General features: G+C 40.7%; 3 protein-coding genes across 3 annotated transcripts; 2 read left to right on the forward strand and 1 right to left on the reverse strand.

Annotated features, from left to right (window-relative positions):
- The first annotated feature begins 13,796 nt into the window (after positions 1-13,796).
- On the forward strand, positions 13,797-14,847 carry LOC112867513 (olfactory receptor 5BS1-like). The gene has a single exon (XM_025930504.2). The coding sequence runs from the start codon at positions 13,885-13,887 to the stop codon at positions 14,845-14,847; it is 963 nt and encodes a 320-aa protein (XP_025786289.2). The 5' UTR covers positions 13,797-13,884.
- A 23,361-nt stretch (positions 14,848-38,208) lies between these two features.
- On the forward strand, positions 38,209-53,969 carry ZNF641 (zinc finger protein 641). The gene is made up of 6 exons (XM_086713552.1): positions 38,209-38,362; positions 41,132-41,340; positions 41,982-42,073; positions 43,231-43,360; positions 44,246-44,359; positions 45,188-53,969. Exons 2-6 carry the CDS (start codon positions 41,157-41,159, stop codon positions 45,940-45,942), a joined length of 1,275 nt encoding a protein of 424 aa, XP_086569678.1. The 5' UTR covers positions 38,209-38,362; positions 41,132-41,156; the 3' UTR covers positions 45,943-53,969.
- Positions 53,970-56,536: 2,567 nt separating this feature from the next.
- On the reverse strand, positions 56,537-57,503 carry H1-7 (H1.7 linker histone). The gene is given in 2 exon segments (XM_025930506.2): positions 56,537-56,725; positions 56,727-57,503. Coding segments are annotated over 2 exon segments (783 nt in total). The 5' UTR covers positions 57,465-57,503; the 3' UTR covers positions 56,537-56,680.
- Positions 57,504-72,089: the final 14,586 nt, after the last annotated feature.

Raw genomic sequence — 72,089 nt, forward strand, 5'->3', positions numbered from 1 at the left:
GAGACAGAGTGTGAGCAGGGGAGGGGCAAACAGAGACGGGGACACAGGATCTGAAGCAGAGTCCAGGCTCTAGGCTGGCAGCACAGAACCCAGTGCAGGGCTCGAACCCATGGACTGTGAGATCATAACCCGAGCTAAAGTCAGACGCTCAACCTGCTGAATCACCCAGGTGCCCACAAGTGCCCTTTTTAATACCCATCACCCATCTAGCCCATCTCCCACCCACTGCTCTCCATCAACCCTTAGTTTGTTCTCTATAGTTCAAAGTCTTTGTGGTTTGTTTCCTTCTATTCTCTTTATTTCCCCCCTTCTCATATGTTCATCTGTTTTGTTTCTTAAATTCCACATGAGTGAAATCATATGGTATTAGTCTTCCTCTGATTGACTTATTTCAGTTAGCATAATACATTCTAGCTCTATCCACGCCATTGTAATGGCAAGATTTCATTCTTTTTTGATGGCTTAGTACTATCCCTTTGTGTGTGTGTGTGTGTGTGTGTGTGTGTGTGTGTACACACACCATATCTTCTTTATCCAGTCATCAGATGATGGACATTTGGGCTCTCTCAGTAGTTTGGCTATTGTTAATAATGCTGCTATAAACATTTGGGTGCATATAACCCTTCAAATCTGTGTTTTTGTAACTTTTGGGTAAATACCGACTAGTGCAATTCCTGGATCATCAGGTACTTCTATTTCTAGTTTTTTTGGTTTTTTTTAAATGTTTTTATTTTATTTTTGAGAGAGACAGAATGCAAATGGGAGAGGGGCAAGGAGACAGGCAGGCACAGAATCTAAAGCAGGCTCCAGGCTCTGAGTTGTCGGCGTAGAGCCTGACGTGGGGCTTGAACTCATGGACTGTGAGATCATGACCTGAGTTGAAGTCAGACATTTAACCAACTGAGCCACCCAGGTGCCCTGTATTTCTAGTTTTTTGAAGAACCTCCATACTCTTCTCCAGAGTGGCTGCTCCAGTTTGCATTCCCACCAACAGTGCAAGAGGGTTCCTCTTTCCTCACCTCCTCCCGACACTGTTGTTTCTTGTGTTGTTAATCTTAGCCATTCTGACAGGTATGAGGTGGTATCTCATCATGGTTTTGATTTGTATTTCTCTGATGTTGAGTGATACTGAGCATCTTTTCATGTGTCTGTTAGCTATCTGGATGTCTTGTTTGGAAAAGTGTCTATTCATGTCTTCTGCCCATTTCTTCATTGGAGTATTTGTTTTATGGGTGTTGAGTTTGATAAGTTCTTTATAGATTTTGGATACTAATCCTTTATCAGATATGTCATTTGCAAATATCTTCTCCTATTCCATAGGCTGCATTTTAGTTTTGTTGATTGTTTCTTTCACTGTGCAGAACCTTTTTATCTTCATGAAGTTCCAACAGTTCCTGTTTGCTTTTGTTTCCCTTGTGTTTGGCGACATGCCTAGTAAGAAGTTGCTCCAGCCGAGGTCAAAGAGGTTGCTGCCTATGTCCTCCTCTAGGATTTTGATGGTTTCATGTCTTACATTTAGGTCTTTCATCCATTTTGAATTTATTTTTGTGTATGGTGTAAGAAAGTGGTTCAGTTTCATGCTTCTGTATGTCGCTGTCCAGTTTTCCCAGCACCATTTATTGAAGAGACTGTCTTTTTTCCGTTGGATAGTCTTTCCTGCTTGATCAAAGATTATTTGACCATACAGTTGTGGGCCCATTTCTGGGTTTTCTATTCTGTTCCATCAATCTATGTGTCTGTTTTTGTGCCAGTACCATATTGTCTTGATGACTACAACTTTGTAATATAGCTCTTTGGGTGAAAATATACAACTAAAAATTGTCATAAAGAAATACAGACATGTCCACTACACCAGAGAAGAATGCCAGATCTAGGAACTACTGAGGAATACTCCATTTGAAATGGTGATTAAACAAGGTAATCAAACTCTCTTAGCTTGAGAAGACTAAAGATAAGAGAACAGTCAGAGGCTCAAAATTAGAGGGATAATGTCCATGTGAAAAGTGGATGAAGATTGCCTCCAATCTGGAAGTACTCCAATTCCAATCCAACAAGCCCTCTTTTTCTTTCTTAAGCTGATCTGAGCTTCTCCTTGCTCCTAAATAATCCTAATATGATATAAATCATATTTTTATCAAAATGGAAGCTGAGTATCCTTCTTTCTCATTCTTGAAACTTTCATTTATTACTCATATCTTTTAACATAAACCAATAATTTCATCATACAAAAGAGTATAGTTTGAGGGGCGCCTGGGTGGCTCAGTTGGTTAAGCATCTGACTTTGGCTCAGGTCATAATCTCATGGTTTGTGAGTTCCAGCCACACATCAGCCTTGCTGCGGTCAGTGTGGAGCCTACTTCGGATCTTCTGTCCCCACTCGCTCTCTGCCCCTCCCCCACCCATGCTCACTCTCTCTCTGTCTCAAAAAATAAATATTTTTTAAAAAGTAATAGTTTTAGCAATCATTCTTGTTTTGTTCCTAATTTTAATAAAAATGAATCTGGCAATTCACTGTTATGACATTACATATCAGTTTATATATACTCCATATTTTTTTCACATTATAGCTATCTGTTTTAGTTTTAAAGAGATACTATCAAAATAGGTATCAAATTTTATAAAGTAGATTTTCAGAATTTATGGAGATTATCATATACATCTTCTTATTGGAACAATTATAAATTTTCCTAATATTAAACGATCATTACATTCATGAGAAAACCCACTCAAGGATACATCTTTTCAAATAACATTAAATTAAATTAACTTGTATTTGGGAAGTGTTCATATGTATTTTATAATTAATAGTGATTGATATTTAGCTTTCAGTATTTAGATTGTGTTATATTATTGATTATATATTCAAATCTTGTACAATATTGTTGATTGATTCCCCCCATTTCATCTGTCAAAGACTAAAAATAGCTAGCTAGATAGCTAGATAGTTAGATATCAGTTTGCCACCATAATTGTGCTTCTGGCTATATTTCCTTATATTTCCATGTTTTTGCTTTTTGAAATTTTTTCAAAATGTTTTCAAAATTCATTGTGAAATTGTACTATGTAGCATAAAAGATCCAGATAGCTTTGTCTTTATTGTGGATTATACATATTATAAAATGGAATTCTTTTTTGGCTTAATGTTTCTATTTGAATTCACTTTCTGTGATGTTAGTATTTCCACTTGTTCTTTCTGTTTAATTTTTTTTTTATTTGGCTATAGTTGACACACAATGTTACATTTGCTTCAGGTGTAGAGCATAATGATTCAACAAGTTTATACATTATGCTATGTTCATTCCAAGTATAGCCATCTGTCCCAATACGTAGTTACTGCAATATCATTGACTATATTACTTATGCTGTGCTTTTTATCCCTGTGACTTATGCATTCCATAACTGGAAGCCTGTATCTCCCACTCCCTTTCACCCATTTTGCCTTTCCCCTCACACCCCTCCCCTCTGGCAACCATCTGTTTGTTCTCTGATTCTGCTTTTTCTTTTATTCATTTGTGTTTTTTTTTAAGATTCCGCATATGGTATTTATCTTTCTCAGTCTGACTTATTTCACTTAGCAAATAACAGAAAGCTTGCTAGGGCACCCCCCACCCCACCCCATGCAGAGCACTCAGGAACCTCTCCGCTGACTGCTTCAGATCCAGCCAGCCTGCCAGGGTGCCCCCTGCATGGGGCACCCTGGGAACCCCAGGTCCATGCTTGCATCAGTTTCAGCCACCTTGCAAGGGCACCCCCTGTGCAGAGTACCCTGGAACACTCCCGCTTGTACCACCCTCAGCTCCAGTCAACCTAGCCAAGGCATCCCCTGTGCTGAACACCTTGGGGCACCCTGGCTTGCACCCAATTCAGCTTCAGCTGTCCCTCAAGGTCACCCTTAGTGTGGAGAGCTTCAAGACAAGCTGGCTTGCAAACAGTTGTTTTAAAAACACTAATAGTGTCTTTGTCCATCATTTTAGTTTAAACAGTTCTGTATTATATTGTTATATGTACTTTATCTTTAGGCAGCATATCATTAGATTTTGTTTCTTAAATCTCTGCCTTTTTATGAGGATACTTAAAACTTTGTATTAAATATTACTGTGGTTTTTACACTTATGGTCATAAATTATGGCTTACTTTATTTCTAATGTCTTATGAAATAATTTTTGTTGTAAGCTTCCTGTCTCTACTTTAATTTTTGCCATAAAAACAGACATAAGAGCTACCATTTATCAAGCTATTGGCCGGCACTGTTCTTGTATACTTTAAAGCAATCTTATGTATTCATTATAGCAATCTTGTAAGGTAAAAGTTCCCTTTTTATAAATGAAAAAACTGGGGGTTGCCGAGGCCATGGACTCACTTGAGTTTACTTAGCCAGTGAGTGGTGGAGTCAGGATTGACACCCAGGAATTCTGCACTACAGAGTCCAAATTCATGACCATTCTGTTTCTCTCCTTCCCTCTTCCCCCTCCCTCTCTCCCTCTCTCCCTCTCTCCCTCTCTCCCCCTCTCCCCCTCTCCTTCCCTCCCTCCCTCCCTCCCACTATTATCTGCACTGAATTGAAAAATAAAAGCTTTGAATTTCTGATGTATGTATGTATCTATGTATGTATGTGTGTTTTAAGTAGGCTGCATGCCCAGTGTGGGGCTTGAACTCATGACACTGGGATCAAAAGTCAGATACTCTACCAACTCAGGCAGCCAGGAACCCCTTGAGGTTTTGATTTTAAAAGGGTATACTGGGCACATGATGCAGCATTTCTTCCAAGAAACAAACTCTGGGAAAAAAAATAAAAGGGATTATTTGTAGTCTCTTTCTACCCCACTTAGAAGGAGTACTCAGAAGTTTCATTACAGAAATACTAATGTACTTGACTATGGGATACAACAGAGGTGTTATATACTATGGAGTATATTCCATATGTATCTTTTCTGAAGGGTTGAGGCAATCTTAGAAATGGATTAAAATGTAGATGGGTGAGTAAAATTTTCACTAACTTGTACTTTCCTTGTGTCTCCATTGGAAAGGTATCTAAATCTTAGTGTTTTTACATGTAGAAGCCTTTAAAAGCGATTGACTTGATTACTCATGGAAGGGCTCTAAACTCCATTATATTTTAAGGATATAAAATATATATATTATATATATATATATAAGGATATAAAATATATATATACACACACACACACATATATAGTTTATTTATAAATAAACAATATATACTCATATATATACACATATATATACATATATATTTATATATATGTGAGTATATATATGTGTATATATATATGAAATTTATTTATTTATTTGTTTATTTATTTTGAGAGAGAGAGAGCACAAGCAGGTAAGGGTCAGAGAGAAGGAGAGACAGAATTCCCAAGCAGAATCCCAAGCAGTGTGCACCATCCACACAGAGCCCTATGTGGATCTCAAATTCACAAGCTGTGAGATCACAACCTGAGCTGAGATCAAGAGTGAGTTGCTTAACCGACTAAGCCACCCAGGCGCCCCTTTAAGGCTTCTTATAGAAGAGAGGGTTACTAATTGTTCCTGTTCTATTTTAATTTTTTTTTTTCAACGTTTATTTATTTTTGGGACAGAGAGAGACAGAGCATGAACGGGGGAGGGGCAGAGAGAGAGGGAGACACAGAATCGGAAACAGGCTCCAGGCTCTGAGCCATCAGCCCAGAGCCCAACGCGGGGCTCGAACTCACGAACCGCGAGATCGTGACCTGGCTGAAGTCGGACGCTTAACCGACTGCGCCACCCAGGCGCCCCTCCTGTTCTATTTTAAATAAATAAACCTAAGCAGTTTCTTTGTATATACTGAGTGGAAAGACTCCATGGAAGGGAGAGACAATACAAGAGAAAGAGCATGGTTGATTCATGGAGATGTTCAAAGAGAAGGGTCAGGCTAGGATCCACGGCAGAGAGAGGCACTGACCATAGATGAAAGAGGGCCTTCCCCTAAGGCTGAAGGGGAGAAAAGAAGAACTCCATGTGTGGAGATTAGGAAGTTAGAGGTCACCTGTAGCAAGAACAGAACATTTCCTCTGGAAATTATCAGCTGAGAGTTAGGAGTATAGGGTTAAAGGCATACATAGTTTCAGGAGAGTAATGAAACTATTGAACTAGTCACACTGGGAAAGGAAAGTATGTGTGCTTGGGTAGAGAGAGAGAGAGAGAAAGATGGGGTGTTCTCAGAATCCAGGACGAAACAAGTCCTCAGTAGAGTCTCATACACTAGAGTTCATCAGGTCCCCTGTTCCCCTCTTAGCAAAGCAGTTTGTAACCAGGAGCCTTCTGTACTCCTGTGTCTTCGTGAAGCCACAATAGTGGTAGCTTGTCCATCTCCTGTCTCTCCTATGAGCAGTGAACAATTCCTGGCTCCCAGCAGTGCCTACTCAACATCCCTCTTCAGGGCCCACCTGGCACAAGATTAACAACAAAGTGTTGAAGAGAAACATATATAAGTCACATGAACTGGGCATGAACTCAACACCAAGGGAGACAAAAGAAGAGTAAAATAATAGATGGGTACCAGATTCTCTTAGGTGAGACCAAAAGACTCAAAAAAGCATCAACTGGATGTCTGAACACTTTAGCCTTTCCCTAGAAGTGATCTTGAAGTGAGCTGTTTTGAGTTTGAACTTGACTCCAGACCTAGCATTGATCAGGAACTAAGCCTGCTTTGTGATGAATCCATTTGGAACCCTCTGCAGAAGACCCCTACTGCTAAGGTTTCTTTGACATGTTAGAGCCCTACTTTGGAGGCAGTAGACAGCCTGGCTCAAAGTGCAGGGTACATTTTGGACCCAGGACAGGCCTGCTCAATGAGTAGGTTAGTGAATGAGAAATACATCTAGCTAGAAGGATCTGAATGGACACTAGTTCTAAATTTTTATTAGAACTAGAAATTGAACCCAAGACGAGGAAGATTATTCCTCAAGTCACAAAATGAAGTAGTAACTATTCTGCAAGTTTCAGCTCTTTACCTACTTGGCTATTTGGAGTTTTCTGTTCTGTTTCTTCATGTCTGGAAGATAGATAGATAGATAGATAGATAGATAAAAGCATTTTTAAGAAGGAGGATGGCTAGAGTCATGAATATGGAAACCAAAGAGGAAGTCTTTCTCCTACTTCTGTTCAAAGATTCCCTAATATATATCTCAGATAAATGAAGAGCCCTAGTGATTATAGAACATGTAGGTGGGGATGGGGGAAGGCCCACACACTGAGTAGCCTCTCAGTACCTGTAGTGGCTCCTGTGGCCCTGAGGAAGCTCCATGGAGCCCAAAAAAGACTCCAGAAAACTTGCACTATAGTCTAGAATCTTAGGAATTTCTAAGTTTCAATGAGGCCAGTATCTGGCTCCAGATGGGATCAAAACATAGCAAAAGTAACTTTTGCAAGAGTATAATGAAGAGCATGGAAGTTTTTTGTTTTTTGGGTTTTTTTGGGGGTTCTTTTGGCTGCTATTTTTAGGAAAGAGGATCAGAGAATTCCTCTTTGCATGAATAAATCCTAATCTTTCATGTCTACCGTCACTTTTTAATTCATCGCCACCAGGACTTCTTCAGATGCTTCAGGTAGGGAAACAGGAGAGGGAAAACTAGAAGGGTCATCTCTCATATGCTAATTCCTCCACCTCTGTAGAGTTCTGCTTTCAGCCATTAATTGCTCATAGTGCTCAATTCAGCTTTTCCTTTAGTTTTCTCTTCTTGGAATTTTCCCTGGCCCAAAAGTCCCCATTTCTGTTCCAAGAAATCATATCCCTGATACCTATATCTCTGTGAGCATTCAGACATCCTGGGTAAGGAGAAGTTCCAGACAGAGCCAGTGGCCCCAAATCCCAGGACCACCTAATTCCTGTCTGGGTTCCCAAGTTCCCCCAGGAGAAAGCATAGTTTCCAAACCAGGAAAGACTTACTCATAAGCAAACTTCTGTAGTGCTGCAAAGTAGGGAAAACATGGTAATGGGACTCAGAGAGCCTTGGGAGTGAGTCCCAATTCTACTACTTTGTAAGGTCTATGACTGAGTATGTCACTTAATCTTTCTGACCCACAGAAATGGGGTCAGTAATACCTATGTTACAAGATTTTATAAGGATTAAATGAGATCAAAAGCATATACAGACCTTGTTATGGTGCCTGGCGTAAATTATGCATTAAATAAATAATATTATCTTATAAGTAAAGTTTAAGTAAGGGAGGTTGGGATGGAGAATGTGTAAAATGAGATTTTGGGTAAGGAGGGAAAAAAGGAAGGGAATTAAGATTTTTCCCCATGGGGTACAATATAAAATACAAGTTGTAAGTTAGTGTATCCCAGCAGGAGAGGGAGAACATCTGGGGAGAACAAAAGATGAAAAAGTCTTAGAAATAGGTTGGGAGGGACTGGGAGCCAGGGTGCATGTATCCCTTTGAATTAGTGTTGTATTTTTGGGCAAACAGCTAGTAGTGCAGTTACTGGATCACCTTGTACTTCTATTTTTAACTTTTTGAGAAACCTCCATACCATTTTCCACAGTGGCTGCACCAGTTTGTATTCCCACTAACAGTGCAAGAGTGTTCCCCTTTCTCCACCTCCTTGCCATCACCTCTTGTTTCCTATGTTGTTAATGTTAGCCATTCTGACAGGTGTGAGGTGGTATCTCATTGTGGTTTTGATTTGTATTTCCCTGAGGGGGATCTGTGATGTTACACATCTTTTCATGTGTCTGTTGGCCATCTGTATGTCTTCTTTGGAGAAACATCTATTCATGTCTTCTGCCCAATTTTTAATTGGATTACTTGGATTTTGGGTGTTGAGTTGTATAAGTTCTTTATAGATTTATCAGATATGTCATTTGCAATTATCCTCTCCCATTCCATAGATTGCCTTTTTATTTTGTTGTTTCCTTCGCTGAGTAGATGCTTTTTATTTTGAAGAAGTCCCAATAGTTTATTTTTGCTTTTTGTTTCCCTCACCTCAGGAGACATATCTAGAAAGAAGTTGCTACAGTCAGTGTTAAAGAGGTTACTGCCTGTGTTCTCCTCTAGCATGTTGATGGTTTCAGGTCTCACTTTTAGGTATTTCATCCATTTTGAATTTATTTTTGTGTGTGGTGTAAGAGAGTGGTCCAGTTTCATTCTTTTGCATGTAGCTGTCCAGTTTTCCCAACACCATTTATTGAAAAGACGGTCTTTTTCCCATTGGATAGTCTTTCCTGCTTTGTCAAAGACCAATTGATCAGATAATTGTGGGTTCATTTCTGGGTTTTTTATTCTGTTCTATTGGTCTATGTGTCTATTTTTGTGTCAGTACCAAACTATTTTGATCACCACAGCTTTGTAATATAACTTGAAGTCTGGAATTGTGATGCCTTCGGCTTTGCTTTTCTTTTTCAAGGTTGCTTTGGCTATTCGGGGTCTTTTTTGGTTGCACACAAATTTTAGGATTGTTTGTTCTAGCTCTGTGAAAAATGCTGGGGGTGTTTTGATAGGGATTACATTAAATGTGTAAATTGCTTTGTGCAGCGTAGTTATAATGAGCACCAGGTGTTGTATGGAAGTGTTGAATCTCTATATTGTACACCTGAAACTATTATTATGTTGACTAACTGGAATTTAAATAAAAACTTTTAAAAAAAGAAAGTGTGACTTAGGTAGTCTTATAAAGATACTGAAACTTAATTCCTCAAGATTTTATCATTGTTTCTCAGTTGCATAGATTTCATTTACTTCTTAAACATTCCATAAATCATATTAAATACAACCACAAAATCCAAAAAATAAAAAATAAAAATAAAGGCTGCTCTATAAGTCTAGGTCTTGAAGTAAAGACTATGTAGTAAAAGAGCCACAGCTATCTTAACAGACATGTAACATGATAAGTGAATTGTTATTGTTGGTAACCACTGAAATTTTGGGTCACTTATTATCACAGCATAATTGACCTAAGCTGACTGATACGTTAAACTTCCCCTTCTGTAGGTCCATTAGCCTCTCTTCATCTCTGAGCTGCCTTCACTCCTCCTTCATCCAGTATAGATCTTACTGTCAACAGTTAATATTTGTGAGATCATTTCCATTTCTGGGCTTATAAACTATCTCTAAGCCTCTTTTCCTAGTCCAGAAACATCCTAGGTATCCAGTCTTCTGGGGGCCAAGGCAAAGCCTTCACCTGAGTCCACAAATGCCTTAACGCCTCTCATGCACATCTGAATATAGTAGGTAAATTGTCCCTGGGGGCAATAGAGGAAACAGAAAGAGAGAGATTACAGTGGACCAAGAAGTGAATGAGGAAGAGACTACAGTATAGAGTATACTCCTTCCCCCTCAAAAAAAATGTGGCTATAAAGAGAAGGAAAGACAAGGAAGTGGTTGGGAAATCCAGCAGCCTGGAGTCTGATATGCTTTCTTATATCCTCCAGTTAGTTAGCTTCTCTCTAGTCCCCTGTTACAGAGGAGTAACTTCTAGTTTGTAGAGGTAGACCAAAGTTTTGGTTTCACCTTTTCTTGTGTCTATACTCACCACATGTTTCCTTTTCAGAATAGGTCCTTTCCTGCCACAGTACTGACCCTAGGAAAACCAGCTCCCTTGGAGGAGGAAGGGCTATTGATTCTGCCCCTACACTTTTAAATGGGAAAAACTTGAGCAACAATCAGTGCTGAGGACCAATAGAGAGCCATACAACAAAATTAGAAAAAGGAACATTTTCTCTGTGAAATAGGAGGCAAGAGCCTGAGCTGAAAGCTAGAGAAGCAAGGGTTGAGAAAGGAGTGTCTTCATAGGAGTAATGACCTTTTAAATTGTGTGGACCTGGCTGTGTGCGTGTGTGTGTGCATGTGCATATTCACATTAAAAATCGAAGCGCTACCAGAGACAAGACAGAAACTTTACAGAACCTCCTGAACCCCTTCTTCCTAATTAGTAAAGCAATTTGTGGCCAGGAGCTTTCTGCACTTGTATGCCCTCAGCCAGACCTCTTTTGGCAATAGCCATGTCAGTAGCCACTTTGTCCTAGGACCAGTGGCCCCTTTGGTTCAGGTTAATGCTGCCTCTCCCATGGGCAGTGAACAATTCTTGACTCTCTGGAGCCTCTCCTCCCCATTCCTCCCCAGGGCCCACCTGGCATAAGATCCGAGCGATTTAATGAAAGAAGAAATACAAGTCATACTAACTGGCCAGGAGCTCTCTTCAAGGATTAGGGAGTAAAAGGGGGAAAAAAAGGAGAGAAAAATCCAAGTCATAAGAGAGCCACCTCCAGAAAGACCTTCACCAGAACACTTTGGCTCTTAACTACTGCCTGTCTGTATCTGTCTCTACTCATATAATTGGCTGGAAAACAAAGTCCGCTTTTCATGGGACCTGGCTCTCATTTCCAGCTGTTGGAGCCGCGTCTCCTTCCTGCAGCAGTGTCCTGTGGCAGGCAGCCTGGCTAGAAAACCAGAAGACACATCGGACCAAAAGCAGTCCTGCTCAGTATGGTTGGTGAGAGCCTTAGAGGCACATTGATATATGTAACTGGGAAAGATTTGTAGAGACCTCTGACCCAAGCCCCTCTAGTTTACACTGGACCCAGATTAGAGAAGTAACTTTCTCAAAGTCAGACATTGCTACTTCCAGTCAGATAATAGTCGAGCTGGAAGATTAAGTCTTCTGCCGTTTGTCCATGTGGGGTCTTCCTATTGTTTCTTTTCTTTTTTTAAAAAAATATTTTCTTTAACGTTTATTTATTTTTTGAGAGACAGAGAGAGACAGAGCATGAACAAGGGAGGGACAGAGAGAGAGGGCAAGTCACAGAATCCGAAGCAGGCTCCAGGCTCCAAGCTGTCAGCACAGAACCCGATGCAGGGCTTGAACCCATGATCTGTGAGATCAGACCCGAGCTGGAGTCAGACACTTAACCGACTGAGCCACCCGGGTACCCCCTTCCTATTGTTTCTTTATGTATCTGGTTCTGGACACACACAAAAAAGTGAGGCTTTTATTTTAAATGGGAATGTGTTATTGGCCACAAAGCCAGATGAAGCGTAGGAAGGAGATTTCCTGGGGCATTGAAAACGAAAAAGACGAAGTACAGAGAGAGATTCGTAGTCCTTTTGGCAATGGAATCCCTACTTCACTGGGTTTTAGAAAGTTTTTATTAATGAAACCCTTTGCTTCAATGAAATTCTACCACCAAATCAAGTATGACAAATAGATGTAAGAAGAGCTGAGGCAATTGAGATGGATGTGAGGGCCCAAAGACTCCTCTGACTCCTCACTCCCTCACCATTTAGAGTGGTCCCTAAAGCACTACAGCAGAATATATAAGGTTGCATTCAACACACTTTGAAAACACAGCCCTGGTAGTGTTCTGGAATCCTAGGTATGAGGGATTTCAAAAGGGCACCAGTCTTATGCACCCACATAGAACCAAACTACTGAGATGCCCAATGGTGTTGGGGAAGAGACCACAAAAGAATATTCTTTTTAGGAGTTCAGCTTCCTTTGCCCTGGGGCTTTTCTCTCACTTCAATCCAATTTTCCCTTTGCCTTTTTCTCTGGAGAAAACAAAGCTAGACTGAGAGTTTCCTGAAAGTCTCCAAGTCATTTCTTTATAAAAAAAAAGGGGGGGGGGGAAGTAATCAATGGAAAAATAATTTTACAACATTAGAGAAACTGTTTACAAGAAAAAAATGCCCATAAACCTACTGCCCAATAGAGAAATTATTTCTATTTTCAATATTCTGTGTCAATCTTCATACATACAAAAATTTGATTTTTGCACAGCATGTTATGAGCCCTCTGGTTTATAGAAGTATTTGTTTAATTTACCCAATTTTACAGATTAATAAGGTAAGGCTTAAGGAAACTGAGTAACTTTTACCAAATGATACCATTAGAATGTTTGAGCTAAGACTCAAGGTTACTACTGTACTCTAAGACTAGTTCTCTTTCCACTTCAATAGCAGCTGACACAGAACTGTAGATACCACTGGCTAAGTATCAGAGCCAAGGAATATTAAAATACAATTTAAGTGAACTCCCTACTAGCAAAGTTCCTTGTGATGCCAAAACCACACAAAATTCAGCTTCTAATAATCAATTCAAAACCACAAGTGTGGTGCACTAGCATATCAGATGAGTTGGAACATCTGGTTTAGTCCCAACCTCAACATCACTTTGCTATGAGAACTTAGGCAATGCATTATCCTCATTTGTTTTTTTTTTTAATTTTTTTAATGTTTATTTATTATTGAGAGACAGAGAGAGACAGAGCATGAGCATGGTAGGGGTAGAGAGGAGGAGACACAGAATCCGAAGCAGGCTCCAGGCTCCAAGCTGTCAGCAGGGAGCCCAACACGGGGCTGGAACTCACAAACCACGAGATCATGACCTGAGCCGAAGTCAGATGCCCAACCCACTGAACCACCCAGGCGCCCCTATCCTTATTTGTAAAATGAAGGGTTTAAAGTCACTATGACACCACCTTAGTTACTGTGAGTCTATGACCTGACTATTCTGAGAAGGAATCACTTGTGCATGGGCTTCCTAGCCCTTAACCATAAAAGGTTTTCTAGGCTTAGCCACTGGGGCTCTTTTCCCTTCTTTTGATTCCAGGATGTACCTGACTTGCACGTGCATGGTATTTTTATTTTAAAAAAGTCATGTAGGGTGAAGGTATAGAGATCATGACAAAATAGTGCTAGTAGTTAGAAAAGAAGGGCAAGTGAAGAGATTGTATCTGAGAAGACACTTCCTTATCCTGAGTTTCCTGTTTTGGTCTATAGGTAAGGAGATATATTGTCTGCGAGTAGAAAACTCCTGTTCACTGAGAAAGACTCAGATCAATGTCTTATCAAGTGGAAAAATCATTCATTCCTTTTGAGGGACAGAATCTCTAAGCAACCATGAAAAATGTCAGTATGATTACTGAGTTTGTCCTCCTGGGATTATCCAGTGACCCCCAGATCCAGACCATGCTCTTCGTGCTGTTCCTGGGGATTTACCTCCTGACCCTGGTGGGGAATCTGGTGATGATCCTGGTGATCAGGGTTGATCCCCGCCTCCACACACCCATGTACTTCTTCCTTGGACACCTATCCTTCCTGGATCTCAGTTTCTCCTCAGTCACTGTGCCCAAGATGCTCCAGAACTTCTTATCTCAGAATAAAAGCATCTCAATGTGGGGGTGCATCACTCAGAGCTTCTTTTTCACTCTCTCTGGGGGAACAGAAGCTTGTCTGCTCTCTGCCATGGCCTATGACCGCTATGCTGCTATCTGCCACCCTCTGGTCTACACCATGGTCATAAACAGACCTCTCTGTATTGTGATTGTGAGCATAGCGTGGGCAGTGGGATTTCTGATTTCCTTGCTGAATAGTCTCTTCATCCACAAGTTGTATTTCTGCGGGTCCAACATCATCCTCCACTTCAGCTGTGAGCTACCTCCTCTCTTTCCTCTGTCCTGTACCGATCCCATTGTCAATGAGATTCTTCTTGCGGTGTCCTGTGCATTTCTAGGGCTGCTGACGCTTCCCCTGATCCTCTTCTCTTACTCCAGAATAATTTCTGCCATTCTGAACATCCGCTCCTCTGAGGGCCAAGCCAAAGCCTTCTCCACCTGCTCCTCCCACCTCACCGTGGTGCTCTTGTTCTATGGGACGGCTCTATTCAGGTACATCAGCCCTGCCTCAGGCTCAGTGTTGGAGCGCGTGGTCTCCATTCAGTACAGTGTGATCACATCCTTGCTGAACCCCCTCATCTACAGCCTCAAGAACCAGGAGGTGAAGGCTGCTCTGCAGAGGATGCTGAAGCAACAAAAGTGTGCCTCATGGTACAATAAAAGCTGCGTGATTCTGCTCAGGAAATAGAAAAAAATTATCTCTAAAGAAGAAAGATTTTTATGGGCATAGAGCACTTGGGGAAATTTCATTTCAATTAAATTCAAGTATTTGGGGGTGCCAAGGTGGCTCGGTTGGTTGAGGGTCTGACTCTTGATTTCAGCTCAGGTCGTGATCTCATGGTTCATGAGATGTATCCCCACATCAGGCTCCATACTGACAACGCAGAGCCTGCTTGGGAGTCTCTCTGCCCATCCCCCATTTGTACTCCCTCTCAAAATAAATAAATAAAAACTTTAAAAAAAAATTAGAAAATGATAAATGTGAGCTCACCCTATGTCCTTAAAAAAATTCAAGTATTTGTCTGGACTTCAAAGCAAATAGGCTATCACAAAAATGGAGGGTGGGGAAAAGAGTTTGATATATAGGCTCCTATCTAGCAGCCCTTTGCAAAAATAATCTGAGAGGGATCTTGGCTATATTGAGAAGATAGCAGGCTGACACAGATAAAGCGTATTTGGAGCAGAGCAGGGTGTCTGGCCAAATTGATTATTTCTGGATGTGTCTTTGAGGATGTTTCCAGATGAATTTGAATCAATGAACTGAGTAAAGATTACCCTCACCAATGTGGGGCATTGTTGAAGGCCCAACCTTCAACAATCGGTTGAGGGCCCAAATAGAACAAAACTGCAGTGGTAGGGAAAATTTGCATTCTCTGAGCTGGAACATCCATCTTCTCCTGACCTCAGACACTAGGGCTCCTTGTTCTTGGGCCTTCAGACTCAGATGGGAATTTACACTACTGACTCCCCTGGTTCTTAGGCTTTTGAGTTTGGATGGAATTACACCACTGGCTTTTCTGGGACTCCAGCTTGCAGACAGCAATCATGGGATTTCTCAGCCTCCATAATCATGCCAGTCAATCCCTCATAACAGATCTCTTTTCCTACACTTGTCTTAGCCAAAAGGCCAAGAAGCAATGTATATCTCTTTTTCTATTCCATTCTCTTCTGTTCTTTCTATTTTTCTGGAAAAGTGTGACCAATACAGCAGGGAAAAGTAAAAATAATAATCAATTGTCAGATTGAAAATCAGTATATTGTACCTATTTTATTTTTCTTAAACTCTCTCACTTGAGGTCTCACATTTAAAAATACAGAATGTGCATTTGATCTAAATATATATTGTATACCAGTATATGGAGTGGAGAATAGACATGATCATTATAGAAACAAAATTAAAAGATTAACAAAGTACCCTTTGGATATACTTAATTAATAAACATAAATATATAACAGCAGCCTACTGAGAAGAATTAAAGAAGACCTAAATAAATGGAGAGTAATATACCATGCTTATGAATTGGTAGCCTGGTTATTGTAAAGATGCCAGTTGTTCCCAAGTTGATTTATATATTCAGAGTAATGTCAGTCAAAAATCCAGAATACTTTTTTTTTAATTTAAAAAGTTGATTCTAAAATTTATATTGGGATGAGCACTGGGTGTTGTATGGACACCAATTTGACAATAAATTTTATATTAAAAATAGATAGATGCTGGTTCAACATTCGCAAATCAATCAATGTGATACATCACATTAATAAAAGAAAAGATAAGAACCATATGATCCTGTCAATCGATGCAGAAAAGGCCTTTGACAAAATTCAGCAACCTTTCTTAATAAAAACCCTCGAGAAAGTCGGGATAGAAGGAACATACTTAAACATCATAAAAGCCATTTATGAAAAGCCCACAGCTAACATCATCCTCAATGGGGAAAAACTGAGAGCTTTTTCCCTGAGATCAGGAACACGACAGGGATGTCCACTCACACCGCTGTTGTTTAACATAGTGTTGGAAGTTCTAGCATCAGCAATCAGACAACAAAAGGAAATCAAAGGCATCAAAATTGGCAAAGATGAAGTTAAGCTTTCACTTTTTGCAGATGACATGATATTATACATGGAAAATCCGATAGACTCCACCAGAAGTCTGCTAGAACTGGTACATGAATTTAGCAAAGTTGCAGGATACAAAATCAATGTACAGAAATCAGTTGCATTCTTATACACTAATAATGAAGCAACAGAAAGACAAATAAAGAAACTGATCCCATTCACAATTGCACCAAGAAGCATAAGATACCTAGGAATAAATCTAACCAAAGATGTACAAGATCTGTATGCTGAAATCTATAGAAAGCTTATGAAGGAAATTGAAGAAGATATAAAGAAATGGAAAAACATTCCGTGCTCATGGGTTGGAAGAATAAATATTGTCAAAATGTCAATACTGCCCAAAGCTATCTACACATTCAATGCAATCCCAATCAAAATTGCACCAGCATTCTTCTCGAAACTAGAACAAGCAATCCTAAAATTCATATGGAACCACAAAAGGCCCCGAATAGCCAAAGTAATTTTGAAGAAGAAGACCAAAGCAGGAGGCATCACAATCCCAGACTTTAGCCTCTACTACAAAGCTGTCATCATCAAGACAGCATGGCATTGGCACAAAAACAGACACATAGACCAATGGAATAGAATAGAAACCCCAGAACTAGACTCACAAACGTATGGCCAACTAATCTTTGACAAAGCAGGAAAGAACATCCAATGGAAAAAAGACAGTCTCTTTAACAAATGGTGCTGGGAGAACTGGACAGCAACATGCAGAAGATTGAAACTAGACCACTTTCTCACACCATTCACAAAAATAAACTCAAAATGGATAAAGGACCTGAATTGAATGTGAGACAGGAAACCATCAAAACCCTAGAGGAGAAAGCAGGAAAAGACCTCTGACCTCAGCCGTAGCAATTTCTTACTTGGCACATCCCCAAAGGCAAGGGAATTAAAAGCAAAAATGAACTACTAGGACCTTATGAAAATAAAAAGCTTCTGCACAGCAAAGGAAACAATCAACAAAACTAAAAGGCAACCAATGGAATGGGAAAAGATATTTGCAAATGACATCGGACAAAGGGCTAGTATCCAAAATCTATAAAGAGCTCACCAAACTCCACACCCGAAAAACAAATAACCCAGTGAAGAAATGGGCAGAAAACATGAATACACACTTCTCTAAAGAAGACATCCGGATGGCCAACAGGCACATGAAAAGATGTTCAACGTCACTCCTCATCAGGGAAATACAAATCAAAACCACACTCAGATATCACCTCACGCCAGTCAGAGTGGCCAAAATGAACAAATCAGGAGACTATAGATGCTGGAGAGGGTGTGGAGAAATGGGAACCCTCTTGCACTGTTGGTGGGAATGCAAATTGGTGCAGCCGCTCTGGAAAACAGTGTGGAGGTTCCTCAGAAAATTAAAAATAGACCTACCCTATGACCCAGCAGTAGCACTGCTAGGAATTTATCCAAGGGATACAGGAGTACTGATGCATAGGGGCACCAATGTTTATAGCAGCACTCTCAACAATAGCCAAATTATGGAAAGAGTCTAAATGTCCATCAACTGATGAGTGGATAAAAAAATTGTGGTTTATATACACAATGGAGTACTACGTGGCAATGAGAAAGAATGAAATATGGCCCTTTGTAGCAACATGGATGGAACTGGAGAGTGTGATGCTAAGTGAAATAAGCCATACAGAGAAAGACAGATACCATATGTTTTCACTCTTATGTGGATCCTGAGAAACTTAACAGAAACCCATGGGGGAGGGGAAGAAAAAAAAAAAAGAGGTTAGAGTGGAAGAGAGCCAAAGCATAAGAGACTCTTAAAAACTGAGAACAAACTGAGGGTTGATGGGGGGGTGGGAGGGAGGGGAGGGTGGGTGATGGGTATTGAGGAGGGCACCTTTTGGGATGAGCACTGGGTGTTGTATGGAAACCAATTTGACAATAAATTTCATATATTGAAAATAAAATAAAATAAAATGTATGAGAAAAAAATAAAAAAGAAAAAAAAGGAAAAAATAAATAAAAACTAAAAAAAGATAAAAAATAAAGTAAAATTTATGTAGAAGCAAAATGGTCCAAAAAATGCCAAGCTACCCTTGAAGCTAAAAATAACAAGGTAGGGCCACTTGTGTGGTTGAGTCGGTTAAGCGTCTGACTTTGGCTCAGGTCATGATCTCGCGGTTTGTGGGTTGGAGCCCCACGTCTGGCCTTGTGCTGACAGCTGGACCCTGGAACCTGCTAAGGATTCTGTGTCTCCCTCTCTCTCTGCCCCTTCCCCTGCTCTCTCTCTCTCTCTCTCTCAAAATAAATAAACATTAAAAAAAGAACAAGGTAAATGATCTTGTTTCACCAGACATCAAGATTTATTATAAAACGGTAACTAAGATTTTCTATTACTAACACAGAGACAAACAAATACACCAATGGACAAGGAAAGAGAACTCAGAAATGGGCCTGAAATACAGAAATGGATACTGAGATCATAAGACATATCAATTCATTCAGGATAGACTTTTCAGTCAGTAGGGCTGGGATGATTAATTATCCATGTAGAAAATTAATGAAATTTTATCCTCACCCACCATATGTAAAAATCAATTCCCATTAGACTAAACTACTAAATGTGAAAGGCAAAACTATAAATCTTTTATAAAATAGTGCAGGACAATGTATTGATGATAGAGAAGGATTTTTAAAAACAAGATATGAAAAGCACTAAGTATAAAAAGTTGATAAATACAATTATATTAAAATTATGAACTTTATCAAAACTCTCTTAGGAATGAAAAGACAAGCCACAAAGTGGGAAAAATATTTGCCACACATATGGATACCAAAAATCCCAATATCCTACATTATAAAAAGAAAAAAAATCATTCTGATAGAAAAATGAGCAAAAAGAACAGGAACTTGATAGAAGAGGAAGTCTAAATCTTTAAGTTTCTCAGCCTTAATAGTAGTCATGCAAATTAAAGCCACAATGAAAAGGACCATTAAACAGGTATCAGAAGGGGAAAAATTAAGGAGTCCAATAAAATGAAGTATTGGCAATAATGTGGAACAATGAGGACTCTCATTTTAGGAAAAGTTTCAGTGACCCATTATATGGTAAAGTTAATTCAGCCCAGAATTCCACTAGGTATTTATCCTAGAGAAACTCATACTCATTGCTCCAAAATAAATGTACAAGAATGTTCATAGTAGCACTGTTTGTAATAACCAAAATCAGAAAATAACTCAAATGGCCATGTATAATAGAAATAGATAAATTTTGATATATCCATACTGTGAAGTGAATATAATCAATGAAAATTAACAAACTATAGTCATATGGAATAACATGAATGAATCTTGAATATAATATTGAACGAAATTATATGTAATACATTATTCTATTCATATAAAATTCAAGTAAAGGCAGGGGCGCCTGGGTGGCTCAGTTGGTTAAGCGTCCGACTTCAGCTCAGGTCATGATCTCGCGGTCTGTGAGTTCAAGCCCCGTGTCGGGCTCTGGGCTGATGGCTCAGAGCCTGGAACCTGCTTCCGATTCTGTGTCTCCCTCTCTCTCTGCCCCTCCCCCATTCATGCTCTGTCTCTGTCTGTCTCAAAAATAAATAAAATGTTAAAAAAAAATTCAAGTAAAGGCAAACAGGACTATTTTATTTAGAGATGCATTATAAATGGTAATACCATAAAGTAAGCAAGGAAATCAGTAAGAATGTTAGGGCAGCTTGGGTTATCATAAGAGGGGAAGGAACAAGGTTCATATAATGGAGTGGTATACTTTCCCAGTGCTGATAATCTTTAAAAAAATGTTAATTTTTTTCTTATAGTGTTCACCTAGATCTTTGCTTTATAATTATTTGTTAAACTATACATATATGTTACATGTACTTAAATCTTAAAAAATCTTATATAGTGTTTACATAGATCTTTACTTTGTAATTATTTGCTAAACTATACATATATGTTACATGTACTATTCAGGATGTTTGGCATATTTCAAAATTCCTTAAAAACTGTAAACATCAAAATAAATCGTGAAATACTGAAGTAATTACTATTAAAATCAGAAATTGGGCAGAGATGCCTGTCTTCTCCACTATTTCCTAATATTGTTTTGAAGATTATAACTAAGGTAATAAGACATGATGATGAAATACTTAGAATGATCGTAGAAAACCAGTTACTTATTCTTATATGCAGATAATGTGATTATATTCATAGATAATTCAATAGGGTGGGGTGAAAAGTATGAGAAGTAATAAGAGAAACTAAGTTGGCAACACACAAAATAAATACAAAAAAAAATAGCCTTTTACTATCGTGTCAGTAACCAATTTGAACTGGAAATGGAAAAAAAAATCATTCATTCACATTAGCAACAAAATCACAAAATAACTTATAATAAACTTAACCAAAAAAAAAGTACAAGGGCACCTGGGTGGCTCAGTCGGTTAAGTGGCCAACTTTGGCTCAGGTCATTATCTCGCAGTTCGTGAGTTCAAGCCCTGCATCGGGCTCTGTCTGACAGCTCAGAGCCTGGAGCCCACTTCTGATTTCTGTGTCCTCCTCTCTCTGCCCCTCCCCTGCTTGTGCTCTGTCTCTCTCACTCTCTAAAATAAATAATAAAATGTTAAAAAAAAAAAAGGTACAGAATTTGTATGAATAAAACTATACTGAGTGACATGAAACAAGCTCTGAATAAATGGAAAGACATACCACATGGCTGTCCTCAGCAAAATATTAATAATTAATAATAATAATAATAATAATAGAATATATTTGAAGAAAATTGAGCATCTCAAGAAATCAAAGAGAAAGCTGAAGATCCAAACTTCGGGTAGGTCAGGAGTTAGAGTACCTGTGGAGATCTAAGTCATGGAAATTAATGAATAATCTCTTCAGATTGTCCCCCTATTGGACAACCATAACCTTTGATAATGAAAATGCCTGAGTGAAAGGGTCCAACTGGCCTAGATTAAGTCACCTTGTGCTTGAGAAAGGACATATAATGCCATTTTCCTATCTAACCCAACTTTTTAACCTGCCCTTTAAAAGGATCTACAACTCAGCAGTCACAAAAAAGACAACAGCACTCCTGTTTTAGTGAGCATGTGGTTGGCTCAATATATAAACTTGGTTTGGCACCTGAGTCACAAGGTCAGACAGATATGTCCATAAATTATTAAAGCACAGTCCTATGGTCTATAAGTACTTTTCCTTAGCTTTAAGGCGCATTTCTACATCATTGCTTTGATTCTTATTGGCAATATATATTGACCTATTTTTCTCAGCCTGCCTGGGTAGTCACTTTTCTTGAAGTGATCCTGATGGAAGCCTCCTTGAGTGTTCAGGACAGGCCACCTTCACCTTTCACTGTATCCTGACTTTGAGCTCTGAACCATTCTGAAGGTTCTCTTGGCCTTTCCCCTACTCTCCAGGATTAGGCTTCCTTAGCAGGCCATCCTCCTCACTTCCTACTGGTGCATTTGTTGTGTTAGTGAAGGTCCTACTACTTGCATGGGCTCAGCAATCTTTGAACTCTCGTTGGCACAAAGGCAGTCAATGAGCCAAACTCTGCAGCCTTCTTCTTGACCAAATTCAAGATCCCTTCTCTGTCTTGAGACTCATGTGCCTCTAAATGGTATGGTCTGATGACAGAGTTAGCCTTCCCAGCCCAGGTATGACCAAATGTGATGCACCCTATTGCAGCCCAAACTGTGATTTTTTTGCTTCACCTCTGATCTTTTTCTTTTCTCTAATACCCTGCATCCCTAAGCCATGTGTTCAAATTTGGATTCTTATATCTCCTTTTACCTGATACAGGCTTAAAAGTTCTTTTTTATTTTTCTAGAAATGAAAATACCATTTTCTGGTGAAGCAAACATGAAAAATCAAGCTTGGGTGATTGATTGTGATTGTGATCTACTCTTCCACAAACTATTGCCTTGTATCCAAAGTTTTTGCTAAACAGAGATGAGGTCTGGAAAATTAAGACCTTAACCCATGGACCTTTGGAGCCCTATGAGGGTTAGAAGGCATTAATAGATGAAGAACTTGAACTGAACTGGGCAGCTAGACAGGCTATGCAGGTTGAGTCAGCCCTGGCTACCAATTTTGCTATATAATCACCATATACCATTGAAAAGTGAAGTTAAAAGGTTTCATATAGTATGGGTCAGTTCTAATAGAATTTGGGCCTTGGAATTGGTGAGTTAACTAGATGGTGACTTTGTGAAAGTTACTGAACCCATGTGATCCTATATTCTTATATGTAAAATTAACTTAATAAAGGATAATTTTATTTTTGCTTTCATTCTCTCAACAGTTTTATGTTAAACATCTGCCATTTACAGATGGGAAAACTGAGGCTCAGAGGGGTTATTTAATAGCTTATTCCTACAGAGCAGAACTAGGACTAGGTATTTTGATCTCAATACCTGTGTTTATCCTGACTTCACCACACTTTCATTTCCAAGGCCCTGATCATCCCAAAGCACCTATTGCTTAGATAGAATTCTGGATAATCTTTTTATTTAAAAAATACATCTTCCTATTGTTATTTTGGTGATATTGTAATAAATAAAGTTTGGGGGCAGTTGAAAACAAGAAAGAGAAGGAAGGAAGGAAGGAATGAAGGGAGGAAGAAAAAGGAAAAACGGAAGGGAGGAAGGAAGGAAGAAGGTGTGGGTGTGGGGAAGGAGGGAGGGAAGGAGGAAGGAAGGAAAGAACTGCCCCTAGAAGAGTAGGTATTATATTTCCCATATTTAAAGAAAATAAATGTTATAAAATAGTATTAATTAACAATATGATAAAATATATTTGAAATTCATATTTTATATTTGTTTTTCATCCCAATTATCATTACTTATTTTATTAAAAAAACATTTAAGGTCTAATGTTTTGGACCAAGAACAGGGAATAAGGAGCAAGATGATTGACATATACCTTAGGGAGATTTCCACTTTCAAGGATCTTCATTCAACATTCAGTGGGCCTGATGTATTAAGTATTCAGTACTCGGTGCTTGGTTTCTGGGATAAAGGTTGGGTTGGTTAATACAGTTACTCCCATAAATATTTTACCATCTGCCTTAGTTTTCTAGGGCTACCATTAACAAAGTACCACAAGTTGTGTGGCTTAAAACAACAAAAAGCTATTGTCTCACGATTCTGGAAGTTGTTAATTTTGTCACTCCAAAGTTGGTTCCTTCTGAGTGCTCTAAGAGAGAATTGTTCTAGGCCTCCTCCCATCTTCAGTAGCCTTGGACATTCCTTAGACCCTGTCTTCCCATTGCATCCCTCTAATTCTCTGTCCTCACATGGCATTCTCCCTGTGTCTTCATATTATAATCTTCCTTCTATCCATGTCTGGCTCTGTGTCCAAATTGCCCCTTTTCCTAAGGATACCAGTCATATTAGGTTAGGGACCACCCTAATTATTAACTTGATTGCCTCTGTAAAGACCTTATTTCCAAATAAGATTGTATTCTGAAGTGCAGGATATTAAGACTTCAACATATCTTTTTTTGAGAGACACAATTGCAATTCCACCCATAACACCTTCTATCTTTCCTTTTTTTCCTGTAAAGTTTGACAAGTTAGTTGCAAACCAAATGACTGTGCTCCAGTTTATTCTGATCAATATGATTTTTCATATTGCCATTATGCTATAATGAAAACTCATTTTTTTCTTTTATTATACATTTAAGAAATGCCTAGAAAAGTAAATTCAAGTAGAGGTTATACAAGGATGAAGAAAAATAGAGTATTCCTAGAAATAAAAGTATCAGCTTTGTAAAATATGAAAAAATGAAGACAAGATATTACAAAGAGTTAAGTTGTATCTGCTCTAAGGAAAGTCCTCCAGATGGTGAGATTCCAAAACCATCATCCATGGGCTGCTGGATTGCCATATTGACTGTCATTGTATTCTACTCAGTTTTGCTTCTTTTTTGGGGGGTGGGAGGGGGCAGAGCGCAAGCAAGGGAAAGGCAGAGAGAGAGGGAAAGGGACAGAGGATCCAGAGCAAGCTCTGTACTGACAGCATAGAGCCCAATGTGGGTCTCAAACTCATGAACCATGAGATCACAGCCTGAGCCAAAGTTGGACACTCAACTGACTGAGCCACTCAGGTGTCCCTACACAGTCTTGCTTCTGACCAGAGAGTTCATTTACCAGAAAAAAATTATGAGCAATGTGCTCATGCCAATGGAGTTTATTGGTTTTACCATATTCTCCATCACCCTGACGCTGCCATTATAAAATGGAAGAATGGCCTTTTGAAATCTCATTTATCATGGCAGCTGAGTGACAACACTTTGTGGGACTGAAGCAGTGTCCTACTGTAGCAGTTCTCAAATTATTTGGTATCAGAATCCCTGTTACACCATACACAAAAATAAACTCAAAATGGATGAAAGACCTAAATGTGAGACAGGAAAACATCAAAACCCTACAGGAGAAAGCAGGCAACAGCCTCTTTGACCTCAGCTGCAGCAATTTCTTGCTGACACATCCCCAAAGGCAAGGGAATTGAAAGCAAAATGAACTATTGGGACCTCATCAAGATAAAAAGCTTCTGCACTGCAATGCAAACAATCAACAAAACTTAAAGGCAACTGATGGAATGAGAAAAGATAGTTGCAAATGACATATCAGATAAAGGGTTAATATCCAAAATCTATAAAGAACTTCCCAAACTCAACCCCCAAAAAACAAAAAATCCAGTGAAGAAATGGGCAGAAGACATGAATACACACTTTTCCAATGAAGACATCCAGATGGCCAACAGACACATGAAAAGATGCTCAACGTCACTCATCATCAGGGAAATATAAATCAAAGCCACACTGAGATACCACCTCACACTGGTCTGAGTGGCTAAAATGAACAAGTCAAGCAACAACAGATGCTGGTGAGGATGTGGAGAAATGGGAACCCTCTTGCCGTGTTGGTGGGAATGCAAACTGGTGCAGCCGCTCTGGAAAACAGAGTGGAGGTTCATCAAAAATAGAACTACCCTATGACCCAGCAGTAGCATTACTAGGAATTTATCCAAAGGATACAGGAGTACTGATTCATAGGGGCACATTTACCCCAATGTTTATAGCAGTGCTTTCAACATAGCCAAATTATGGAAAGAGTCTAAATGTCCACCAACTGATGAATGGATAAAGAAGATGTGGTTTGAATATACAATGGAATACTACTTGGCAATGAGAAAGAATGAAATCATGCCATTTGCAGCAATGTGAACGGAACTGGAAGGAATTATGCTGAGTGAAATAAATCAGAGAAAGATACCATATGTTTTCACTCATATGTGGATCTTGAGAAATTGAACAGAAGACCATAGAGGAAGGGAAGGGGAAAAAAATAGTTACAGAGAGGGAGGGAGGCAAACCATAAGAGATTCTTAAATACAGAGAACAAACTGAGGGCTAATGGGGGGAGGGGGAGAGAGGAAAATGGGTGATGGGCATTGAGGAGGGCACTTGTTGGGATGAGTACTAGGTGTTGTATGTAAGCGATGAACCACGGGGATCTACCCCAAAAACCAAGAGCACACTTTACACACTATGTTAGCCAATTTGACAATAAATTATATTTTTAAAAAAAGAATCCCTGTTATATTCTTAAAACTTATTGAAGACTCCAAAGGTATCTTTTTAACGTGGGTTATACCTATTGATATTTACTGTTTTATAAATTAAAATGGAGAGGGGCACCTGGATGGCTCAGTCAGTTCAGGGTCCAACTCTTGATTTTGGTTCAGGTCATGATCTCACCATAATGAGATGGAGCCCTGAGTTGGGCTCCATGTTGGGCGTAGAGCCTGCTTAAGATTCTCTCTCTCTCCCTCTGCCCCTCCCCCACTCACACTCTCAAAAAATTTTAATTAAAACTGAGAATTTAAAAAAAAATGTTTTTCAATTCACCTAAAAATAACAATAATAAATCCATTATGTGTTAACATAAGTAGCATTTGTTAATGTTTTATTTTTATTTATTTTGAGAGAGAGAGAGAGAGCAAGCACAAGTAGAGGAGGGGCAGAGAGAGAGAAGGAGAGAGAATCCCAAGCAGGCTGCATGCTGTCAGTGCAGAGGCCGACTCGGAGCCTGATCTCATCAACCATGAGATCATGACCTGAACCAAAATCGAGAGTCGGAGGCTTAACCAACTGAGCCACCGAGGTGCCCAACATAAGTATCATTGTCACTAAAATAATTATATTTTCTGAAACAAAAAAAATGAGAAGAGTAGCATTGTTATACATTTTTACAAATCTTTTTAATGTCTGACTTAATGAAGATAGCTGAACCTGTTTTTTCTGAAGTATATGAAGAATATCCTGCCTCAGACAGATACATTATTGAAAAGGGAGGAGCATTTTCAGATCTGAAACTATATCAATGATTGTTTCATACTCTGTTAAAATACATTGGTCTATATTGCATTTTGAGTAGAACTTTCATCCAGGCATGATTTTTAAAATACCATGCATTGGTCATATGAGAAATACTGGTTCCCTGATGTTCCAAATATGTATTATACAGATGTTCCAAATATTAACTTAGTTACTTAGATAATATAAAAAATCACATCCAAAAATATCATCACCAATCTCAGAATGTTACCACTAGCAACAAATAATGTCAGTTTTATTTTTCTCTGTCATGCTTATTTATGTTGATTTTAAGAAAAAGTCTGGCAAATATTTTTTTTAATTTAAATTTTAGTTAACATACGGTGCAATATTGGTTTCAGGAGTAGAATTCAGTGATTCATCACTTACATACAACATCCAGTGCTCATCACAACAAGTGCGCCCTTCTTAATAACCATCACCCATCTAGCCAATCCCCCATCCACTTTCCTCCATCAACCTTCAGTTTACTCTTGTGGTTTGTTTCTCTCTCTCATTTTCCCCCCAATTCCCATATGTTCATCTGTTTTGTTTCTTAGATTCTACATATGAGTTAAATCATATGGTATTTGTCTTTCTCTGATTGACTTATTTCACTAGCGTAATACATTCTAGCTCCATCCATGTTACTGCAAATGGTAAGATTGCATTCTTTTTGATGGCTGAGTAACATTTCATTGTATATATGTGCCACATTTTCTTTATCCATTCATCAGTCAGTGGACTTTTGGGCTCTCTCCATAGTTTGACTATTGTTTATAATGCTACCATAAATGTCAGGGTGCATGTACCCCTTTGAATCTGTATTTTTGTATCTTTTGGGTAAATACCAAGTAGTGCAATTGCTAGATCATAAGGTAGTTCTATTTTTACCTTTCTGAGGAACCTCCATGATGTTCTCCAGAGTGGGTGCACCAGTTTGCATTACCACCAACAGTGCAAAAGGGTTCCCCTTTCTCCTCATCCTTGCCAACACCTGTTGTTTCTTGTGTTGTTAATTTTAGCCATTTCTGACAGGTGTGAGGTGGTATCTCATTGTGGCTTTGATTTGTATTTCCTGATGATGAATGATGTTGAGCATTTTTTCATATGTCTGTTAGCCATCTGGATGTCTTTGTAACAGTGTCTATTCATCTCTTCTGACCTTTTTTTAACTGGTTTATTTGTTTTTTGAGTGTGGAGCTTGATAATTTCTTTAAAGATTTTGAATACTAACCCTTTATCAGATATGCAAATATCTTCTCCCATTCCGTACACTGCCTTTTAGTTTTGTTGATTGTTTCCTTTGCTGTGCAGAAGCTTTCTATCTTGATGAAGTCCCAATAGTTCATTTTTGCTTTTGTTTCTCTTGCCTTCTGCAATGTGTTTAGTAGGAAGTTGCTGCAACTGAGGTCAAAGAGGTTGCTGCCTGTGTTCTCCTCTAAGATTTTAATAGTTTCCTATTTCAATTTAGGTCTTTCATCCATTTTGAATACATTCTCTCAAGTAAAAGTGCTATTCTGTTTTTTTCAAAAAGTAATTACTTCAGTTCACAACTGAAATAAATGTACAGATGCTTTATCTTAAGACAACCATCCTGCTTTGTTTTTCAGTACAAGAGATTTATGCATACTTCCCATTTTGTTACACAGAAAAGTAAAAAGATGTATACTCAAGTGTCAAGATTTAATAAAATTAACATTTTTTATTGTTTCACAAAAATGTTCTCAGTGTTGCAAAGCTATTCTCCTATGTTTTCTTCTAAAGACACTAAGGAACAATTTGGAGATAACATATCTTAATAATAGTGAATCTTTCAATCCATGAACATGGTGTATCTCTCCATGTATTTAAACTTCTTCAACTTCTCTCTGCAGTGTTTTCTGGTTTTCAGTGTACAAATCTTACACATCTTTTGTTAAACTTATCTCTGAGTATATCATATTTTAAATATCATAAATTGAATTGCTTTACTTTTATTTTCCCACTGTTGCTTATTTATAAAAATATAATTGATTTCTGTATTTACCTTGTATCATGTGACCTTCTTGAATTCACTTATAGTCTAGTAACTTCTTTGTAGATTCCTCTAAATTTTCTATGTACATGACAAGGTTACTTTTCGTTTCTAAACTATGTGGACTTTATTTTTTATTTTTGCCCTTTTTTGCACTTATTAGGGCCTCCAGTACAATGTTGAAAAGAAACAGTGAGAGCAGACACCCTTGTTTCCAATATTAAAAAAAAATTTTTAGTATTAGGATAATTATAGCCTCCTTAAATGAGTGAGGAATTGTCCCCTTCTCTCTTTTCTTTGTAGGTATTTTTCTTTGTAGGATTAGTATACTTTTGTTTAAGTTTGATCAGATTCACCAGTAAAACTATGTGGACCTTGAAATTCCTTCTGATTTATGATCACAAATCTAATTTCTTTAGTTGATATATTTAGATTTTTATATTTTCTTATAATTTGATAATTCTTTCAAAGAACTTGTCCAGTTCATCTAATTGTCAAAGTCATTGGCATAAAATTGTTCATAACAGTCTTTTATTAGCTTTTATTAACTTTTGAGTCTATGAAGAATCTGTAGCGATGCACTTTTTTTATTCCTGATATTGGTAACTCATTTTTTCTTTTTGTCTAGTGGAGGTTTATTAACTTTATTTATTTTTTTAAAAAGTCTTTGCGGCAACTTTTGCAATTTGGCATTATCTAATAAAGATGAATATTCACATGTTCAGCAATTCTAATCCTAGGGAAACTGTTGAACAAGTACACCAGAAGTAATTTACAAGGTGCTCACAGTAGCTTTGTTCAAGGAGGCAAAAAAAAAAAAAAGTAAATAATTCATTTCCATGTACAAGGAAAAAAATAAATGTAGTGCCTATGCATGCACAATCATAAAAATGAAAAGTGGGATACATAGTGTATTCATTTTCTATTGTTGCATAAAAAATTACCGCAAATTTAGTAGCCAAAAACAACACAAATTTATTATCTCACAGTTTCTGTGGGTCAGAAGTCCAGGCATGGATCACTTTGGTACTCTGCTCAGGGTCTCATCAGGCTAAAATCAAACTGCGAGCCATGCTATGATCTCACCTGAGACTCAGTGGTCTACTTCCAAGATCACATGGTTGTTAGAATCCAATTTCTTGTGGCTGTAGGGCTGAGGTCCCCACTTGCTTGCTAACTGACAGCCAGGGAATACTCTTAGCTCCTATGGGCTGCCTTCAGTTCCTAGCCACATGGCCCCCTCACAGTATGGCAGCTTTCTAACTTTAGGAAGTGCCCACTCCTATGGGCTCACCCCCTTAGATCAGGGATACTCAAGATGATCTCCATTTTGATTAATTCAAAGCCAAATGATCAGTAGATAATCATGGAAATGAAATTCTGTTGCCATGCACAGAACAAGAAGTTCTCAGACACCAGACTGAGCGGACGTGCAGGACTGCCTCTGCGAAAGAGCAGTAAAAGCAGGAGACTGCACATAGCCTTTATTTCATATTTTATCAGATATAAGTATCCAAGAGTATCAAAGTATGGAAAGAGAACACAAAGGATTTTCAGACATACATCTGGTGACAACGTGAAGGCATGCAGGGAGTATGTGCAGTTCCAAGGAGTGTCAGGAAATTGCAGTGGGTTCTGTTTCTTAACTGTCCTTGGGGGGGATCATGGGGCTTTGTATCTCATAATGCTAGCACGTTCAACAGCCTGAGACCAGAACATTGCTGACGTTTCAGCTATTGCCCCATTCACCCTCCGGGGCTTACAATACATTCTCTAGAAATAACTCCATAAAAATTCTACCATATTCACAAGTCCCATCCATATTCAAGAGGAATGGACTACAGAGGACATATATGAGGGGGTTAGAATGTTAGGAGACATCTTAAAATTACTTTAGCACAGCCATATGATAGGCAAATAACTCTAATCTGATGGAAAACAACTTTGAGCCTGTATTATACCAGCCATTATATGCTATAGGCATTTGTAATCTCAGAAGAACTTTTAAAGTCTAACTCTTTCTGCCATGGGGTATTAGATGATGCCAGGTATTTCTCTAAAATGATTCAGAAATCTGGCCTACTTAAAATATAAATTAAGAGGTAGAGATAATAGAATTAAAGATTAGGTTTTCAGTAACTTATAAATAAAATGTGTTGTAAATAAACAGCTAAATTAAGAAACTATACTATACCAATGAGAAGTCTGCTTTGAGTAAGCTTTTGTACTATAAAAAAAAAAAAAATGACAGTTTGAGATTACACCACTCCAAAGCTGTCCCAGTGTAATATGATATTTCACAAGTGCCATGTTGACCCAGTCTTGATGTCATGGCTAAAACTCTCAATTCTCCTTCACTGGCAATTTATCAACCCCCACCCCAAACTACTTCCCTTATCAGGCTCTAACACTCCTGGGTTACAATATACACATACCCAACTGCCAGGGCCCCCAGATACCTACACTCAGGAACAGCTACTTCTTTCTTTAGGCCCATTGAATTATTTAAAATATCTGATCCCCAGGAAGCCTGCCTGGGAAACCTACCTAACTCTATCCTGTTTGCCATACATAAGCACCTTCCTACAGTTTCAGCTTACTGTTACCCTGTCCTCAGGTGTAACCTGCTATGCATCCCTGCACAACCGACTTCTCTCTTTGGAGCTGTAATTAACAAAGAGTTCTGCCTTTTTATCTATCTGAGTTGTGTCCCACCATCAAAAACCTCTTTAAATCTTATAAAACATCTAGTCTTACCCTAATTGTAACACCAGCTGTCACTAACTGACAGCTGCCTGCACTTGGTCCACTATTTGCACTGACTACAAATTATTTCTGCCAAGTAATACTCATTGCCAACATCTTGCTTTTGAATAGTGCTTTATAAATGTTACACCATATGCCTATATTTTTACTTAATTTATTCCTCACAACAGCTTTTAAGGAAAAGAAGAACAACATTATACTAATTTGATAGATGAGGTTAAGGCTCTGATCTGTCACCCAGAGGCACAGCCAGAATTAAAAAACAAATCTTTTGGTTCTTAATTTAGCACTTTTTCTAGGATACCCTTGTGCCCACTATTTAATTTAGCACTGTCTTTTTAATTAATATGTTTCTACTTCAAGAGTACGTGAAACTATTAGCTTCTATTAAGGCCACTCCTTCCCTCCCTCTCAATATCAAGGACAGTAGGATTTGAGTGTAAGCCACAAAACTTCTTAGGCTTTGATACGACTACCACTCATTGCCAAGCGGGGTTTAGAGGATCCTCACAGGCCTGGAACTTCTGGAAAGACAGTCCCTCTGGCCTTAACTCTGTCCAAAACAGAACTGAAAGAGAGTCCACAGAGCCCAGCACACTCCTTGGTGAGACCTCACACACTTCAAGATGAGGCACACACACCTCATCTTACTCAACCCCAACCAATCTTTATACCTCACCCCTCTACTGACAAACTGACTAAGGGACCAGTCCCAAGAAGGAGGCTATAATTAGAACTGATTATCCACCCCTCCTCCCCACCCCCCCCCACCCCCCGCCTGAGAGAACTAATCCCATCATGCCCTATATCTCTGCTTACAACACTCACCTTAAGAATCCTCAGCCTCCAGATCATCTCTCGAAATAGAGGTTCTCACCCTATTACGGTCTTCTACATTGCCTAATTTGAATCAGACTCCAACTCCCAAAACAACCTCTAAATCCTTCCATTGTGACCTTTGGTATTCAGGGTCTTTCATCAACAAAACCCCCTTTCTATAGACTGAATGTTTGTATCTCCCCAAAGTTCATGTGTTGAAATCTAATCTCCAATGTTATGGTATTTAGACGTGGGACCTTTGGGAGGTGATTAGGTCATGAGGACAGATGGCTCATGAATGGGGTTAGTGGCCTTATAAAAGAGGCCTCAGAAGAGAGCTCCCTTACCTCTTCCACAGTGAGAAGACATCAGAAAGCAAGTTCTCACGAGACACTGATCTTAGACTCCTCAGCCTCCAGGACTATGAGAAATAAATGTTCAGTGTTTATAAGCTACCCAGTCTACAGTATTTTGTTACAGCAGCCCAAATGGACCAAGACACCCCTATATCCTTCAACGTCTTTGATAGACGTTTCTTTATTTTCTTTATCTAGTCAAAACCTGGCTGTCCCTTAACAAAGCACGCTTCCTATGCAGTCCTCTGGAGAGGTGGCTATTTTTGCGCCTACCACTTACATACCAATACATTTCAAATGATAAACTGCAATCCATTAGTGAGTTGTGAAACTAATTTAGTGGGTAGTAAATGGAAAACTTTTTAAAATAAAGTAATAGAATAGAAACCAACAGCATACATTGCATGTGGTTAGGGTGAGTATTGTTTCATGAAAGTTTTGTTTCAGCCATATGAATGATGGCTTTACACTATCTACGGCCAGAAGTAAAATGTTCTCTTTGCTTTTCATGCTGCCTCAAGTACCATTTCCCTCCTTCCTTCATAAATAACGTCCTGTATCTTTGAAGCACTTGCCATCAAACCATCTTACACAGCACGCTTCCTTGTTATTATGACCTAACATATCCTGGTCATTCTCCTTTTCTCATCAAAGCCTCCCTCAACTGGCTTGCTGTCCCATGCTCCATAACACCATCATCATTCCTGGCGACCCCGATATCCATGTGGACAATTCCATCTTATGCCCTGGGTTAGATTGCACAAGTGTGGTTATTAAAATACTGAAATATTTTCATAGTCGCTGGTGCCTCCAGGACCAACACTATAGGCTACATCCATTTTGATGGATCCATGTCCATGCTAGTATTGGTAGTTAAATACTTTGGATACTATCCCTGCTGACACCCTAGCCTCTCAGCTCCTTGGCTTTCTCTTACCTGAAATGACTTTGTCCACCACTTTGGCCATTCACTTTCACAGTCATATCCTATACCTAGTTACTACCAATGACTGCAACCCCTCCCTATCTCCAATTCAAGCTCCCCACTCTACCACCTGCACCTTCAGCTCATTACATTCTAACCAATTTGTCTACTTCACTAAGACTCTGGAATAAAACTGATCTTTCATCTTATGTTTTCCCTGTCCATCACCCTACTAAAGTCCTCTTTTCAATCATTATGCAGCTTCAATTCTTAGGTCTTACCATTTATTGCATTCTTACTATGCATTCAATTGTTTATCTACATCATCTCATCCTTCACAGCAACCCCACCAAGTAGGGGTTCATTTTGGCATTCATAATGGCATTCATTTTATTGATTAGTAAACAGCTTTATATACATAAATCTGCCCAAGATGATAGAAAGTGGAGGTTCTACAGTTTAAATGTCTGAACCACTATTTCCTTAACCATAGACTAGGAATAACTTATCTCTCTGAGTTGTGAAGATCACATATACAAAAAGTACTTTGTAAAATGTAAAGTGTGCTACAAATGTTAGTTGTAATTATTAATTACTGGTTAGGAGACCCTTAACCTTTCTCTACATAGGAGCCCTAATCTGAAACTTCCCTCAACCCTTCTCTCTTGTTTATAGTCATGGACATAGAGGAAGTAAACATCCCCACTGACCTGTTGGTAGAAAATTCATCTCTGACACTAGTCTTCAAAACTTTGAATGGAAGAAAAGCAGTGTCATAAGTGGTGGTTAGGTTCTAGTTAGCAACAGAAGGTAGGGCTTCATAATGGCCGAACAGGTTTTTATAAGCCAAGCTGATAATCCATTACAATCAACTGACTGATAAAAGAACTCTTATAACACAATCTTGAACTGGTAAATACCTGCATTGTACTTTCTTATTCAAACCACAGCAGAACAGGATTTCAGAAGTGAAGAAGCCAAGACTGATAGGCAAGAGACTGAGTCTTTTAAGGTCTTTCAAAGTCTATAGAGAACTTGAAACCGTAAGTGCCTGGGAACTCTCCCTGAGGCTCAGAAAGAACACTGCTGTGTCCTAAGGAACTCTATATTCCACACACTAGAATCTGGCTATGGGCCCACTTCATCCCATTCTGAGGTTCTATCAATAGGGCAGCCACAGGCCACCACATTTCCTTAGAATGACATGATTAGACCCATCAGGTATATTGCTTTCTTGTAATACTAAATATAATGACTCTTTATTATTTGACATGGCAAATAAAAAACCCCACATTCTCATCTTTCTATCAATTTCCTCATTTCAATTCTCCTCTACTCTAGATAGACACCCCCACATCTGTATTCTTCATCCCACAGCATGCCACAGCAAGTCCATTTGTGTCTTCTGATTCTATCCAAGCTGTTCTTCCTACATTTTGCCATCAAGACTGATCTTGAAACTTTTCCACCAGAACGTTTTTAAAAGATGGAATTATCTACCCGAAACTCACTGCATATTTAATTATTCCACCTTGTAACATTATATAGGCATTTAGATTTGTCCATATATTACTGTGAAAGCTAAGATCTACTCTGGTGTACCAGGTTAGAAGTCTAAGCCCAGGGCTCAATTTCTAATTTTGCCTTTTGGCTCACTTAATACCCCAAACCCATGCTGAGATGATATCTACACTTCACAGTTTGCTGATTGATAGGTAAAGAGATGGCACATCAAAGCATAATATAGAGGTGTTTTACATTTTTCCCTGTGATGTTTAAGACAAGGTTCTGACATAAAGTATATGTTTACTAATTATTAATGGCCCACTATCATGCCATTGGGCCAGAGCCTATTTTGCCTCCTCCCCCCTTTTTTTTAAAGGATACAATCTTACACTGGTTTGTTTCCCAAAGAAGAGAGGAGAATCTGGGCTGCCTCTCCTATCTATCTATCTATCTATCTATCTATCTATCTATCTATCTATCTATCTATGTATCTATCTATCTATCTATCTATCTATCTATATCTATCTATCTATCTATCTATCATCTATCTGTCTATCTATCTACTAGCTCTCCCCAAATATCCCTTTTAAGTAAAGTCAGGTCTAGGTGCCTGGTTATGTTCATTTTTGTGTGGCAGAGGCAATATAAGTGTCCATTAAACCCCATTTCCTTTTCTACTAGGCACAAGCATTTTACTTCCCAGCCACCCCTGCAGTCAGGTGGGACCATGTGACTACACACCTGAATTCAGTCTAAGGGAATGGGGTGAAAATGATGTACTTCACTTCCAGGCTGGCCCCGGATATCTCCAACAGGTCCACCACAGTTCTCCCTTATCTGAGGCCCATAGATTGGACAATTACAAGGCAACTGGTGATGGTGGAGCCACAAGATACAAGCCATGTCGTTCCATGATTTCAAGGAGCAGATAGCCCACCCACTGGCCCCAACCAACCCACTACACCTGACTTATATGAAACATAAGTCTTTATTATGTTAAATCACTGAGATAGTGGTTTTGTTAGCCTACTCGATTAACACACCTTATATTTATCAACAGTGGTAACATAATGAAAAGAACCCATGGACTTAGTTCCAGAACTCCAAGATACAAATCTTGGCTTGACCACTCCCCCCACATACTCGGTGATTGGCTCTAGAGTATACTCTATACCCTTTCCCAATTGCAGGTCTATCACATTCTCTTCTTCCTCATTATGGAGCCCTCTCTACTCTTCTGTGCCTCAAGACTTCTGTGAGGCATTCTCTGACTTCCCTCCCATACATATTTATTTCTTTGTTCCTAATGTGGAGTATACTCCTCCATTTTAGCATCTATTACATTTAACTGCAAATATTTGTTGACCTATGTTTCCAAAGACTGAGTTCTTGAAACACAGACAATTCCTTTGGGATCGCTGACTGCCAGCAGTTAGTTTTAGTGCCTGGCACATAGCAAAAACTAAATATATATTAAAGGAATGATTGTCACTTATGACCTTAAAGTGAGTCATTTATTTTTTAAGTCTATAAAATTGTACAGAATTGTTGTGATAATGAAATAATGTGATTTGTAGATTATAAATAGGTTCTAATGGTAACATAGTTTATTCCTTCTCATCTTTCTCAAATTCATCTTAATGCTTCGAGGTAGCTCTGTCCAATAGAAAAATAAGCAAGCCACATATATAATTTAATAATTTTAGCAGCCATATTTAAAAGTGAAAAAAAGTAGATGAAATTAATTTTAATAATGTATTTAACCCTATATGGTTACTTGGGTGGCTCTGTCAGTTAAGCCACCGACTTCACTTCAGATCATGGTCTTCTGGTTTGTGAGTTTGAGCCCCCATCGGGCTCTGCACTGACAATTCGGAGCCTGGAGCCTGCTTCAGATTGTGTCTCCTTCTCTCAGTCCTTCCTCCGCTCACAGTCTCTCTCTCTCTCAAAAATAAAAACATTAAAAAAAAATTTAAGAACAAAGTAATGTATTTAGTCCTATATATACCAAATGCTGCTCATTAGCTATTTGACATTTTGTTAATTCAGTCTTCCAAACCTGGTGTGTGTGTGTGTGTGTGTGTGTGTGTGTGTGTGTGTGTGTGTGTGTGTGTTACAACACATCTCTATTTGGACTAGCCACATACAGAGAGTTCAGCAGCCACATATGGCTAGTGGCTCCCGCAAATTGGACAATGCGGCTGCAAGGCCTACTTCAGATAGCACCTTGTCCTTGAAGTCAACCTGACGATCTCTCAAGCAGCATTAGTGACTCCTCCTCAATGCCCTCTCAAGCCCCCTATCCATGCTACCTTGAAACCTACAAGTCAAGCTCCTTGACGAATTCCAGATTGTTGCCTGAGAATTTGCTCTCACAGCGATTGTCTGGCATACAACGATCGGTTATTAAATGTCGGGGTAATTAATGAACCCGTGTGCAAAGAACCCCGTGGGAGGCCGAGGGCCGGGACCGAAAATGGTCAGTCAGGGAGCCGGCGCGGGTGGGCGGCCACCGTAGGCGGGATCCGGCGTCCCGGGGCGGCGGGCGCGGAGGTCCCCGGCTCTATCGGCCTGAGCGATGGGGGGCGTGGGGGCCACGGTCCACCCCCGCCCCCGCCCCCTCCCCCTTGCCGCCGCCGCCGCCGAGCCCCGGAAGCGGGCGGGGATTTCCTGTGCCCGCCCCACCCGCGCCCGCCCGGCCGCCGTCTCCGCCCGTCGCTGGCTCAGCAGCCCGCGGCTCCGACGAAGCGGAGGGCGGAGGGGAGGGGCCGGCGGCGCCCAGGAGGGAGGCACGGGCCGCAGGCCAAGCCGACCGGGGTGAGTGGGGCCGAGCAGCAGTTAGTCGCGGCTGGAGGGAGGGACGCCCGGCTTCCCGGGAAGGCGGGTGGGGGCCCAGTCACCCACGGGGCGGGGAGGAGGATCGACGCGGCCTCCGGTCGCTGCCTTAACCGGGGGGTTGGCCCCACTGACATTCTGTGTCCGGCCTTCGCCCAGGCTTCCCCGTCCCCAGCGTCGCTGTCAGGCCCCGCGGTTCCCACCGCTGTCACTCGGGCACAGGTTACCCCGTGGCTCCTTTCTCTTGACTTGCTCTTGCCCCAGTTCACGGGAAACCTGTTTTCTGACCTCACTTCCCCTGCCCCGGCTCAGCCTCTCGGATTCTCTGAAATCTGACCCTCTCCAGGGGCACTGTGACAAGAAGAAGGGAAGAAGCAACCTTACTCCGGAGCAGGCGCCCGTCCCGCCCATGCCCCACCCGGGGCGGAGGGCAGGGTTCTCTGACAGAACGGGAGAGACACGTCCTCGTGCCCTTGGGCCACTCATTTTGATACACCGCCTTTTCCCTATTCAACAGCGCCGGCTGCAAAAACTTCTGCAGGTGGCTTGAGACCCGGATATGTGAGGAAAAGTGAGAAATGCAAGCCCTAGAACCCAGACTCCAGTAGGCCTGGGAACATCCTGGAGCCAGGAGAAACCTGGTTAGGGCTGACACCTTAACTGCCCAGGTGCTGTCTCTGAGAGAGTGAACATGTAGGAAATGCAGTGTGAGGATAAGTAGCCACCCCCTTGCTGCTGAGATTTTTGCCAGCACTTACACAGGTTTTCTGTGGAAAGTAGTCTCCAGTAGTCTGGAGAGGCTCACAGCTAGCCCAGTAAGCTCTGCAGAAGGAGGCTTCCCGTCAAGGGACTGTGCTGCTGGGGGGATGGAGAAAGGAGTTTGAGACAGGTGTTCAGATAGTAGCCGTAGGTAAAGCCCTGAGGGAGGATGTTCAAAAGGAGCTTGAGAAACAAGGAAGACCTCCAGTGAAGGGAGGGAATTGGCACCTTATATGTTAAAAACGAGGCAAATACAGGGGCTGGATTCAGAAGAGAAAGCTAAAATGGAAGTTTCCCTTTAATTGCTTTATGGGGAATTTTCCTTTCTCATGAGAAGTCTCTGAAAAGGAAACCTCCTAAGCTGGGAATCAGTCCAGGATGCTCCCATGAGGCCCTGAGACTCCTTTGGACTTCTGAGATGAAAGGATAATTTGTTCCCTTCCTGTGCATTGGGCTTAGGGTTGTCACCTACCTCTTCTGTCAAAGACAGATAGGCAAGAAAATAAATGACATCTGTCATTACCTATCCTGGGCTTCTGGGTTCTTGCAAATGTCATTGAATGGGTATGAGTGAGCCAGGATAGTTCACCAAGGTTCTGACCTGTTTTTGGAAGCCTTTCATTGGCTCTGACGGCTTCGGTACTGAATAAAAATCACACCACACACACACACACACACACACGCACACACACACACACACACACACTGATGTTGCCAAGTAGAAGGGCTCTCTGTGCCATCTCATAGACTGTTTGTCTGCGAGGAGGCAGGGAATCCCTTGTCAACAACACGTGAGACCTGCCCTGACCCCTAAGATGTCCAGAGAGGAGAAAAGCCCACAGCCTGGTCCTATGCACCACAGGATTATTATTAAGAATTTTTGTTATCTAACCCAAATCTCTTCTTTTGGCAATCAAGAGAATAGACCTGTACACAGAGATAGAAACCACTTCTGTTTTCTCCTAGACAGGAGAAAACTATATCTGTTGCTTTTAACTTTTTCCCAATGGCCATATTTCCCATCTCTTTCTCCACTTTTGTTTCTTCTGATGGAACATACTCTGGCTTCTTCACACCCTTCTTTAAAATTGAATATATTTTGCTAATGAGATCTGACTGGATCTTTCCTGTCTCAGGTTCTTTCTTATGTTTCAACTCATAGGACTTTGAATTCACCGTGAGGTCATATTAGCAGCAACTATTTCCCCTTTATCCACTTTTGGTTCAAACACTTTCTCTTCTTTTTTACTTTTCTCCATCAGACATCGACTCCTCGTTGACTAACAATTTCTCCTATCTGTCAGGGTTGCTTGGGAGTTTTACCCCTGCTTTCTGAGTTATTGGTCTTTGTACCACATTTATTACCAGTTCTCATTTTCTGCATCAGAGTGAGAGGTTGTGTCCCTTTGTTGAAGCTTAAGTGAGGTGTCATTTGGTTTAGTCTCATAAGGGAGGTGTGTGCTCCTGACACACACATACCTTTGCCTGGGACTGCCACCTATAGTAGTCATTTCATTCTGAACCAATTGATGAGAATGGATTTGTGGCAGAAAATCTTACATGTGATTATATCCATTTTTGTTGAGTGGAAGTCAGTGCATATTCTTTCCTGCATGTGTCCAGATTGCTTACTTTATTGTATTTTCAGTGGTTGAAATGAAATGAATAGCTTTTGAATTTCCAGGATTGTTCTTTTTTTTTTTTTCAAATGAAGTTCTTACAGCCATCAGGGATATTCTGTATCTACCATGAGGTCCCCAAAATAACTGTTAGTGACTTTGCTATTTAGCACCTGCTCATTTCTTAATTTCTCCAAGAAGCCTGGCCCAGGCTTAGTTGATTGGAACACACCAAGCTTTTAAAATTCATCTTCCATCAAGCTTCTCGTACCCAGTTTCATCTTTTATCCCTAGGGCTGTTTTCCATAACTCCCTTAGGAGTATTACCCCTTTACATTTTTAATGGGCACAGCTGATAATGAATTTGTTTCAGGTCACAATTTGGGTTTGCAGCAAAGATGCTTTCAGAACAAACAGCAGTCCTGGGGACAGGATGGGAGTCAATGAATGTCCAGCTGGATGGAACAGAGCCTCAGGTGGAAAGGGGAAGTCAAGAAGAGGGGCCATGGAGAACAGCACCAGGGCCACTGGAGCACCTGTGCTGTGACCTTGAAGAGGAGCCACAGTCCCTTCAGGAGAAGGGTAAGAGCCTGGAGGGTGTGTGTGTGTGTGTGTGTGGGTTTGGGTAGCGGGGAGGGGAGAGCACAGTACAAAGAGTAGTCTCTTAATCTATGTTGAAAGCAGAGTTAAAATCCCCAAATTGCCATGGACTGAACACCATAACCAGTACCAGGACTAGTCCATTCTTCCTGCGCCCTGGTCACAGAGTATAAGGAGCTCCTGGGTTCTGTAAACCATGAAACTGGGTTTCTCCCGTTTCTTGCATAATCATTCCCTCCACATGCTGCAAGTGCATGGTTAGTGGTATTGTATGTGGGAGACAAAGGAAGTGACAACAGCTCTGATTACTGTTGAGAACATACCCAGTGAGATGCACTTTACTAGGTGAAAATTACATTCAAATAATACAAATTCAAACCACAGCTAGTCCAGTAGAGATGGCTGACATATAAGTTCTACTAAAACCCACTCCATCCTCCTGCAATAAACTTGCAGAATATTTTGAGTAAAGGTCTCTTCCACTAGGTGTATGCATTTGAATTTTATCAGTGGGCAAAAATACAGGACAGTGTGACCCTTAAGCTCCTTTAACATGGGGCCCAGTCTCTTATTGGGAAAGGGTGGATGGTCCATCTCTAGTGGTTCCTCTTTCCTCTCTTCAGCTCAGTCGGCCCCCTGGGTTCCTGCCATTCCCCAGGAGGGGAGCACCGGAGATTGGGAGATGGCAGCTGCACTTCTTGCGGCAGGATCACAGGTGGGCCGTGTGCTTCCCTTAGCCTCTCCCAGGGTCTCATCACGACTGCCTTTCTGTAGCCTCAGCATCACCCTATTGATTTGTTATTTCGCATGATCACTAATAGTATCCCCATCTTATAACTGAGCAGATTCTTTCCTTTCCAAGGGGCTCATCATACCCTTGAAAAAGTGAGTGGAGGCTTGACAAGAAGAGGGTGAATTCCTAGAGGTTAATTTGTTTTTAATGGATGGTTGTGCTATGGTTAATTTGTTTTTAATGGATGGTTGTGTATTGTTTTAAGAACAATTTATTAATGTCTTTTAAGAAAAAAAATCTGGAAAGATTAGGAAAAGATGACCTGAAGGAAGTTTGGAAGAACATAAAATAGTCAGGACTGGGTGGACAGTGGAGCATTTATGGAAAAAAAGAGAAAACAGAAAGATGTAAAGAGGGGCAGAGCCAGAGAGATTTAGATTCAGAAGGCAATGGAAGAACCACAGAAGAACTACACTCCCAGAATGCTTACCACACTGTGGTTCTCTAAACGCTTTACATATATTAACCCATTTAACCCTGAGAGAAACTCAATTATGCCCATTGTACAGATGAGAAAATAGGGTAGGATAAGATTGAAGCACTTGTGTATGACCAAACTGCTAATAAGTGGCAGAGCCAGGAGTCATTTGGCTCAAGAATCTGGGCTTCTAGCCACCATACTATGCTACCTCAAAAGATAGGGATATGGCATGATGGGTGGAGGGCGAGAAAGAATGTTTCATCTATATGATTTTGTGCTGATAGAAAAGGAAAGGTCAAGTGGAGGAAGGAGATGTTAGTACCCAATTTCTGCAATGAAAAAAATAAGGCAAGTGGGAAGCACTGGGCAGACACCATAATTAAACAGAGGGAGCAATGAGCAATGAGGGAGCGTGCCTCCAACTTGCCATGGTCCCAGTGGGAAACTCCTCAAGAGACATTATCCTTACTCACTCACTGACCATTACTTTTACACCTCTGTTCATTTACCCTTCACCAAAACTGTATGCCCTATCTCTGGGAAATTCTCTTTCTAGATGCTCCTGTTCCTCTCTCCTCTACTATCTCAGCATTTTATACTGAGATCACATTTTCCTTAACGAACAATTACTAACAGATGATGCTACATTTTGTTTCAGGGCCTGGTAACCATCAAGGATGTATCACTGTGCTTCTCTCAGGAGGAGTGGCGGAGCCTGGATCCTTCTCAGACAGACTTTTATGGAGAATATGTCATGCAGGAAAACTGTGGGATAGTGGTCTCTCTAAGTAAGCATAATCTTCCCTAGCCACTTTTATAAGATTATACTCTGGGAGGATGGAGCCATCTGCTCTAGAGCTGATGCTCTAGAGTGTCTGTCTAGGGTACTTTCCCTGGCTGGCAGTATGTGTAAGCTTTCACCAGAGAAAGAGCATGAAGCCTAATTCAAGGAAAATGGAAGTGAGGTGTCATTTTTTATTTTTATTTTTTAATTTTTTTTAACGTTTATTTATTTTTGAGACAGAGAGAGACAGAGCATGAACAGGGGAGGGGCAGAGAGAGAGGGAGACACAGAATCTGAAACAGGCTCCAGGCTCTGAGCTGTCAGCACAGAGCCTGACGCGGGGCTCGAACTCACGGACCGTGAGATCATGACCTGAGCCGAAGTCGGACGCTTAACCGACCAAGCCACCCAGGCACCCCGAGGTGTCATTTTTTAAAAACAACAGCAAAATAATGCTGAATTGTGGAGAAGAGAACTTTAGGCTCACCTTGGTTGGGTATTGGGAGATTCTTAGAAAGCAGAGAGGACATTTAAGTGATAGAACTGAGTCCTTGGAAACTCAGCGGCCATCTAGGGTAAGATGGGAGTCTGGGGGTAGGACAGCTCTAGTAGGGCTAAATAAGTGAAGTTAAACACAGTTGTGCTAGTATTTGAAATTCGAGTGGAATTTGAGTAGAAGAGAACAGACACACTAGGGAAGAGAATGTGATTTTCTAAAAGAAAGAAGAGGGACTTAAGAGAAATCACATGGGGGCTTGGGGAGAGAGGCCTATATCTGGCCTTCTTTTATCTTCAGTTCCAAGGAGTAATCTAGGAAATAGCTTTTTGTCAGAAATAGATAATTACAGTTGAACTCATTGACATCTCTGTTTTCCTTTCCCATGGGCAGGATTTCCAATTCCCAAACTGGACATGCTTTCTCAACTAGAAGGAGGGGAAGAACAATGGGTCCCTGACCCCCAAGACTTAGAGGAGAGGGACATCCTGAGGGTCACATATACAGGTAAGAACCTACAATAGACTTTCAGCCACTTCCTTCACCCCTCTTGGAGTGTCATCATTACATGTCCGTCTAATCCCTCCTCTGCTCAGCGAGTTACGGAGTCAAAAAGTATAGAGATATTTTTCTTCAACAGCAAGACAGTGTAGCAGAAAGGTTTAGAAGGTAGGCTCTAGAGCCAAACTTTGTGGATTGTAATCTAGGACCACACCTGGGGGACCTTGGCAAAGAAATTCACCCCTCTTTGGGTTCCTCATCCATATATTACTGTGAGATTTAAATATGTTAACATAGTAGAACAGTACCAGGCACATAATAAGCACTCAATAAATGTTAGTTGTTGTTGTTGTTATTGTTGATGTTATTGTAAATGCTTTCCAAAATGTCTCTTGTATTGCTGACAGGTGGTCACTCAGCCAGTGAGGATTGCAGCACATTTCTTAACTCTCTCCACCTATGCTCATAATAATAAATAAATAGCAACAATAGCATAGACCATTTACTAAGTGCTCACTATGTGCAGGTACTCTACTGTCTATCTTATAACATTTATCTTATAATTATTCCCATTTTACAGAAGAGAAAATGAAGGCTTACAGAAGTTAAGTGGGAAAGCTGAGATTCAAAATTGGGTAATCTGCTTCCTAAGTCTAGGCTTTTAACCTCTGCACCTCTTGCACTGTCTTATACAACATTAGAGCCTGTTCTCTCAGCCCTTGTGGGGTAAGGTTTAGGCCCTAACAGGAATCATACTACCTCACCTATGACTTGGGTCCTGGGGTACTCTCTTGTGACTCCCCTCTTGGGGTTGGTATTTTCCCTTCTCCACAGGAGATGGCAGTGAGCACGAGGGTGATACCCCTGAACTAGAAGCAGAACCTCCCAGAATGTTATCTAGTGTGTCTGAAGATACTGTTCTCTGGAACCCAGAGCAGGATGAGAGCTGGGATTCCATGCCCAGGAGCTCCAGAGGAATGCTCCTGGGTCCACCTTTTCTTCAGGAAGATAGCTTCTCAACCCTTCTATGTAGCACAGAGATGGATTCCCTGTTAAGACCGCACACATGCCCCCAATGTGGGAAACAGTTTGTGTGGGGCTCCCACCTTGCCAGGCACCAGCAAACACACACTGGGGAGCGGCCCTACAGCTGCCTCAAGTGTGAAAAGAGCTTCGGGCGAAGACATCACCTGATCCGGCACCAGAAAACCCACCTACATGACAAGCCCAGCAGGTGCTCTGAGTGTGGCAAGAATTTCCGATGCAACTCCCATCTAGCCAGCCACCAGAGAGTGCATGCGGAAGGCAAATCCTGCAAGGGCCAAGAGGTTGGAGAGAGCCCTGGGGCTAGGAAACGGCAGCGGGCCCCACCAGTGCCAAAGTGCCATGTGTGCACTGAGTGTGGGAAGAGCTTTGGCCGACGGCACCACCTGGTGAGACACTGGCTGACCCATACTGGGGAGAAGCCCTTCCAGTGCCCTCGCTGTGAAAAGAGCTTTGGCCGTAAACATCACCTGGACAGGCACCTGCTGACCCACCAGGGACAAAGTCCCCGGAGCAGCTGGGACAGAGGGACATCTGTCTTTTGAGATCTGTTTCTGCTGCAGCTGTGTCACATCTATCAGCAGCTGGTGCTACCAGGAGTCTCTCCCAGAGCTGCCCCTCTCCTGCACCCCAATGGCCAGAATCATGAGCCCTGGCTCCATGCCTGGAAAGATGAGGTTCCAACATTGGCCAGACATTTCTCACCAGTTCTGTGAGATACCACACAAGATGAGTCCTTTGGGCAAAACTTTAGGAAACAGTGCTTACTACATGGGCTGATATTCAGCCTGAGCCCATTCTCAAGGGAGTTTATTACTGAGGTCCAAGCCGAGTGGTTGGAGCCTATGCTATCCCAGTTAAATATTTGAGTACCACCTTTGTATACTGTAACTATTATATCCTCTCTCTATATATAGAGAAAGACCATATTAGCATATTAAAGGCTCTGAGAACTTTCTGGGTACAGGGAATTGTTAAGCCTCTTTTAATGCAGTGTTTCCTAAATTTATTTGACCTCAGTATCCTTTCTATCTTACATCCCACAGAACTGGTGACTCCATGAAACACACTGGTGAACACTGGGTTAGAGAGTAATGAGGAAACAGGAAAGAAATAGTGATCAGGTACCCAGAGTCCCCCTTTTTTTTATCCAAATGAAAGCTGAGGGGCAGACCTCATTCCTGTGTGGGTCCATCACCCTTAACCAGATCATCGAAATACACATCCACACCTCTTACCCCTACCTCCTGAAAAATAGAAACAAGAACCTTTTCACCCCCTATTCCTACTCTCTTCATCCTCTTCATACATATATCCAGCTGAGAGATCACCCTACATACAATGCTAAGAGATGGACTTATACCCGCAAGTAACCCAGGCCCACACGGAAGAAAAAACTTTATCCCCTTGAACAGACCCCTCTTCTCTTATCTGTGTCTTTATGTGTCTATGTGTATCTGTGTGCAGGGTCTTTGAATTCAGAGAGCATGCAAAGTGCAAACTGTACAAGCTAGATTTTCTAGGGGCTGTTTTCTGGGGATGAGGGTAGTAGGGATTGTATGGGAGTTTTTGTTTTGTTTCAAGATAGGAAGTAAGCTGAGCAATTAAGAGAGCCCTCATGGAAAGGGTTAAGTGATGGGTTAAGTTGTGGGAGTTGAGATATAATGTCTTCCCCAGTATTAGTGAGATCAAGACAAACGTGGATATATATGTCTAGGTCTGACTCTCCTGGCCACAGATTCTTTTGGCCTGGGAGGAGAAAGAAAGACCCATCCTCAGTGAGGTGAGCTGTTTCTTGTTGATTTCAAGTAAGTTGCATATAGAAGCTTAGTGCTTAGTGGGTTTCTTTGTCTTGTTTTAGTGCTGGGAAATTAGGGCAGGAATCACAGTGCTTGCAGGTTGTTGTCATCATTCTTATTTGACCTTGATTGCCTCATCAAGGAGACAGTTTTTCTTGGGGATCTCATTCTCCCAGAAACAGAACTTGAGGGAAACTTGAGGGAAACTTGGTTTAGCTTTTCAGCTGATGCAGGGTAATGCATTGGGTTTTCTTCCCAATTCTGGACAGGTATCCACACTAAGACTCTTAACTCCAGGACTTACATAAGTATTCTAACATCTGTTGGTTGATAAGTTGGTCATTGTTTTGCTTTATTGATAATGTGTTAATACCAAGCTTATAATTTAAAAATGATCTTGTATGTAAGAGCAGTTTGGGGTTAGGGAGAGAAAGGAGCAAAGTGGATGAAAGTGGGGTAGTTTCTCTTTAATGCTTAGACTCTGGTTTGTCCTTAACTTATTTCTCAACCACAATTGGTGGAATTATCTAGAGAGGCAAGAGGAAGTAAGCTGCAACGGTCTAGTTTAATGACTGTCCCATTTGCTTAGGAAAAACTGGGTGAATCACAGCTCTTCAGAGTTCTGGACCCAGATGGAGCTGAAAATAGGGCCATTTTGTTGACTTGGCTTCTTAGAGTGTATATGAGTTGAGCAGCCGAGCCCCTGCCTCCCTTCTGGTGCTCAGAGCAGCCTTCCTTCTTTGCTTGGAATGTACTGTTCTTGCTTACGTTCCTAGTAATAGAGCAAAATGGCCAGCCCTTTATAAGGTCCTCAGAGAAAGGAACATTTTAGGATTAGTATTAGGAGATACCCCAGGGACTAGGAGAGTATTGGATTCCAGTGGTAAAACTGGGCTATACCATTTCTTTTACCCTCCCACTACACCTCATTCATTAATGCAGATCAGCTCTATGTAAGCAATGGTTCAGAACCTATTTTAGATCATAGACCCTTTTGAGAATCTGATAAAAACCAGAAACTCACTTTTTGAGAATAACAGACATTAGCAATTCACTCTGCTTTATATATACATTTAGCAGGTTCAGAGCCTATCCATGGAATCACTAATCTGGGATCATAGGGAGTTACCCTGACCCAGTATGGTCGTTATATATTTGTGTCAAGAATTACAGGGCAAGGATCGCTAAGTATTTTAAGGACTAAGATATCAGAGGCAATAGGGGATAAAGACAGAGTCTAGTCTTTAATGACTACAAGAGTATTGCTTACATTCTACTTATATTTTTTAAAACGATGACATGCTAACAAATCCAGCTCCTCACAAACTTTGTTTTAAAGACCTGTGGGAGGTGACTCCCTGTACTATCAGATTACACCTCTTAATAACCAAATGTTAACCTCCAGCCTTTGATCTGTTTTAGTAAATGTAAGGAGAGTAAGCGAAGCCCCCAAAGTGTGGGGGCAGTCGTAATACCCAAATGAAAGGCATCATGGAGTCTAAGGGCCTTCTGCAGAAAGGACATCTTAGGGCATTTCTGGTATACCACTGTCTTCTCTACCTCGGTCCAACACCACTTCCCTTGGATGAAAAATAAAATAAGCAACAGCCATCAGATGGGTGAATAGATTTGAATGATTTGTCCCATAGGGAATCAGTCTCAAACTCCCATCTTTCTCCCAACTTGCTTTGCCACGTGTCCACCCATCCCCTTTAAATAAAAAAAACTGTCTCTGTGTTCTCTCTGGGCAAATGTAAAATGGCGAAGTCCATCTTCAGAAACCTGTCACCTTTTCTTTCTGTGGTGCCTCTACCCTGTTCAGGGCCCAAGTGTCCTCCCTTTCTATTCCATCAAAGTATGTCTTCAAAGAATCCCTTACACTGGAGGAGATAACTCAAAGTATTAGCTTTTCCCAGAGTCATTTACATTTTAAGCCTTAGCTCTGATAGTAGAAGTGGAAAGAAAAAGTTTTCCCTTGTTTAGCTCCTTCCGGGAGCTAAAGGGGTGATAATTTGTGACAAAGTCCTTTTCTTTCCAGCACTTCTGCACTCAAACCACTGTTTCCTTATTTCCATCAAGGGCAAGGTGAGCCCTGACTCAGAACCAGAGATGCCAGAAGATATGTTCTTTCCATTCCTATTCAGATGAATGCACTGGATGGGGGTGAGTGAGGCTGGGCAGTAACAGAAAAGTGAAATCTATTCGCATATACCCCTTAGAGATCCTGAGCTGGCAAAATTTCCTTCTATTCCTGGAGTGCTATATTAGGCCTTGGGTCTCAAAAGGTGGTCTCTGAACCAGCAACATTGACATCGCCTGGGAACTTGTTTTAGAAATGCAAATTCTCAGGCTCCATCCCAAACAAACTGAATCAGACACTCTGGGAGTGGAGCCCAGCAATCAGTCTTCACTTGCCTTCAAGAATATCTGATGTATACTAAAGTTTGAGAATCACTGGCTAGGAGATTCAAGTTCCACTTCAATCAGTGGTACCTCACCCTCTTCAAATGGGGAGAGAGGGAGGGAAATCTTTAAACCCCTGCTGCCACATTTATTTTCTGCAACCTCTCCAGGCTAGTTTCTCTTCATTTCTGGTTCCCTTGAGTCCCAAGGTCTTCCCGCACCCTTAAATCGGTGAAAGGACTGGGTTAGGCAACAATTTTAGAAATTGTGTGTTTGGGGGTGGGGGGCAACTACCAATGTGCCGTGACTTACTGGGGCTAGAGCTTCTAAAATGGGCCCTGAGGATTCACGGGTCCAGAAATCTGAAAGGATAAAAAAGAGAAGATACCTCAAAGAAAGGAAATCCAATGTAAAACTGAAAAACCAACATCCAAGGAAATGGTCCTCCTTTGCTAGTTAGTGGTCCTTCTCCAGGCCTAATAAGTTGCCCTGGAGGCTTGCAAGGTGGATATTTAGCACAGGATAGAGGGTAAGGCCAGCTCTCCCAAGCCCTTAAGGAACCAAGTTTTCCAACCTCACAATTGCATTGGAGACCAGTGAGGTACCATGCAAGGGATTTCTAACCATGAATTGGCATACCCTATGGACAAGGGCAACAGAAGTACTGGAGAGTCCCCAGGACACAAGAAAGAACCAGGCTCATTTAGTAATATGTGACAGAAGTGAGATTTGAACCCAGACTCCATTTACCAGGTAGAGTTGTAATCAATTAAGCCATGGCACCTGTGTCAAAAATGCATTTCCTGCTTGAAGATTCTGTCCAATTCAGGCTGCAAGAAGGGGCCTGTCTTGCAGGCCCTGGTCCTGTTACCTCTAGCTCCTCTCCTAACCAAACTCATGAGGACAGACTGAACTAAAATGACCGCTCCTGTGGGGCTCTCCAAGGTCAAAAGGTTGGAGTGAACCTAAGTCTCTTTGGAGGTGATCAGCTCCTCTCTCCAAGGTGGAGAGGGTTAGCTACAGTTTTCTTCAACTCCAGTCTTCAGGGTCTCTCTCTCTTGCTTTTCCAGTTACTGCCTTCATTTTCCCAATAAATGGAGCTCCTCCTCCATTCTTCACTCCCATTTCTCTTTTTCAGTTGGTTTGGTTTAGTAGCTTTTCGTTTTGTTTTGCCTGGGGAATGCTTCACCTTCCTAAGGATATATGTTCTTCCTAATCCCTATCCTTCTCTTTCCATCATAGTTATTGTCTTTAGGCTTCTAGCTAGTTCCGTTCCACCATGAGCCCCTCCATCCCTCTGCCTGTTGTCCAGTTTGTCAGCTGTAAGCCTACAAAGCAGGGTCAAGTACTCATACTTCCCACTTTCTTCCCTCCAGTCCTTGGCTTGGCTCTAGCAGCTTAGCTGCCATCTTACCACCCTGCATCTCTTTCTCTCTCTCACCCTTCCCCACATCCTAGCCTGGCTAAGAGGTTGTCCATACTGCCAAGTCCAGGCCCTACACTCCATTCCCTACAGGCTCTTCTTCCCTAGATTTAGCTTCCAAAGTGGGTTTCTACTTTTTGCTACTTTAATTTACTCAATCTCTTCCTGTCTTTTGTGGCTCCTGAGAATCCCTCTCAATTTTATAAGCCATTTTTGGCAATCTCACTATGTGCCAGGCACTGGCTCTTCCAGGCCTGGGAAATCAAGTGTGACCATGGTCCCTGTACTCAGCATGTTCCTCAACTGAGCCCTCCCCTGGCACCACTTTCCTGCCATGTCTCATGATACTGCACACCAAGGCACACTCTTCCAGGAAGTTTTGGGAGTGTATGCCCACTTGCCATCCAACACAACTGCTCTGTGCCTGCTGGATTTCTAGCTCTTGTCTGACTTGATTCCCTCTGATGGACTGTGAATTTCCCATGGGTTACCCACTGGGGACCTTTGTCTGTATCCTTAGGGGTCTCTAATATGCTCCCCATGGTCCCTGTCAGTTGAATAAAGGTCTTATTGGCTGTGTCACTGATTTCCTCTCTCAGTCCTCTCCTCTCCTCTTCCCTCCATTCTCAGCTCTTCTCTCATGATCAAAAGACTGCAACAGAGTGGGAGATACCAGACAGCTCTGGGAGGAGTCACACAGTCATGCGTGAGCCCCTTCACTGCTTCTCCCAAAAACATAAACCTTGAGATGCCACAAATTAGGCCTCCCCATCTCTCTCTTGGTGTCCTGGCTTCCAGATGTCCCTCCCCTGGTCTTCACCCAACCTGGAGCTGGGAAAAGGAGATTGCTGAGCAGGACTGGGCCTAGGGTAAGGCAGGTAAGGGTCTAGGGAGCAAATATAAGAAGGCCCTCCATCTTGGGGTCATTCAAGTGCTGACCCTGCTCTTGGGAGACCCTTAAAGTGCTGAACCCAAGTCTGGAAACTGAGGTGATGATGGTGACTATGAATTGACCCCCTAGGCAAATTTACAGTAATTGGAGATTTGGTGGGGGGAGCCAGAGGAGGCATGCACAGATGGGGTTAGGCAGGAACTGGGTCCACCAGACATACTCACCCTTGTGGATAAAGAGGATGAGCATATGGCAAAGGGGATCAAGAGAATAAGGTAAAAGAATAAAATTCGTGTGGGCGTAAACATGGGAAGCTGGCACGGACACCACTAGCCTCTGATCCACTGACACAACCTCCCACCTATGGAGCTTCATGGGACATGGGGAAGAGGGGAAGGAGCCTTTCCCCAGGCCTTGAGTGCATCCCAAAGGCTTTGCTCTTCCTCCGTGGGAGTTGCCTTAATGGAGCTTCAAGCCTACTGTTTAGGGGACAATCTGCCTCTGCAGCTTTCTGAACACCAGCCAGACTGTTTTGGCACCTACCTCGGTGCTTCAGGTTTCCCTATTTTCTTATGTTCACTCTTAACTTCCCACTGTCACTTGGAGTAATACTCTTGACAAGTCTGGTCTTTCTCCTAACCAGAAAAGGAGGAAGGAAGGAATTGACAACAGGGGGAGGAGAAACCCAGCCATGATTGTTCACTGAGGGCCCTGTTCTTTCTGCCAGCTCCAGTGGTCTATTGGAATCCTGACTTCCTCTCCTTACTCCCCTCTATCAGTGCCTTTCCCAGCCCCATCCACGGGCCTCATGCTGAACCTCCCCCCCCCCAGTCTTCAGTTCCTCTCTTCCAAATCCTTTGGCTTTTCTCTTTTTCAAACTCCCTTTCTGACATGGTGCCTCTACATTAATTTCCCAGAATGTCTTCTTGTCCTTGCTAGGCATTTCTAGCCCAACCACACTGCCTTGCCATTTCAGAGCTCCCCAGAGGAGCAGGGACAGGAGAGAGCTACTGCTTTGAGACCACTGACAAATGGAGATGCTTGCATGTTCTGAAAACCCCACAATGTGTTTAAGAACACCCTCCCCCACAAAAATCCTCTAAGTTACCAAAACACTCAATGTAGAAGTGAATCCTAACTTCTGATCTTTACCTACATCGAAAAGATATCTTGGAGAGTTACTGAGTAGATGATGAGACCCCATCTGACATCAATAATTGTAGACAAGAGAGCACTGGATTCACAGTTAAAAGTCAATTTCTAAAGTGCACATTTTCTAAACATTAGCTTTTTCACTTAAGATCTAAGAGACTGAGGTGAAAATGAAATGAAATAATGCATGCAAAAGTACAAACCATCTTATAAATGAAAAAACTATAACAACTACATGGAATTTTCTACTTTATTTTTGAACAAGTTACAATTCACTTGATTCTGAAAACAAATACAAAAAAAAAAAAAAGATATAGTAAAGAGTCTCATTTCTACGTATCCTCTGCCATTCCCATCATGTTCCCCTTACAGTAGAGAAGCAGTTTTTTTGTGTGTATCTTGCCAGAATTTTATACAATTACAAAGAGGTATATTTTCCTCCATTTTACACAAAGGGTAGTATGGTATACTCAATGTCCCAAATTGTTTTTTCACTTAACATATCTTTGGGAGCTTGTCATAATACATAGAGAATCCCCCCTTTTTACAGCTGCATGCTATTTCACTTTATGGAAGCTTCAGTTTAACCAGGCCCCTGGTAAAATTTAGATTATTTCCTTTTCTGTTACTGCAGTGCTGTACTGAATACGTTGGACATAAGTCTTTTCACAAATGCATTTACATCTAAAAGATAAAGTGGTTCTGCTGGGTCAAAGGATATTTGCATTTGTAATTGTAAAAGGGAAATACCCTCCATTTACACTCTCACTAGTGTTGTGAGTGCCTGTTCCCCCACAGCCTTACCAATGGAGTAGGTTCTCAAAACCTTTGAATTGATTAAAAATGTTATCTTATTGTTTTAATGTGCATCTCTCTTATGAGTAAAATTGTATCTTTTTCATATTTCTAAAGGCCATTTGTATTTTTTGTTAACTGTTTTATCAACAACCATTGAATAGTTGATGCAAAAGGGCATCTAAGCTTTGTTACAACTCTAAAGTCCAACAATTTTCTGATCATCATCATCGACTAGGCAGTTGAAAGCAAAGAATTGAGGTCAGCAATGTTCCATTTGCTCTGACTAAAGTTAAATACCCAAATATGGCACTAGAGTGTGAGCAGTGAGGAGTGGGGATTATGCTTTATCCATCTTTATTCAGCAAAGCACCCAGAATCTTGTAGGCATTTAGTTATTAGTGAACACTTGGGATGAGATTACCTATTCTTGGGAATTCCTTTCACAGAAGTACCCAGCTAGCATTATAATCTAGATAATCTGGATAGCTTGCCAATGAGTAAAGTCATTTCTTATATTTCATTGGAGTACAGCCACCCAAAAGCTTATGAATGAAAAATAATCTGTAGTGACCATTGATAGCTATTATAGTCAGGATCTGACACTTAATAAATTCAATAAATGTACTGACTGAATGGATGGAAATTTGCTTAAATGAAATCATCACAACACAAACAGAACTGTGATGGTTCTTAGGAAATCTAGAAAAATGTTTGCCCCTGTTTTGCATCCCATCTTAGGAGAAAAGGCATCTAGTTCTAGATCATCTGATTCTTTAGGTAAAAACTTTCCAGAACTATAAGGGCATCTGGGTGGCTCAGTCAGTTAAGCACTCAACTTCGGCTCAGGTTACGATCTCATGATTTGTGGGTTCGAGCCCCGCATCAAGCTCCACACTGACAGTGTGGAGCCTCCTTGGGATTCTCTCCCCCTCTCTCTGCCTCTCCCTGATTCACACTTTCTCTAAAATAAAAATGAAATAATAAAACCTCTCAGGACTATAAAGGGGCAATACATCTGGCTATCACAAGGACATCTGATTAACTTTGTTCCAATTGTGTTCAATAGACAATGTTTTTCACAGCCTCTTTTCAGATGGCTCCCTATTCTCTGATTCCGTTTGCTTCATTCTGCTACTCACAGACAATTCAAGAACACAATGAACCTAATTACAGCAGGGGGAAATTTCAAAGTTCAGATCATCTATAGATGAGATATACTTCAAGCATTTTACTATTAGCTTTGCATAGGTTTAAAGTGGTAATTCTTATTTAAGGGTGTGAGGGGGTGATTATTAGCATCACGTAAGCTTTCTTTTCTTCTTGTGTGGTTGTTTTGTTTTGTTTTGTTTTTTGTAAATACACATACTCTGTTCCCCCTTGTAGGCGATATCAGACTCTTGGCAAAAGCTTGGTCAGGTACACTCTGAAAAAGCTCCCCAGGTTGTCCCAACACCTTCCCACCTCCAACGATCACTCTCACCTCTTTTCAAGAATAAAAAGCACCTTCCCAGTTGTTCCCTTTCCCCTATTTGTTTGGCTTCAGTTGGAAACAGTGTCATTTCCCTGAACCAGCAACTTTGATGTTTACTTCCCTAGGGACCACTTCCGTGTCCTGTCATGACCTATGGCATGAGAACTACTCCTATGCTGCTCTTAACCTTTGCTTTCAGAACTAAAAGAAATCATACATTTGCTCCATATTTGATATATAGTGTTCAATGCCTGTTGTTTTTTAAGAAAAGCAAAAGACTTAGCTATTCATTAGCCTTCCCCATCTTATATTTCTGATAAGCATTCTATAAATCTTTGTTGTTTGTTTTGCATTCATAAATCTTGATAATATCCTCTCTTATAGTTAGTGCTTTCCCAGTTGATAACTCCTTTACTGAATTTTGGCCAGAAAAGCCTATGTCATGATATTTTAAGTACTTCTTATTTTACTAACACTTAAATCATCCTAGCCCAATTCCAATTCTTTTTTTACAGAGAAGGAAAACCAAGCTATGAACAGGTAAGTAACAACTCAGCCAAGGTCAGAGTGGCAGAACTTTGACTAGAATCCTGGTCTCATTAAGTACTGATCCTGTATAGTTTTCTGCTGTAGTCATTATTACATAATCACAAATTATTCATACTCATTAAAATCTCAGTAATGAGCACCTACCCTGTGCCAAGCTCTGTGCTAGATGCTTTCACACTCTCTTTAAATGAAGATTAACATATAAGACAAAGTTTTAAAGTTAAGATCATCAAGTCAAGCAAAAACTATAAACCCATTACAGTTTTGGGAGAAGGACCTTTTTCCTAAAAGGAATTTCAGTTAAGAACACTTTGGATCAGTGAGACCACTCAACTTAAAGGTTGTCTATTTTCTTGTCCCAACGATGCCCCCCACTTTGCTCTCTACATGCCCTTCTCCCCAAAACTCAATTTGGATTTGATAGGGTGTCTAACGTTAATTCAGTACTTCTATCTAATCTCATCAAGTTGCCGCTTTTCTACTACCTATTTCCTTTTTTCCTTCTGAAAGGCATTTTCCCAGGTCCTGAAGCAGGAATAGAATCCCAACATCTCCTTGTCTCTTCACCCCATATGCCTCTGCTATAGGTCTCACCTCACCACCCACCCTTACCCTTTCTTCCTGGTACAGCAAAGATGAAACAGACACAATGTAGTGGAAAGGTCTTGTGTATAGTTTTGTCCACTTCAGTGTGTGTGAGAGCTGCTCTCATTAGAGCCTAAGGGGAAAGGCATCTGTGCCTGGAGGAAGGGAAATTGCTCCCACACTACAGGCATCCGGCTGCATACGGAGGACTTTAAGCTTTAGTAGAAGTCTTTGTGCGAACAGCCCTTGGGTCATGCATGGGTCTTCCCCTGACCGCTAAAATTTAGGTCACTTTTAACCAAGGATGTCTTCTGGATGGTGCGTTTTACCAACGTCTCCTGGTCCTGCTGCTTCTCTTCCCTGGGCTTCGAGCTTGGCCTCTTCTCTCGGGTCCTAGGCCTGATGTCTTCCTTCATGGTCCGACCTCTCCCCTGGTACATCACCTTGGCCCTTGCTCCCTCCTTGGCTTTGGAACGCACCGAGTCCTTGGCTCTTGGCCTGACCTTCCTCATCCTCGTGTTTCCCTTCGTGCTCCGTCTCCATAATTCCCTGGCCTTCTTGGCCGCCCTGCGATGCGTGCTGCGCCTCCGTGGGCTCCGTGGCCTAGGAGGAGTCCTCCTCGAAGAGCGCACGCCCCCCTCCAACCTCGGGCGTCCCGGCTTTCTCTTTGGCTTTGGACTCTTCCAAACCCTGAAGTAGCCGGAGGCATCGCTACCGCTGACTCGGAGAAGCGTGCCCTTAACATCAGATCTGGGTGCTTCGCCTGAGTGGCGGCACTTCCGGCGCACTTCATAGCCAGCATTTCCGAGCTCCTTCTTGAGAGTGGCCAGAGTCAGCCCTTTGTGTGCTGTGATGGCTCGGAGCAACAACTGGGACACTTTGAGCACCGAGGGCGGACCCCGCCTTGGCGGTGCCCTGAGAGTTTTTTCCGTGGCCTGCTGGGTTTTAACTTCAGTGCCTTTGGATTCGCCAGTGGGCCCAGGTACCTCAGCCATGGCCCCGCTCCCGCCTCCGCGGGGCCACTGCTCTGGGCCTCCCCAGCCAAGGCGGGACCTAAAGCTGAGACTGGCTGGACCACGTCACAATGGCAAGGCCCCACAGAGATGTTCAGGTCCTGGTTAGGGAGCTGCCAGATCCCACCCAGGTAGGGTGTCCAATCAGACTTAACTTTCTTCTAGGTCTAAACCAATCCAGAACTTCAGTGCCTCTGCACCCATAAGAATCACCCTTAGGATCCCAGGGTGTGTTCGCCCCGCCCCTTATTGTGCTACCACTTCTTGACCTTGATCTCAACCATTTACTTAAGTTCACTATTTTTCCGTGGTCCTGAATACCATTGACCCACATTTCCCTAAGGTGAAAGAAGCTGCCCCCAACTATCTAAAACAAGTCATATGATGCCTTTAAAAAAAAAAAAATGTGGTAGTCTAGCAAACAACCCCTGACCTAGAAACTCCCACCTTTTCCGCCCACCAGTTAGAGATCTATGGTCATGCCTCCCTGATGTGTCTCATGACACGGTGGATTCTATGCAAGAATATGAAGGAAAGAAGGAACCACTAAACCACTACCCTAAACAATGATTCCTACATCTGAAATTCAGATGCCTCATTCGGTTGGATTGGAACAGTCCAGTTTACAAATAGCCTAAGAACTCTGGTATAATCATTACTCTTTGAGCAGACTTTGCTTTTCTGCCTCTTATCCTTCTTCTTGGATTGCCCACCCCTTTTCTCTGCCCAGTATAGCCTGTTCATCTTTCAGAGTCCTGCAAAATACCTTTTTCACTGAAGCCCCCTCATATTCTTTTGGTCAAATGATTTCTCTCAACTACCACATTAAAATTTTGCAATGCTATACCGCATTTTCTTTATTTTAAATTAATTCGGTACTAGAGGATACAATGAGGCACAATAGTTTTAACAAGAAAACAGCCTAGACTCAGAGCTGTAAGACATAGACACATACCCCAGCTCTTGAACAGCCATGTGGCATTGCTAAATCCCTCCATATCTTTGGATCTGACTTTTTTATCTTAAAAAAAAAAAGCCAATAATATGTTCCTACCAACATCACAGAATTATTGAGAAAATTCAGAAGAGGTGATGGTAGATGACAAAGGACTACCCAAATATAAGGCATAACATTAACTTTACCCTGAATGTTTATATCTTTCCAACTAAATTAAAAGGTCCCTGACAGCCAAATAGCCTTTGAATTTCTGTGGTCCATGCTGCACTCAACATTATTCTTTATTAAACACAGCAGGCATTTAATTGAGTCTGTGTAAGCTCCTCTCTGGTGAGGAGACTTTCTCTGGATTCAAAGGAAACTCCCAGAAAATCAGGAGAAAGGAGCAGGATGAATCTCAAAGGGTTGAAAAGGAAGCTAGTTGCTCAAGGACTTACTATTTTGGACACAGTTTAGCTGGGAATTATTCAGAGAACACTTCAAATTGCAAAGCATATCCTACTTCTCCAAAGGACATTCACATATACCCAACAGTCACAGGCTAGACTGTGACATGGTTTCTCCCAGGAATAAAAGTGCTAGAAAGTAGCTTAGACCAGTGCTTCTTAAACTTTAATGTGTACTTCAAAAAGTACAGATTCCAGTACATTAGGTCTGGAATGAGGCCAGAGGTTTTATCTTTCCAACAAGCTCCTAGGTAGTTCCATCTGGTTATAAAACAACCCTTAGAGGGAGTGGGGAGGAGACAGAACGGGAGAGGCAAGAGATTAGATTGGAAAGGTAGGTTAGGGCCAAGGTGTGAAGGACATAACATAAAAATGACACAGCTATAAGTAGTCACACAGCAGTAAGTGGTAGAGTGTGGATTCATGCCTAAGTCTACTGAATTCTAAGGCCTGAGTTACTAACTACTGAGCTAGGTTTCCTTTTCTCCAAGGTTGACCCTCCCCACACCTTTATGTATCTCCACCACAGAGCAAGAGGAAGTTTGTCTCCACAATTACAGCTCAGAATCAAAAGGATCTACCAGCACTCATTGTACCTTCTCCCAGTCTTTAAATTAGAGCAGGGTACTGTGGATCTCTAAGAACAGGAGAGTAACACATCAGCACAGGGACAATGCATGAATGAAGAGCTGCCAGATGGAGAGGCAGAGCCACATGGAGCAGGATTTCTCTCACTCGTGTAGTCTCTTGGTCTGGCTGTACTTCCTGTTTACAGAGGTCAGTGGCCATAGGATGGGGCAACCACTAGAGATAAAAGGGCAAAACTGTTTGCTTTGAGAATAAGAGGAAGGTAAACAAAGTCTGACCTTCATATCAACTGGCTCCAGGTAAAAATAGGTTGGCTGCACACAATGGTATCATCATGAGAGAAAGACAAGAACCAGATCAACCATGTTTATTGATACCCCAGTGATGAGAAAAGAGGCCAAATAGAAACCTTTGGGAGAGGGTGAAATTAAAGGAAAAGAAATATATGAAAGCAAAATAAAATAAAATAAAACATTTTCACTTACATATAACCATTCATTTATACATAGATTTCTGTATGAATATACTCTAAGTAATAGAGGAAAAACAAAAATGAGAGGTAGGAAACAAGTGCCCTACTACCACTCAGCTGGTTCAGAGGTTAAGAAAGCCAGCTAGCTGACAGAAACTTTCTATAGCACCAATCCCTTGGAGTTACTTTGTTCCTCTTTGGAATAAATCTACTTGCCAGCCCTCTTATTCTGATGCCCCAAAACAAAAAGACATTTCAAAAAAAAAAAAAAAAAAAGATTGCATTAGGAAAAAGATTTCATTAGGAAAAGATTCACTACAAACCAGCATCATACCTTTAATTAGGAGACACCAACTCCAGCTCCAGAAAGACAAAACTCAACCATCTTTTCCAATTGTAATGGTCTATGATTACAAACCAGAAGTTACCACCTAGCACCACCCTGTTGTGAAAAAGATCAATAGCTCTTAATTTCTGGAAACTTTGGAGTTAAGGGGGTGGGGGCAGAGGAGAAAAAAGGATACTTGGGAGTAATGTTTAGCCTAAATCCTTCTGCTTCAAGTTCCAGAGCAAGATCATATTGTTCTCTGTTGGTAACAAGACTCTTCTATGATGGTCATGATTCTGTGAGGTCTCCAGAGGAACTTGGTTGCCTTAGACAGGGCTACCTTTAATAACTTACAAAATTCTAGAACATCAGATTTCATTAATCTCACTCCCTCACATAGAGTTATGCAGCTCTAACTTCATTAAGGATAACTCCATGTAAGGGTACAGCAAAATTTAGTAGCACACTCTGATCTAACTTCAATCTATACCTCACTGTCCCTCCTTGATCCACAGGCCTGTGGCCCCAAGGTTCTAGGTCTCACTCAATTATCTTGGATTGACTCAATTTATCTCTCCCAAAACCAAATGACATTAACCTGTTCAATAATCTATTATAACTCCCCCACTGACCTTAAACTGTTAGTTGTTTTTCCCCAAAAGACTCCTTTTCTTTCCTGAACTACTACTATGTGCCTGGCACAACAGTCATTTCAGCAAATAAACCCACCAGTCCACTCATGGCTTTTGGGAGGACTAAAGTAGTTCACACAAATGAATGTGAAAATAAAATATCAAGATTCCATAAAAGCATGGAAACAGACTAGCAATTGGGCATTCATCCTTCTAATCCTCAGCATAATCGTTCATAAGAGAGTCTAGACAATCTAGATCCAAGTGATCTTACTGGAGGACCAGGAAAATCTCTCAGCAATTATATAAAAAATAAGATCTGGTCTCCCTGACTCCTCCCAGGAAGCTCTAAACACCTAGTGTAACACACCCCTCCCCACAAACATAAAATCTATACTCACCCCTCCAAAAATGACAAAAGAGAAATAAGAGCTTTGGTATTAGCAAAATCCTACCCAAGTTATTTTTCTCACCCAAAGGTGTGCTATATAAGTTAAATCTCTCATAAATTACATCAAGCATTATTAATAGTTAAGTCTTTCCATGATCCCACAATGTGGGACCTCTAAGAACCATTCTGCTATAGTCAGTTAAATCTCAAAACTGAAAACCCATTTCTCTAAGGATTTTTACTTTCAATATGAGGCTTAGGTCATCCCTAGACACAGATAAGCTGCAGTCCCAGAATAACACTACATGCTGGGCATCATTCATTTCTGTTATAGTAACTCCCAGCCATCAAACCCCTTTGTCAATTCCCAAATTACAGTATAAATGAAGCCAAAGCAGAAACACAAAAAAATGGCAGGGTAAGAAATCAGTTACCATAGATATGTAACTCTTGTAGTCTGAAAATTGAAATATCGCAGACCTATAACCACTACAAGGAACCTTATTTCTATCCTAATCTTTGCAAATCTAAAATTCCAGGAAATCCAAATTCACTAACTAAAAATTTCTTTCCTCCAAATTAAATGGTGTAAATAAATGCCCATGCTCAGGAATACAACCAAGAGCAAGACTGATTTGCATTCACAATTCACAATACACTTCCTGGAATTATCCTGAATAATTTCCCCCATTTTTTCCTTCAAACCTGCAGTTCTAAATATTTCATTTCAAAAACACTTACCTCTCCATTTCCTGGGAATAATTACATCTAATTTTCTATTTTAATCCTACTCTTCTTCCTGGCTTTTTCTCAGCTTTTGATCCATCTAGGGAAGAAGAGCTACTTTTTATTGAAGGCCTATGGATCAGGTATTATGTAGCAGTTATCACTAATTCTTTCAACAGCACTGAAAACTGGATAATATTATTCACATTTACAGATGACAAGGTAAGTGGTGTACTGAAGGAAAAGTTTGGAATAAGAATTCTCTACACCTCACAATTAAGCCTACCAAGGATTCCTATTTTTCATTTTCCATTTGGAAAAAAAGAAATCGCCACACCAGCTCTTATATCATTTCACTAATCAAAGCTTTGGGCAAGCAATTCAGATTCCCCTTTCCTCCCTATACCTTCTACCATACTAGTTATGCCAGTTGCCAAATTATTGCTTTTGTTACCTGAATGTGAAAATGGATCTGGGCCTTTTAAATATTTTTCCTTTTCCAGCTGACGTGATGTTAAGCTTTATAAGTAAAGGGTACTGCAGAGACTTTGCAGGAGGAAAGGGTTTTCCCTTTCAGTTTGGTTCTCTGGTCCTTCACCAGGTTGCTAGAGCAGAGGCTGGAAAACTGTGGCCCATGGGCCAAAACCAGCCTGCTGCCTATTTTTGTATGGTGTGTAGGCACAACTCTTGTGGACTAGCACTTTGAGCTGCAGAGAACAAGACATAATGTCCCCACCTCATTTCACAGTCCACTCCCAACATATGCTTCCCTGGCCTGGGCCGTGCCTCACCACTCTCTAGGGCCAGTGCTGGCCCCATACACAGTCCCCATTCTCCACTGGTGGCAAATGAAAAACAAATTTATATCTTTTTTTTAAATGTTTTTTAAAAAAATTATTATTTATTTTGAGAGAGCACACGAGCTGGGGAGAGGCAGAGAGAGAGGAGAAAGAGAGAGAATCCCAAGCAGACTCTGCACTGTCAGTACAGAGCCCAGTGTGGCGCTCGACCTCACGAACTGCAAGATCATGACCTGAGCTGAAATCAAGAGTTGGACACTTAACCAACTGAGCCACCCAGGTGGCTAAAAGACCTACCTTTACCTTTAACAAGGTAGGAGTAACTTTTCATGAGAAAAACGCATAGAATACCATAGTTAATAACTTGAAAAATTTTAAGCACAATACTCATGTTTAACAACACACTGATAAAACTGAGATGGATCAAAGAGTTAAACATATAAAATGAAAGCAGGAAGAAGCTTATGTGTTTATCTGATTTTAGGAAGAAGAAATATTTTCTAAGTATAAAATTAATGGAAGATACCACAGAGGAAATACTGACATGATTATATAAAAATCTAAAAGTTTTGTGCATTAAAGGATTAAGACAAGAGTGAAAAAGCAAACTGAGGAAAAATCTGCCAAAACAGTCTAAGAGTTATTTGAAAATTAAGAGTAACCCCCCAAATTAAGCAATATATAAATGAAAATAATGGTTACTATGTGAAAAAACAAGCTCTTCCCTTGACTATAATAACATTACAAAGGAAGTAATAATTTTTGACCTATCAAAGTAACAAAGATTATTTTTTAATAAAAACAGAGATAAGAGACTTCTATTCCCTGATAAGATAATCACTTCCACTCAACCTCTCCTATAAATAAAAACCTTGGACTAAAATATATAAAACTACCAGAAGCCTCTGAAAAGCAGATAAAAGCAGGCAGACTGGCTCAGGATCTCAGGACTTAGGGGACACGGTAGCTGCAAGTTCCTTGAGTTTTCTTTTTTGCCTCATATATATTCTGGACGCTAGAGCAGCCTAAAAACCAGAACTTCCAATGGCCCAGACAGGAAGGAAAAAAAAAAAAAAGGAGAAAATTCTATTCTGTCTAGCTATACGACTGGCAAAAGGGAGGACCATGGGATGGAATCTTTCCAATTTTTACCTATCCTATTCCAGGTGGTTATCCTCAAACTAGCAGCACTCCTTCCCCTCCTCACAACCAGTGAGGTAGCTCCTGAAAGGCAAACCCTATTTCAGCCTTCTACTCTATCCCAGGGAAGTGCCAATAAAGAGGCAGAGCAACTCCTCCTCCCCACTGTGCAGCAGTAGCAGATTCCGCATAACATAATCCTACAGCAACACTGTAGGGACTCAGCAGAATGGTGATGACAGAAGAAAGAGTCACTGAGCTTGAAGATAAAAAAAAAAAGTATTCAATATAAACAAGGAAAAAAAATGAAATGAGTTGAAAATAGTCTTAGAGACCTGTAGGACAATATCAAAAGGAACAATATTCATGTCACAGAAGTTTCAGAGGGAGAAGAGAAAGAGACTGGAGCAGAAAAAATACATAATCATACATACATATAAAATAGTTGAAAATTACCCAAATTTAGTGAAAGGTATAAATTCACAGATCCAAAAAGCACAGCAAAACTCAAACAGATGAACTTAAAATTATAGTCAGACACATCATAATCAAACTACTTAAAAACTGAAAGAAAAAAACCTGAAAAGCAGACCAAGAAATACAAGACATTAAGGGGAACAAGCCTCAAATCATGGCATTCAGGCCATTAGTTAGTGGAACATTTTTAAATGACCAATTATTGGTCCAGATGGCTTCTAAAATCCCTTCTGTGGGTTGCAAATTGAATATGGTGTTTGCATGTAATTGAATGGACAACTGTACACACACATGAAAAGGAGATACTGAATAATTCACTAAAGTGTACTACCTTCTCTGCATGAGAAGGATTAGAGAGAAAAAGAAAAGGCCTTACTGTTCCCTAGGGCACTGATTCTCAAAATGTAGTTGTAGTTCTTATACCCCGGGGAAAGTCAAGACTTTCAGGGGAGTATCACGAGGTCAAAACTTTTCATAATAATCCTTAGAAACTATTTACCTGTGTTGACCTTGACTCCAATAGTGCAAAACCAATAGTGGGTAAAACTGCTGGCGTTTAAGCATGAATCAAGGCAGTGGCACCAAACTGTACTAGAAGACACTATATTCTTTACCACTACACACTTCTAGAAAAGAAAGGGAAGAAAAGTTTTACTTTAAATATCGTTGATGAAGCAATGAAAACTAATTTTGTTAAATCCAAACCCTTGACTACCCTTTTTTTTAATATTCTGTGTAGCAAAATATTTATATTTATTTTTATCTTTACTTTTTATCTTATTTATTTAAAACTTTATATTATTTTTATTTATATTTATGACTGTATACCTAAACCAATTCTACTATGTATTGTCCCAAAGAAAACAGGGTGAGCAACATTTCCTCTGCTTATTCTACCTTCGTCCTGTTCACGTCCTATACTGACCACGTAATGAGTCTCCTGCCTCTTCCCTTGCTGTAGAATATTTGTGTTCGGAAAGCCTCCATTTCTGGATCTGCTAAAATCGTTCTTCAAAAATTCGCAAACTTCCCCACCTCCAGAAGTGAAGGTTCACAAACAGACCTGGCAGGGATGCAGGCATAAGACTCGCCAGGGAGGTGGAGGGGCCCTCAGAAGACCAGAGGAATCCAAATTAAAATGATGGTTCACAGGTAACCTAATTCGGAGAGAGGGCACAGCCTCCCCAGGCTGCCCCGCCCTCTGACCTAGAAAACCCAGAACTCACGAGCTCAATAGTGGCCAAGCCCAGGAATTATAGTGGGCGGTGCTTCGCTGCAAAAACAAAACAAAACAAAACAAAACAAAACACCTCAAACCTCCTCCCAGGAGCCTTCGCGCGGTGAGAAAAGCAAATGTTAGCCAATGAGAGCAGCTGTTCCGTGGCTTTCCCGCCCTATACCCCAAAGGCTGAAGGAAGGCGGTTCTTTAGAGCCAGCGGGGAGTTATAAAGGACCTCGGTAGCTGCTGCCAGAGAGCACCTGCCCCGCGTGGGATAAGAGGAACAAAAAAAGCTAAATAATAGTTAAAGGAGGAAATGCGACCATTATTAGGTAAGGCTTGGGAGCGAAAGGAACACTGAGAATGAAGGATACTTTGTGAGGCTGGGGAGAGGAAAATGCTGGCCAAGTGGATGGAGGAAGAGACTCTTGGAGGTGGGAAAGAGTTGCTTGTGAAAGGTTTAGACCGGGCAGAGAACAGGTAACAAGGCATTTAGTCAGAAAGAATGGCATGGGCAGGGCCACAAGACGTCCTTTCTCCTGTGCCTAGACCAGGTATTTCTGAATAGTCCACAAAATATATCCTTTCCCTTCCTGTGTTCACTTGCAAGTGTTTCCTTGTCCTCTGAAGAGCTTTCCTACTACAGGTGATGGTGTTTCGGAGTGATGGTGGGGCTCCAGAGCTGATGGCCAAGAAAGAATTCTTGAAAAGTCTTTTGTGCAAAAAGGTGATTTTATTAAAGCACAAGGACAGGACCCGTGGGCAGAGAGAGCTGCACTGGGGTTGTGACGGATAACTGGTTATATACCTGCAGGTTGGGAGGGGTTTAGGGATAGAGTAAGTGTCTAACATATTTTGGAAGCAAGGTTTCCAGGACCTTAACAGGCTAGTGTTGTGAGGAAAACGCTATTTATTGCTGTTTAGTAAAACCTCAGTCACGAGACCGTTTAGATGTATATCAGAGGGCCATAAGCTTGGAGTGTGATTGCCAGCATATATCTTGGGGCAGTTGAGATAAAGGAAGTAGGCTTATAGGATGCTGGGGGGTAAGGATAATGTTAAGCCAAGATTCCCTTTTGCCCGTAGCAAAGCTCATCCAGGCAGCTGAGCTCCTAGAGGAAGATCACTCTGCCTGTTTCAAGGACTTGTCAACGGACTGTAGGCAATAAGGGAATTTAATTTGTCATTTGGCCTTAGTTTCCCACATCGCCATGGCAAGCACTTAAACTCCTTTCCTTTGTTCTTGGGTAGCCAGGAGTGTCCGAGGAATATCACACGTATCCCACCTGGGGTTGGAGACTGGGGCGGGGATGGGGGTGGGGGTGGGGGTTGCCGTTAGCCTGTACTTTGCCAAGGGAGCTTGCCCCGTTTTCCCTCATCAGTCACTATGCTGTACATTACATACCCATGACTTATTTTATAACTGGAAATTTATTTCACCCATTTCACTGATCTATCCCACCCCCCCCCCACCTCTGGCAACCACCAATCTGTTCTTTATCTATGAGTTGGGTTTTTTCTTGTTTTTGTTGTTGTTTCGTTCTGTTTTTTTTTTTATTTATTTTTTAATATAATTTATTGTCAAATTGGTTTCCATACAACACCCAGTGCTCATCCCAACAAGTGCCCTCCTCCATGCCTATCACCCACTTTCCCGTCTCCCCGACCCTCCATCAACCCTGTTTGTTCTCAGTCCTTAAGAATCTGTTACGGTTTGCCTCCCTCCCTCTCTGTTTGTAACTATTTTTTCCCCTTCCCCTCCCCAATGGTCTTCTGTTCAGTTTCTCAAGATCCACATATGAGTGAAAACATATGGTATCTGTCCTTCTCTGACTGACTTATTTCACTCAGCATAATACCCTCTAGTTCCATCCACATTGCTGCAAATGGCCAGATTTCATTCTTTCTCATTGCCAGGTAGTATTCCATTGTAAATATAAACCACATCTTCTTTATCCATTTGTCAGTTGATGGACATTTAGGCTTTTTCCATAATTTGGTATTGTTGAAAGTGCTGCTATAAACATTGGGGTACAAGTGCCCCTATGCATCAGTATTCCTGTATCCCTTGGGTAAATTCCTAGCAATGCTATTGCTGGGTCATAGGGTAGATATATTTTTAATTTTTTGAGGAACCTCCACACTGTTTTCCAGAGTGGCTGCACCAGTTTACATTCCCACCAGCAGTGCAGGAGGGTTCCCATTTCTCCACATCCTCACCAGCATCTATAGTCTCCTGATTTGTTCATTTTAGCCACTCTGACCGGCATGAGGTGGTATCTCAGTGTGGTTTTGATTTGTATTTCCTTGATGAGGAGTGACATTGAGCATCTTTTCATGTGTCTGTGGGCCATCTGGATGTCTTCTTTGCAAAAGTGTGTGTATTCATGCCTTCTGTCCATTTCCTAACTGGCTTGTTTTTCGGGTGTGGAGTTTGGTGAGTTCTTTGTAGATTTTAGATACTAGCCCTTTATCTGATATGTCATTTGCAAATATCTTTTCCCATTCCGTCAGTTGCCTTTTAGTTTTGTTGATTGTTTCCTTTGCTGTGCAGAAGCCTTTTATCTTGATGAGGTCCCAATAGTTCATTTTTGCTTTTAATTCCCTTGCCTTTGGAGATGTGTTGAGTAAGAAATTGCTGCGGCTGAGGTCAAAGAGGTTTTTGCCTGCTTTCTCCTTTAGGGTTTTGATGGTTTCCTGTCTCAAATTCAGGTCCTTCATCCATTTGAGATTATTTTTGTGTATGATGTAAAAAAGTTGTCTAGTTTCATTCTTCTTCATGTTGCTGTCCAGTTCTCCCAAAACCATTTGTTGAAGAGACTTTTTTTTCCAGTGGATACTCTTTCCTGTTTTGTCAAAGGTTAGTTGGCCATACATTTGTGGGTCCAGTTCTGGGTTCTCTATTCTATTCCATTGGTCTATGTGTCTGTTTTTGTGCCAATACCATACTGTCTTGATGATTACAGCTCTGTAGTAGAGGCTAAAGTCTGGGATTGTGATGCCTCCCACTTTGGTTTTCTTCTTCAATATTACTTTTGCTATTTGGGATCTTATGTGATTCCATACAAATTTTAGGATTGTTTATTCTAGCTTTGAGAAGAATGCTTGTCAATTTTGATTGGGATTGCATTGAATGTGTAGATTGCTTTGGGTAGTATTGACATTTTAACAATATTTATTCTTCCAATCCATGAGCATGGAATGTTTTTCCATTTCTTTGTGTCTTCTTCAATTTCCTTCATGAGCTTTCAATAGTTTTCAGCTTACATGTCTTTTACATCTTTGGCTAGGTGTATTCCTAGGTATTTTATGGTTCTTGGTGCAATTGTAAATTTCTTGATTTCTTTTTCTGTTGCTTCATTATTGGTGTGTAGAAATGCAGCCGCTTTCTGTACATTGATTTTGTACCCTGCAACTTTGCTGAATTCATGTATCAGTTCTAGGAGTCTTTTGGTGGAGCCTTTTGGGTTTTCCATGTAGAATATCGTGTCGTCTGCAAAAGGAAAGTTTCTTCTTTGCCAATTTTGATGCCTTTTATTTCATTTTGTTGTCTAATTGCTGATGCTAGGACTTCCAACACTGTGTTAACTAACAGTGGTGAGAGTGGACTTCCCTATTGTGTTCCTTATCTCAGGGGGAGCTCTCAGTTTTTCTCCATTGAGGATGATATTAGCTGTGGGCTTTTCATATATGGCTTTTATGATGTTTAAGTATGTTCCTTCTATCCCAACTTTCTTGAGGGTTTTTATTAAGAAAAAAAATGCTGTATTTTGTCAAATGCTTTTTTTACATCTATTGACAGGATCATATGGTTCTTATCCTTTCTTTTATTAATGTGATGTATCACATTGATTGATTTGCGGGTATTGAACCAGCCCTGCAGCCCAGGAATGAATCCCACTTGCTCATGGTGAATAATTCTTTTTATATGCTGTTGAATTTGATTTGCTAGTATCTTGTTGAGAATTTTTGCATCCATGTTCATCAGGGATGTTGGCCTGTAATGCTCCTTTTTTGTGGGGTGTCTGTCTGGTTTGGGAATCAAGGTAATGAGGGCTTCATAGAATGAATCCAGAAGTTTTCCTTCCATTTCTATTTTTGGAACAGCTTGAGAAGGATAGGTTTAACTCTGCTTTAAATGTCTGGTAGAATTCCCCTGGGAAGCCATCTGGCCCAAGACTCTTTTTTGTTGGGAGACTTTTGATAACTGATTCAATTTCTTCACTAGTTATGGGTCTGTTCAAATTTTCTATTTCTTCCTGTTTGAGTTTTGGTAGTGTGTGGGTGTCTAGGAATTTGTCCATTTCTTCCAGGTTGTCCAGTTTGTTGGCATATAATTTTTCATGCATTCTCCGATAATTGCTTGTATTTCTGAGGGATTGGTTGTGGATAAATCCATTTTCATTCATGATTTTATCTATTTGGGTCCTCTCTCTTTTCTTTTTGAGAAGTCTGGATTTGGGTTTATCAGTCTTGTTTTTTCAAAAAAACAACTCTTACTTTCATTGATCTGTTCTACTGTTTTTTTTTTTTTTTTTTGGATTCTATATTGTTCATTTCTGCTCTGATCTTTATTATTTCTCTTCTTCTACTGAGTTTGGGATTTCTTTGTTGTTCTGCTTCTAGTTCCTTTAAGTGTGCTGTTAGATTTTGTATTTGGGATTTTTCTTGTTTCTTGAGATAGGCCTGGATTGCAATGTATTTTCCTCTTAGGACTACCTTTGCTGCATCCCAAAGGGTTTGGACTGTTGTGTTTTCATTTTCATTTGTTTCCATATATTTTTTAGTTTATTCTTTAATAGCCTGGTTGACCCATTTGTTCTTTAGTATGATGATCTTTAACCTCCATGCATTTGGAGGTTTTCCAAACTTTTTCCTGGGGGGGATTTCAAGTTTCATAGCATTGTGATCTGAAAGTGTGATCTCAATTCTTTTGTATTTATTGAGGGATATTTTGTGAACCAGTATGTGATCTGTCTTGAGGAATGTTCCACATGCACTCAAGAAGAATGTATTTTCTGCTGCTTTTGGACGAAAAGTTCTGAATATATCTGTCAAGTCTATCTGGTCTAGTGTATCATTCAGGGCCATTGTTTCTTTATTGGTTTTCCATCTAGATGATATGTCCATTGTTGTAAGTGGAGTATTAAAGTCCCCTGAAATTACCACATTCTTACCAATGAGATTGCTTAGATTTGTGATTAATTGTTTTATATACTTGGATGCCTTGAATTTGGTGCGTAAGCACTTAAAATTGTTAAGCCCTGTAATTATTATATAATGCTCTTCTTCATCTCTTGTTACAGTCTTTAGTTTAAAATCTAGTTTGTCTAATATAATTATAGTTCCAGCTTTCTTTTGACTTCCAGTAGCACATCAAACATATTTTAATGGACAAGACTAAACTATCATAACTATGGATGCATATTTGTGTGATAAAACTGTATTTTAAAAAAGCAAGGAATGATTACTTTAAAAGTCATAAGAGCATTTACATATGGGGGAAGAGAGAGGATTATTACTGGGACAAGGTTAATAGAATTTCTGGAGTGAGGTGCACAGTTCTATTTCTTCACCTGGGTTTCTCCTACTGGAGTCGTGAGGTACCAGTTTATTGTCTTCTACACTTGCCTAGTTATAGTTAGTCATATAATTCATGCTAATTGAATTAATGTAATTCATAGTACAGTCTCAAGACATTTCACACTAAGGACAGAAAATCCTTACAAGATGGAGAGATGCTGAATTTTCCTGTCACCTATTGCACCCCTAGTATTAGTGGGTTTTAATGTCTGAGGGCACTTATATGTGTGTTTATTAGGGAGGGGTAATACTCATAGTGACTTGTGTCTTAATTTTTAATAGTAAAGTTATAAACTTTATATTCAACTTGGATTTTTTGTAAACGTTTATGTTTACTTCTTTTGAGATTTAGTGCTCATTTAGTTTATAAATTTAACAAATTAAATTTCCTTAAATATTGAACACCATTTACAAACTTTCTCTCCAGCATTAAACACTGTTATACACTGAAAGGATTCTGAACCATTTATTTGTCCTGAAATTACACCATCTTTCTCTTTCATAATTCTTGTGTGTGTCATGGCTACCATTTTGTAGTCCTATTGATATTTACTACCTTCAGAAGTAAATTGTTCCCCTGACTACCATCCTTCAGGGTTCCTTTCCTCCTATATAGGGCCCCTCCAATCAGAGTAAACATTAATTATCACTAGGTCACCTGTGATGGACCTTTAGCTGGTCAGTGTAAATTCAGTAGAATAATTTGCCTTAAAAAATACTGTGCTTACTGATATACTCAAATGCCTAGATATTGCAATAACAATATTCTTATCCACAGTGACCAATTATTTTTTTTCTTCCTTTTCATCAAACCTTTTTTTGGCTCACTTTCTTCCTTTTAACATCA

Source organism: Puma concolor, chromosome B4 (assembly GCF_028749965.1).
Source record: "Puma concolor isolate L17-30 chromosome B4, mPumCon1.1.hap2, whole genome shotgun sequence".
In the NCBI taxonomy this organism is placed as follows: domain Eukaryota; kingdom Metazoa; phylum Chordata; class Mammalia; order Carnivora; family Felidae; genus Puma; species Puma concolor.

Excerpts from the sequence above, each read along its gene's own strand:
- LOC112867513 (XM_025930504.2), top strand. The coding sequence starts at position 13,885 with ATGAAAAATGTCAGTATGATTACTGAGTTTGTCCTCCTGGGATTATCC.
- ZNF641 (XM_086713552.1), top strand. The coding sequence starts at position 41,157 with ATGCTTTCAGAACAAACAGCAGTCCTGGGGACAGGATGGGAGTCAATG. Across the intron at positions 42,074-43,230 it reads TTCTTGCGGCAGGATCACAG|GGCCTGGTAACCATCAAGGA; the intron begins GTGGGCCGTGTG and ends ATTTTGTTTCAG. Across the intron at positions 43,361-44,245 it reads TGGGATAGTGGTCTCTCTAA|GATTTCCAATTCCCAAACTG; the intron begins GTAAGCATAATC and ends TCCCATGGGCAG.